Below are 72,089 nucleotides of genomic sequence, written 5' to 3'. Positions count from 1 at the left end.
ACGTTTGTCTCCCTTCCAGGAGCTGTGCAGGCTCACCCACTGGCTGGAGGCACGGATACAGTGTTGCTCATTTGTTCTGGCCATTTCTTTACTGCTCTCTAATTCTAAGAAGTGCAGGTGGGGAAAAAGCACTAGTCTCTGCTTCTGCCCTCTCCTCTTCCATCATCCTCTTTACAGCCCTGTTAGAGCAAACTTCACAGCAACATATTTCCCCAGTGTGATAGGATTCTCAATGAATTCAGTTATGAAAACAATAGCTCATTTCTCATTATTAGCATATTTCAGTCAAAAAATAAAGAAATGTAAGAGGGAGTCCAAAATCGAACCCTTTTAGTCAACAGAGAAGGCAAAGACACCAAACAATGACATCTTGGACCCAGCATTGCCTCTTCGTTGTACTGAGCAAGACTTTCTTTTATTTTTTTTCGAGATGGAGTCTCACTCAGTCGCTCAGGCTGGAGTGCTGTGGCGTGATCTTGGCTCACTGCAACCACTGTCTCCCAGGTTCAATGGATTCTCCCGTCTCAGCCTCCCGAGTAGCTGGGACTACAGGCACCTGCCATCATGACCAGCTAATTTTTGTATTTTAGTAGAGATGGGGTTTCATCATGTTGGCCAGGCTGGTCTCGAACTCCTGACATCAGGTGATCTACCCACCTTGGCCTCCCAAAGTGCTAGGATTACAGATGTGAGCCACCGTGCCCTGCCCAAAGCCAGACTTTCTAATGTGGGATCACAGTACAGTTGCCCCTGTTTGGATTCCCCTACCTACCTTCGCATCTCATTCACATGCTGCATCTTCACACCCAGGGCCTGTTTCCAGGTCTAAGCCTGGCAGGCAGGGTTTGGAAGTGATACAGCACACTAGTATCTCTGCTTTACCCATAAGAGACTGCCTCAAGTCCCAGCCAGATGCCTTTCTCTTTATACAACTTCCTTATGGCTCAGAAATAACAGGATGCTGTTTAAATAAATTGGGATGCACCACCACCAACACCACCACCACCAACAAAAAAAACACTTTTTGTTTTTCTTTTCTTTTCTTTTTTTGAGAGAATGATTTTTTAAATTGAGGTAAAATTTACATAACAAAAAATGAACTATTTTAAAGTGAACAGATCAGTGGAATTTTGTACATTCACGTTCACGTTGTACATAGCACATTCACAGAGTTGTGCAATCATCACCTCTACCTAGTTCCGAAACATTTTCATCACCCCACAGTCAAACTAAAAAAAAAAAAAAAGGTCAATTTCCTCTGTTTTAATTAATGGATTTACCTGCTCTGGATATTTAACAGGAATGGAATCACACAATATGTGACCTATTGTGTCTGGCTTTTTTTTCCACTGAGCATTAGATTTTCAAGTTCATCCACATTGTAGGAGGCATTCTTCATTCCTTTTTGACTGAATAACATTTTTAACAACTTGTAGATGCATAAAAATGAGGGCTTATCCAATGCAGGCATTTGAGGATATAGTCACTGCAGTCAAGATGAATAAATGTCATGGTGTGAGGGAAATGAAGAGGAGGAGGGGATGTAGGAGGATGAAGAAAATACAGATTGAGAAGCAGAAGCTCCAGGCTGTTCTGCCTACTGAGAAGAGTTTCTCTCAATCTCTCTCTCTCTCTCCCCGTCCCTCTCAAGCAGTATGATTTCCTCAAAAGAGCACAGGCCCCAGAGTCACAAAACCAGCTCTAGAGTCCTCATTCTGCCATTCACAGCTTACATGTCCTTGGACAAGTTACTTTGAGTTTTAGTCTCCACATTGTAAAATGGAAATAATAATACCTGTGCCCTCAATTTCAAAAATATGTGTGACAACTAAATAAAAATGGTTATAAGCTATGAAGTGTGGTTGAAGCGCTAGTTACTTATTTCTCTCTACAACTGCCCAGGAAGGAAGCCCAGCTGATATAAGACCTTCCGTAGTGATAATTTCACCTCCTTATTCCTGAGACTGTAGATTAAGGGGTTCAGCATGGGGGTGACCAGGTTATTCAGAATTTGAACAGTTGCATCCAACCAGGGGCTGGGGGTAGGCCTCAGGTAAATGAGGACCACTGGCATGTAAAAAAGCAGGATGGCGGTGAGGTGGGCGCTGCAGGTGGAGAAGGCACGGCGTCGGCCCTCAGCAGAGCGGATCTGCAAGATGGAGAAGACGATGCCACTGTAGGAGGTGAGGATGAGAAGGAAACAGCTGAGGGGCATGAGGCCCACACTGATGAACCCCACCATCTCCAGGGCTGAGGTATCTGCACAAGCCAGCTTCAGCATGACTGGGATATCACAGAAATAATAGTCCACCTCATTGGGGCCGCAGTAAGGCAATTGGAAGGTGAGAGTGGTCAGAAAGGTGGCCTGAATGCAGCCAAAGAATGAGGTCCCCATGGCTAGGATGATACACGCTCTGTGGCTCATGATTATGGTGTAGCGTAGAGGGTGACAAATGGCAGCAAAGCGGTCGTAGGCCATCACCGTGTACAGGAAACACTCAGTGCAGCCCAGGAAATGGTAGAAGAAGAGCTGGGATGCCCAGCCTGCATAGGAGATGGCTCGGCTGTTCCCTGAAAGATAGCACAGCATCTTAGGGGAACTCACAGAAGGGAAAAATATGTCAAAAACAGACAGCTTGCACAGGAAGAAGTACATGGGCGTGTGAAGCCGAGCAGAGGAGACAATCGCCAGCAAGATGAGCAGGTTCCCCATAAGGGTGAAGATGTAGAAGGACAAAAACAGGACCAACAGAATAGTCTCCAGACCCTCCGTGTGAGGGATGCCCAGCAGGATGAATTCGGACACCACCGAGAAATTCCTCATGGCTGTGAAAACATCCAACCTTGAAAAGGTACCCAAGACACCAAAGTCTAAATACCACTGTCAAGTTCTCAAGCTTTTTGCTGATGAGGGCTTTGGCTATGTTTTTAACAAGGAACAACCTGCCTTCTTATGAAAGGCAAGAGAGAGATCCATGTAAAAAACAATCAGATAATAAGGAAATGCCTATTTTAGAGTCAGTCTATTCGACTCATGGAAGGAATGCTTTGTAAAGGCAGATTCTTGTCTTCTACAGGATGAGAAGTTTAGAGGTATATTTAAAACACTTCAACTTAAGTTAGAAGCCTATGTACCATGGATTTATTCTTTTTGAGCATATTTACTATTTGAACTCTTGTGATGTCTTTACATAAGAAACTTCCACTATTCATTGCCCTCTGCAATGTAACAGAAAAATAATTAGGTTAGAAACCAGAAAACTTAATATGAATCCTGGCCTTTCCATTTATTAGCGATACTTGTTAAAACAATTTACATGACGTCTTTCATAGACTTAGTTTCATCATCTGCCAAATGGAAATCATACTTACTATAACAACATCGGTGACACAAATATCCTAGCATTATAGTAAAGTTTATGAAGCGTCTGCTAAAATGTCTGGCAAAACTATGAACCCTAATGAAAAGTTTTTTTCTCTTTTTCCATAAGTTATTGGGGTACAGGTAGTATTTAGCTACATAAGTACGTTATTTAGTGGTGATTTCTGAGACTTTGGTGCACCCATGACCTGAGCAGTATACACTGCACCATATTTGTAGTCTTTTACCCCTCGCCCCCTCCCACTCTTTCCCCCAAGTCCACAAAGTCCATTATATCATTCCTATGCCTTTGCATCTTCATAGCTTAGTTCCCTTTATTTTATATATCTTAAACTTAATTATTTAAGCACTTTCCTTTAATGTTGGTATCCTGTAATTATTTGCAAAAAATATTTTATTAAATAACATCGTTGAATAGATTTAAGATTACATACTCTTCAGATTACATCTTTCTAGACTTGAAAGGTCGAAGATCTTTAACTCTAATAAGAGATGCTGTTCTGGTTCTTCTTGTTCTTATAGTCATTTCTAAGCCGACTTAAGATGACTGAAATATTGAGAAACAGTATCAGCAAGGAAAGCATCCAATTCATGTTACCATAATGAAGTAAGAAATACAGTGATCCATGTAAAGAAAGGCAAAGAACAGCACTAATGAGGTAGGTTATATAAGTCAGGAGCAGGGTATAATGCCTGAAAGATTCAGGGATCTCTCATTACTCACTTAGTAATAATAATGGTAATACACACACACACACACACACACACACACACACACTCACACCATTTAATGAATACTTACTGTGTTCCAAGGACAGGCTCAGCATTTTAAAATTTGCTGTTTATTTTTGAAGTATACCTATAAAAAGAAATTACTATTATTATCACTGTTCTTATCTATAGATAGGAAGGTGAAGCTTAGAAAAATCAAGCAAATTTCTCAAGCTTGAAAAGCTAGTATGTGACAGATTGGTTTAATTCCATTTCCTGTGCCCTCAATCATTAGGAAATTGTTCCTTCTGTTTGCCTCTGCTTTCTAAGACAGCCTGTCCCATTGCTCGGCAATGACACTCTTTCCAGATGCATTGACATCATTGCTTTATATTAAGGTGGGAAAAGTCTTCATGTCCTATTTCCTCCTGGTCGTTTCCAGTCTTGACTTTAGAGCCCACTTGATAAATACTTCATTTAGTTTTAGAGATCACATAACAGGTGTTTTCTATCCCTTTAACACTAGATCTTAGTATCAGCTCCAATACAGGAGCTTTCAAGTTGCAGAGCCACGTTCAACATGGGGATCCCAATCATAAGCTGTGGCAAGTGTCATGGAAAAGCATCTCTAAAGAGAGCGACCAAGCCAGAATGAGTCACCCACATATTACCCAAGAACTGGGCAAAAGTAAAGACAATATAGAAACAGTGACATTCTGGGGAAGAAATGCTTCTGCAGCCTGCCCCTTGTTATTAATTCTAGCCACACCTGAATCGTCTCTCTGAGCAGCAGAGATTCCTGTGAGCTTTCATCTCCTTGGTCAGCAAAGGCAAGAAAGAGAGAATCTGGTTTTGCCAATGATCAGACACCATGATATCCTGTGATTCCATAATCTGATTTTTAAGTCCATTTCAGGAAGAAGTCACCAAAGACCAGGAAATTCTCCATGTGTGAACCCATTAGTGTGTGAGGGGAAGAGGCTAACAATGAGACATGGGTAGAAGTTTGAACACTCACATAGTCCACCTGAGAATATAGTCAAGTTTTCCAACTGTTATAACAAGATCTCACATTTACTTTTTCTCAGCAGAGCACAATGTGCTCCAGCCAAAGGAGCCTTAATTCTCCTATTTATAAAGAATCAAGTCTCATAGGATTTGTACAATCAAGACCTGTACACACTCACTCTCTCTGGACTGCTTTCTTGAAAGTTCTTCTCAGATCCCCTTAAGCCCTACTTGGGACTCAGTGATACTTCTGAGGGAGCAATTAGTTTGTCAATAACATTCATCACCCAATCACGAGATAACAGTAATAATATCATTGGAAAGGGATGCTCTAAAGTGGGAAATATGTTCCCCCAAGACTGTTTGCATAGTAGAAAAACACCAGTTTTAACATTAGATCGTTTGCATTGCTATCCCTTTGTTTAGTTGTCTTTTACACCTTCAAGTCTTTGCTCCAATTCAGCTCAATATCATAAGCTCACGATCTCATGATAGTTAGTGTTACCATTTGCCTCATCACTTTTGAAATTGTCTATACATGCCTGTGACTATATGGCTATATCTAATAAACATCACTATTCAAGACAGAAGCCTAATCAGTAGATATTTATTCTGCATCTACTATCATGATGTATCTTCAGGTCATTACTCCTAAAGAATAACAGTCTCACATACTGGACACATTGCTGGGAAGATGACTAGTATAAATAGAGGAGCTATAAACCAAAAAACAATAAACTAAAATGCCATTATTTAATTAACAATCCACTGTAAGCACTTACCATAAACTGTCATGCTAATTTGTTTAATTCATTGTTACATTTAATCTCCAAATGAAACTTTATAAAGTAGACGGTATTATTTGACAAAGAAACTGAAAAACAGATTAAATAACCTAGAGATTACACAACTAGAAAGTAAACGAGCTGAGACTGTAATTTCAAAGCCAATTCTTTTAAGCACTAGGCTATGCTGAATTACAGAGATTTAAGTCTTGCACCAAAAGAAGAGAAAGAGAGATTTAATGTGGTCTTCAAATGCTTGCAAAGCTGGTGGGTAGACTCAATATGAGTTATTTTACACAGACTCAAGAATCATGGGCAGATGTAGTAGAAAGATAGATTTATTTTCAATGTAAAAAGGAATTGTTTAATTATTAGAAAATGTACATCAATGAAACAAGCAACCTTTTGATGTAATGATCTCATCACTGGAAGTATTCAAGAAGAGGTAAAGAGAACCATCTTTCAGGTATATCATTAAGGATATTCTCAATTTGAATGAATAACATAAATTCAAAAAACTTAAAATTTTTTCTTAGTATAAAATTATTTGATTTTATTTCCACCATAAAACTTTTCAAAGATACTGACCTAACACAATAAAAGTGGAGCTTTAAATTAATGATGATAATTCAACTAACCCCTAAAGCAAAAGCAATTATGAATATGTCCATAGTAGTTACAAATGTAGTTACAAAGTTTACAAAACTATTACCATTGTAATACCAAAGCTGTTGCTGAAGCATTTTTAAAAGAAGAGAAAAGCAGGTTGTGGAGCGTGTACAGATACTGCTCAGATAGGGTCTCAGAGGGTGGACACAGTTTGTTGGGATGTCTTAGTAAGTTTTTTTTAATAATAGCTAACATTTTTAATAATAGCTAACATTTTCTGTGGATTTGTTATATACTGGAATTGTGATGAGGGCTCTGTATTTAATATCTTTCAATATTTACCAAAAATGTATTTCTATCCATTTTTTATAGTAGAAAGCTTAATCTCAAAGAGTTTAATCAACATAACTAAGGTAACAGAGTTGGTTAATGATGGAGTTGTATCTCAAATCCAGAATAATATGACTTCTCCCTTTGTGTTTTGAAGACAAATAAGTTTATCACTAATTTTGATTTTCAAATACTCGTTAATAACTAATACCACCTAACATTTGTAGTTGTTCTAGTTTTCCAATACACTTTTCTGTAGTTTTAATTAATTCTTAAGAGCTGTGTCAGGTGGGTTTTCTTAACTCCACTTTACAAATAAGGATGTTAAACCTCAGAGCAATTCTGGCTTTTCTAAAGTTAGACAGTAGAAGAGCAGGCATTCCCAGGTTTAGCTCTCTTTCCACTACATCATCACTGCTTCCCGAAGTGACTCCATACAGAAAGCAGCTGTCTCTGGATGAGAGATGAATTATTAATAGATTCATTTGGATATTTGGTTAAGCCTTCTATATAACCTTATGGTTATTACTGTTTTTATCCTGGATTCCTTGACAAGATTATGGCATCAAAATATAATGAGATAGGCTGGGCACGGTGGCTCATGCCTGTAAGCCCAGCACTTTGGGAGGCCGAGGCAGGCAGATCACTTGAGGCCAGGAGTTCGAGACCAGCCTGGCCAACATGGTGAAACCCCATCTCTACTAAAAATGCAAAAATTAGCCTGGCATGGTGGCACATGCCTGTAATGCCAGCAACTCGGAGGCTGAGGTCGGAAAATTGCTTAAACTAGGGGGGCAGAGGTTGCAGTGAGCCGAGATCATACCACTGCACTCCAGCCTGGGTGACAGAGTGAGAGTCTGTCTCAATAATAATAATAATAATCATCATCATCATCATCATAAGATAAAGCATCAGAGAAACAAACAGAGAGAGAGAGAGACTTATTTAGCTCATGTTCTGTTTCCTAGGGAAAAAAATCCCACTGGAAAGTTTACTACATATTTCTTAGAAGAGGTCACTTTCTATGGTATGACTTGTGAGGAAATTTGCATTATATTTGCATCATCTTTGTTTTAGTTTGCTTAATTTAATTCCTTTTTTTTTCCTGCTCCAGGTATTCAAGTAAGTCATGACATAGTCTAGCAACAACTGATTCCTCAACTAATCCTTCAGCAAAATTTTCTGTTTATAAATAGCAAGCTTAAGTCTAGGCATTCTTGATCCAATGACAGGTGCTTTGTTGTTTCTTGGCAGGATAAGGGTCTGCGGTGAATTGTCAATCATGTTTCTTCCTTTATCTGCGGTAACCCAGTGGAGAAGAATTAGGCTGTAAGCCCAAAAATGGAAAGGAGCATAATGATGGCTATTTACCGGGTGACACATATCTGAAGCTGCTATTTCCTTTTCTTCCTTTTGTTCTTCCTCCCTTCCTATCATTTTTTTTTTTTCCTGGTGGAAAAGTTCTTGGCATCCTAAAAATTTGATGGTTTCTATGGAAGAGGTGTGACCCACCTAGTGGGGGAATATAGAACTGAAAATATTCTGCATTTTTACTGGGGAGAGATGGGAATGAAAGCAATATCAGGGACTTGAATCCTTGGAAACTCTCTTGAGTGATTTGAAATCCTCAGTCATCACTAATTCCTAAACAAATTTTCATGCTTCTATCTGATCCCACTCCCACTTTCAAAGCCTGTAACCTGTTGGGATATAAGTCAGGTAACCATAACAGGCTAGAACACCGGACCAGTCCTTGGAATCAGATGGAGCAGTTTGATGTCTAAAATGAATCACTAGTTTCCATCTCTCAATGGAAATGTGAGCCTGAAAGTATTTGGTGTCTCAATCAATATTAAGGCCATTTGGAACCAACTATCAGTTCTTGGAGCTTCAGAAACTATTGAACCCAAATTCAGAATCTCTGCCTTCAAACGTCACACGTCCTTTGATCATGCATTCTAATAGATAGTTATAAGAGAATATTTCTATCTATTCCTCAGATAAATCTGATCTGCTTGAACTACAGCTTCATTTTACAATATCTTCTGCATTTAATGTGTGTCTGTTTAGCCATGGACATTAAGAAATCACAACAGCAGAAGTGCTAATTTTTAATCTATCATAATTGATAAAGTTGTTTTGAATATGTGCAACACTATGTATCTTGGACCAGGGTGGTAGTGTCATTCATATATTTATTTACACTTGAACATTATTATAAGATGATTATTGTATAAATATTTGGTACAAAATGGAAAATATATAGCTGTGTATTAATTGTATCTGTAACATTCATTTTAATGGTTTTATCTATTAGTGATTACAGATTCTCCCAAAACCAGATAATTCAGCTAATTTATTAATAAAGTATTATAATCTTTGTTCTTAATATTCAAAACAAGTAGCTATTTCACATTTTTTATTTTTAAAAGTAAAAAATAATAATACTTTCAATCATAGTCTCTGTATGCAGTTGAAGTTGTTACTAACTTAAAATAGATGGTTATAAATACAAGTTATTTTTATGAAAGCCTTAAGATAACCACAAAGAAAAGTCTCAAAACATAAAGAGAAAATAATCAAAGCAAATTGCTACCAAAAAAAAAAATCAAATAAAGGAAGAAAGCAAGAGAAGAACAAGCCAACTACAAAACAAACAGAAATCAATTAAAATGGCAGTGGTAAGTCCTCACTTATCAATAGTTATTTTAAATGTAAATGAAATAAATTCTCCAATCAAAAGACACAGAGTGATCATTTTTATTTGTCTATTGTACCTCAGTAAAGCAGAAAACATGCTTGTAAGCTTAAGCATCTTTACCCTAAAAATCCACTGAATGTTAAACTGTTAATTACAATACCTCAAAAAAGAATTAAAGTGAATGAATGGATTTTACAGTACATAAACTACACTTCACTAAGCTGTTTTTTTTAAAGGTGAAATAAAGACTAAAAAAGGCATGGATTCTAAACTCTACATAGGGCTTGATCGCTGACAAAGTATATATATATACTTTTAAATATATATATATATATTTAAAAGTAAGCCTGACTATACTTCTATACAATTCCACTTTCAGCTTTATGACTATGCTTATTATTATTTAAGAAGAATTGCCTAACATTATACCCTCATCCCTACCTGAGACTCTGTCTATTTATGGACCCTCACTGCATTACTGAATTCTTCCCCACACCTCACCTCATTTTCATATCTCACCATTAAGGATGTCTGTTTGTTACATCACTTAGCAATAAAAACTGGTTTATGTGCAAAACAAACAAACCCAAACTTTTAACTTTGGATAGACCACAATAGAAAAAAGAATGTTTTCTACCTCTGAAATTCCAAAAAGTACAATTCTGTAAATGAAGGGTCAGTGAAGTGTGGAGATTTGGTAGATCAGACTACATGGAGGCCAGTTTCAACTATAACATGCAAAGAGTTTGGAAATCATCACTCTCATCATTACCACAAGAAAAAGCTGAACCAACATGATATGGTTTGGATTTGTGTCCCCACCCAAATCTCAGGTCGAATTGTAATCCCCACTGTGGGAGGTAGGCCTGGTGGGAGGTGATTGGATGATGGAGGTGGATTTCCCCATTTGGTGCTGTTCTTGTGACAGAGTTCTCACGAGATCTGGTTGTTTAAAAGTGGGTAGCACCTCCTTCCTCTTTCTCGTCTTCCTGCTTCGGCCACATGAAGACACCGGCTGCTTTGCCTTCTACCATGATTCTAAGTTTCCCGAGGCCTCCCCAAAAGCTGCTATGCTTCTAGTACAGCCTGCCGAACTGTGAACCAATTAAACCTTTTATTTATAAATTACCCAGTCTCAGGTTTTCTTTTTATAGCAATGCAAGAATGGAATAATACAAAACTCATTTCTGTGTACCCTTTAGAAACTGAGAACACAGGCAAATAGTCATCCTGAAATCCTGAGAGACAGGTGACTTCAGAGTCACTGCTGACATTTACAAACCGGAAGAGAATCTTTGGGATGGAAGATAGACCAACAGAAACTTCCTAAACTTAAATGTAAAGATAAAAACAAAAACCAAATAAAAAATAAACACACATTTGCATGGCTATATAAAGAATCTTTGGAATGGAAGATAGACCAATAGAAACTTCCTAAACTTAAATGTAAAGATATAAACAAAAACAAAATAAAAAACAAACACATAGGAAAAACAGAGCAGAACATTCAAAACTTACAGGATAATTTCAAACGGTGTAACGTGCAATTGAAATACAAGAAAAAACTAAGCAGAAAAATAGTTGAAGTTATAGCAAAAATTTCCCAAAATTAATGAAAAGCACAAAACTACAGATTCAGAATGTTAAAATAACACCAAAAGGATAAATACAAAAGGCCCTACATTTACAAATACAATATTCAAACTGCAGAAAACCAAAGACAAAGAGAAAATCCCAAAAGTCTGTGGGGCAGGAGGGGGAGAACACTTTACCTATAGAGGAAAAAGAGTAACAGCATATTTCTTGCCAAAAACTATTCATGCTAAAAGAGATTGAAGTAAAATATTTAAAGTGTTAAAAGACAAGACGGCTGGATGCAGGGGCTCGTGCCTGTAATCCTAGCACTTTGGGAGGCCAAGGTAGGTGGATCACAAGGTCAGGAGATCGAGATCATTCTGGCTAACATGGTGAAACCCCGTCTCTACTAAAAATTAAAAAAAATTAGCCAGGTGTGGTGGCATGCACCTGTAGTCCCAGCTACTCGGGAGGCTGAGGCAGGAGAATCACTTGAACCCAGGAGGTGGAAGTTGCAGTGAGCCGAGATCGCACCATTGCACTCCAGCCTGGGTGACAGAGTGAGACTCTGTCTCAAAAAAAAAATAGACACACACACACACACACACACACACACACACGGAGCTATAAGTTCAGCACAATTATGCTTCAAAAGTGAAGAAGAAATAAGGACTTTCCCAGACAAAAAGAAAAACTAAGGGAATCCATTGCCCACAGATCTGTTCTACAAGAAGTATTAAGACAAATTCTTCAGGAAGAAGAAAAAGGATACAGGTAAGAGTCTCAGATCTATGCAAAGAAAGGAAATGTCAGGAAGAAATAAATAAAAGTGAAATACGTATTTTCATTTTCTTATTAATCGATCTGAAAGATAACTGTTTAAAGTTATAATAGTAACAATTAGGTAGTTAAAATATAGACATAAGTGAAATGAATGGCAGCAATGTCATAGTGGATGGGAAGGAATTAGGAATACTGTTATAAGGTAACTACACTACATGTAAAGTGATATAGTGTAACTTGAAGGTGGGCTTAAATTAGTGATAAATGCATATTGCAAACCCCAGAGCTAAAACTAAAAAAATTCTTAAGAAATATGATGGATATATTGAGTGGAGATAAAATGAAATCACACAAAATGCCTGGTTAAAGTGAGAAAAGGCAAAAATGAAAAAATAAAAGAAAAAAATGCAATAAATAGTAAACAGTTGACAAACATGGTAGATATTAACCTAATTTTATCAATAATTACTCTAAATATAGATGATATGGGTAGATAATTTAAAAGTAGTGATTGCCAGAGTGGATTAAAAGCAAACAAAAACAAATAAATAAGACCCAACCACATGTTGTTTCCAAACATCCACTTTAAATAAAAAGACTCATATAGGCTAAAAGTGAAGGGATGGAGAAAGATATACCCTGCCAAAACCAATCAGCAGAAAGCTGCAGTAGTTACGTAAATTTCAGACAAGCCAACTTCAGAACAACAACAACAAAAATCAGGAATAAAGTTGAGCATTAAATAATGATAAAAGAGTCAATTTTCCAAGGATGTATGATAATTTTAAATGCATATGCACTTAGGAGAATATCAAAATATATGAGGCAAAAACTGATAAAATACACAGTTCACTGCATGGGTTTTTTTCCTGGTTTTCTCCTGGTCACTCAGATACTCCAGAAAGCAGATGGACTGTTTTTAAGGAAGGAATTGCTGTGAGTTGGGAGAGGAAGAGCAGATGCTCAGTGACCCTGAGTGGGACTGTGTTAGAGTTGGGGAAGACAGAGGATGGATTTCATTAACAAGTCTGTGTAGAACAGAGAACCCTCCAGGGGAGCTCCTGGGCTGTTTGAGTGGAAGAATCTTGAGGGAATGGTATCTGCCACTTTTCCTGTGGCCAAGTCTGCTGCTGTGGGGGAAACAAGCACTAGATAAAGGCAACTAATGGGAGATGAGAACAGCTTCTCTCCTGGGCTCCTTGCCTGGACCACCAGTTTCTGAAATTACAGATGGTTCTTTATACTTTCCCAAAACATAAAGCATCAGACTTGAAATGGGGTTTCAACAAATGTGCCAAAATGCCATTTGCTGATTATGAAGACTGACACTTGTTTAGATTCAAGGAATTTACAGTTGGCACAACATTTCACAGTGCAGGAGCCCAAATGGAGAAATAAAACCATGCCACTTTAAAACTGTAGTTGTCTTATTTTAAAGAGGTCAAAAGACAGGTTGATAATTTTTTTTTTTGTTTCTTTTAGTTCATTTAGTTTTTGTTTTAGAACGCCCTGCACTAAGTCCACAAGCCCCAGTCTGGAAGCTGAAGGGTGAGAAAAAAGGAGATAAACGATAAACGCTCCGCATAATAAATGTAAAGTTACAGCATTGTGTGCACAGAGGTTAACTATACAAGTTTCACGGTCCTTAAGAAACTATTTTCTGAAATTACATAGGTAGGGCCTATCTAGATGGCAGGCTTGGATATAAGCCTATTTCATGAAAATATTAAGCCTTTACTTTTCAAACTTCAATGTGCATGCATGATACCTGGGAGCCTTGTTAAATAAAGTAGTTCCTGGTATCGATTAAAATTCTGCATTTCTAACAAGCTGCATTTCTAACAACCCTGTTCCGCAGATCACATTCAGCATAAACAAACTTGGAAGAAAGACTGAGAGATTAGACTCCACTATGCAAGTCACACAAGTCTTCCTAATACCAGGTAACTCAACAACTTAAAGAAACTCAGGCCTAGTCCACCCACTTTCTGAGTGAAAAGGCACTGATGTTCCTCTAGGAATTCTGAGTGGAACTCGAAAGTGTTAATAAAGTTCTAGTTTAATCCCTTAGTTTTACAGATGAGGATATTAAGTGCCTGAGGGTGAAATCATTTGCCCATCATCACATAACTATTTAAGGGTATGGTCAGGATTTTACAGTGGTATTCTTATTAGTATCCTTTACTTGCTTCATATAAAAGAAGTCAGCCTACAACAGAAGATAGAGGGTCAGGATACCATGGGAACAGTGGAGGCATCAGAAAAGCTGGGACAGAAAACAAGGGATAATAAAACCAATGTAAGTTCAATAAATGAATCTATGGAAGAGTAGACCTCTTGCTAAGCTTTTTTTCCCTACTAAGTTTTATTTCACTAACTTCAGGTCAAATTTCCACAACTGTGTTCTGGTCAATTTACTATCCTAGCTTGGCTTCCCCAAGTGGCAGTACCAAAATATTGTGGGGTAGGGAGACGAGACCACTTTAAGAACCACTGCATTTACTCATCAAAGGGTAGAAATAGTCATTTTAATATTGATACAAGTTATTTTAAGGGACAGCATATCAAATAGGGTCATTTCCACCAGGATAGGGTATATGAGACACAAGGGTCAGGAACGATTACGGGGAGCCCCTTTTTTCCTAATGCAGTAAGTGCTCCAGATTCAGGTCCCAGGCAAAGCTCCCATTAAGCCCACCCTTCCCTTTACTGCACTAGATCAGGGCCTGACTTAGAGGACACATAGGTTCAGGGTAGGACTAAGGATTGCATTATAGACTTCTTAAGGTGTTTCATGATTAAAGAGGAACATCTCTCTCCAACAGTTATAGTTCAACCCAAGTCTTTCAGGCAGTGGAAGAAAAGACATGTAGGTTGTACAGGCTAGCAAAGCCCAAGAATGAATCAGGAAGGTCCCCAACAGTGTCACCTCTCACAGTGGACCCCTGCAGTCTCTCTCTTTGTGATCTTGACATTACATTGATCCAGATGTTGGCTTTCAACTTCCCTCTAACTCCTCCTACACAAGCTTACCAGTATGGTCCTGTTAAGTATATAAGATAGAAAGTGAACAGACAAAGATAATGCAGAAAATTCTCTAATTCAAGCATTCTCTAACATAAATGCTGCAATCTTTAGTCTGTAGTTCATGTCACCTGTTTTTCATGTTGTTTCCCTGGAAACCCTGGGAGGAACATTACTGCCTATGAATGTTTTGAACTCCCTCAAGAAAGGGAATAGGTTCTGGGACCACTGTCACTTTTCTGAGGGCATATGTTGGGAAAAGAAAGATCATATCCAAAGTGAACCTGGAGCAGAGAAGCGAAGTGGAGTAAGCATCCTTTACTTTTATGGCAAAAAATAAAGAGTTATAAAACACAAGAACACATCATCACAGCAAAAGTGATACTAGAGGAAATGACAGTAGCAAATTAAAGGCACTTCTTTTTCTGGATGGTATCTTCAAAAGGCAAAGATAGCAGGATCCACAGATGACTTCAGGAAAGTAATAGCAGCTTTCACAACCGAAGGCATGGTGGAGCCTGTGGTGAGGAAAAACAAGAAGCAGGGATGAAGGATTGCAATTAGAGGCTCCTCCAAACCTCCCAGATCATCTACCCTGAGTTGTGCTTTTATCTGTCCTCAATATCCCTGCTTTTTCTTTGCTTGCTGCCCGGATTCTCCTTGAATCTTCTCTGGCCCCAGATACACTCAGCTGCAGTGAGATAACAAACAGCCAGGAGAACACGCACCAAGTCTAGTCTTCTACTCAGCTTGGTACTGAGACAGTAAGGAGAATCAATGCCACTTGTCCTTCTCACAGTTCACACTCCCCATTTGTGTCCCTCTCCCTCCCTACTCATCCACCTTCCTTGTCCCCAATTTAATATTTCACCCTTGTCCTCCCAAGAAAAAACTAGCAGGAAGATTAGTAAAGATCTGAAGCAGGATGGTGGAGGCAGGTGACAATGGGACTCTCTTGTGGTCACCTTCTGCCAGGCCAGGGAAGGGGAAGGAGACAGGCCTTAGGATTGTGCTCCTACCTGCATGGGCACGCATCCAGGCCACGGCCTTCCTTTCCAGAAGCTCCCATTCACACTTCAAGTCCTTACCATTGTCATGCAGCCAGATCACGGCCAGGATGGTGGCCCAGCCTGAGGAATCCACAAGCTGCACAGTAGATAGAGAGCTCCAGTTGGCACAGTAAGTCCCTCAAAAGGATGCAAAAAGCTTCACTCCCTCCTCACTTAGCATCCTTCTAAATGCCACTAGATGGAGTTACCTGGTCTCTCTTTACCTCCAGATACTACTTGCAAGGCATAATGCCAGGCCTTAAACCTCAGGGCAGCAATCCATTGAGTCTCGAAATAGAAAATCCTAAGTTTTAAATCCAGTGTAACCACCAGGACAGTTCTGGAAACCCCTAAGACAAGGCCAGCTCTAGTAAGAGAAACACAGGCAAAATTGCTTTATAGTTTATAAAGTACCTTCATGAGTTTTTTTTAATTGTAACCCTTATACCCCCCCACCAAAGAAATCATGAAAAAATATCAATAAACATTTTTAAGAAAGAAAACTGATTTCATATAGAAGTATTAACAAAATGATTTGCTCAAACTTAGCTGTCTAGCAAATGACAGAAGTGAGACTAAAGGCCAAATATTCTGACTCTAGTTATGTTCTCTTATTTCTCAATAGAAAATCTCAGCCATGCAGCAGAAAATTGTCTCCCATGAGTTTCTGCTCACTGCTCCCAGCTTCAGCTTTCAGAGTCAGGAGATCAAGGGAAATTCCTATTTTATATCATGACTTTTAAAACTTGGAAATGGCTATCATGTCCTCTCTGAGTGGTCTTATTTCAGATTAGAATTCTTAATTCCTCCATTTCTTCCTTAAGAGGACTGCTTATGTCAAAGCAGTAAGCGTCCCCACGCTTGTTCTCCTAGTCTAAAAACAAAGAGCATAATGATTTTAAAAATATATCTCCTTAAATGGTCTATCTGGAGGTAAAGGTACTTATAGAATTCTACAATCACAGCCCATTTCAGGTAACCCTGTTGTCCTCCATTTCTTAGTTAAATATTCTGTTTCACATAGTTGTAGTCATCTAAAACCTCTGATTTTCATGTGCAAATGCTCTCTTCTCTACCTGTGGAGTTGGGAATTTGGAACCCAAAACAGTACTTAGCTTTTATTCCTACTATGTTGTTTTTCTTTTTTTTTAAATGAAAAATTGCAACTCATTGTTCAGAGGTTTTTTGGGAAACTGATTCTTTTGACTGATAGTTTATCTCCTAGTTTTGTCATCTACAAATAGGAAAGTCTTGGTCTTTATCTTCATCTAAATCTTCATTGAAACTGTGGACCTCCAGAGAATTCAGAGCCTGGTGGGTCTAAAAATCTGTTTCAAGTTGGAAATCAATTCATCATTCAGCGCCACGGGTTTTCAACTAATTTGTACTTGGTCCATGTTCTCATCATTAAAAAAAAAAAAATCAAATTCCTTACTGAAATTCAGATATACCAGGTCTGTTGGTTCACTTGATTCATTGGCCTGGTTACCATTCCAAAGAAGGAAATGTCAGTCTGATGTTTTTTGTTCCCAGTGCATCTAATAATCCCTGTATCCTCTTCCAAGTGTGTATGAATTATCATCTTAATTACTTTTCTAGAACAGCATTTTCCAATAAAAATATAATGCTAGAAACATATGTAATTTTAAATTTTCTAGTCGCCAAATTTTAAAAAGTAAAAGAGGTATAATTATTTTACTGATATATTTTATTTAACCCAATCTATTAAAAAGTCATCATTTTAACATGCAATCAATATAAAAATAATTATTGATGAAATGTTTTATTCCTTTTTATAAAAGTCTTTGCAATTAGTATGTATTTCCCACCATAGCACACCTCTATTGAATTAAAAATTTAGTTCCTCATTTGTATTAGCCACGTTTCAAAGGCACAATAGCCACATGTGACTAGTGGAGACCGTATTGGACAGTGGAATTGCAGAATATCTGAAATTTATTTGATCTCCTTCCACATTTTGAAAGTTTAGAATGGTATTTGTCCTTCAGGCTTTTTGCACCTGTCTCATGCCAAACAAATTCTCAATGAGCGTTAGAAGATTTTGCAAGTTACCTTGAAATTGTGGAATGCAATTTATCCTTATCAGCATATTTAAATACATCTGAAACAACTAGGTGGTTCCTAGTAACAACACTTTACCTATCCTGACTTCAGTTAACTTTTGCCAATGTCTGGACCACTTTCATCGGTATGAAGAGGAGCAATAATGAGGTTATTATTGGGGGTTCTCAAGACAGATACTCTTAGAACTGAATCTGGCTCTGCCACTGATGGGCTAGGTAAACTCAGACACATTTTTAGACCTCCCTAAACTTCAGTTTCTTCATCTATAAACAGCAACACAAACGGGATCTACCTTATTAAATTAATGTGTGAAATAAATAAGCTCATGAATATTAACTGCTTAGCACAGTGCTTGGCACAGAGTAATTGCTCACTAAATATTAGTTACATAACCAAGATGATTGGCAGGGAATACGATTGAAGTGGAAGAGGATTTTTGCTTTCCCTTTGTCATCCACCAGCAAAAAAAACCCCATCAATTCCTACTAGCTTCCCCATTAATCCCTTGCTCTTTCTGCTCTAACATGACCAGAAAAACCTTCAGCCTCTATTTATTACAAATTAATTTAGTCTATGGCCCCCTATATTTTCCTTCCTCAGGTAGGTCCTGAATCACCTCAATTCTCAATGATGACCTCTCTCTCAAAAACATACATACTCCTTTTTCCATTGAATCTTACCTCGGCAGGGTGTGCAGCCATTATTTCTTCCAAACTCATACCTAGGACCTTGGCTAGATCTTCATTCAGATCCCAGGAACCATTTGCATTTTGGTGGTAAATCAGCTGCACAAGGTGATTCTCTCCAAAGCCTTTGAGGAGAAAGAAAAGGGAAGAATGAGAAATTGTGGAGCTATCGGCACCTCAGCACACTTGAATTTAGGGCTGCTAAATTCAGAGACAAGCCACAGCAAGAATGCAATAGAAAGAAAGTCATCAGACAACATCCAGAAGATCGGTCTTCAAACCCTACTTGTGAAAGGATGCCCAGTGGAACAGGGGCTCACAGATGGTGGCAGCAGGGCTCTGCTGGGGGGCGAGGGCAGCCCGCAGGCAAGCTGTGTGAGCTGAGATGGCCAAGGGTATTTGTTCGACTAGGGGTCACCCTAGACTCCACTGGGATAGCAGGTTTCAGGGTCCTATATGATATCCTAATGAACCTAGCTAGGCTGACCCTGGGAAACATAGGGGTGGAACAAATCTGACCTTCTGCCCAGTGCTTTTCAAACAGATGAACTCCTGGGTAAGGAAAGCCACAGGCAGCAGAACACTGAAGGTTAGTTTGTCAGTCCCTATAGATTGTAGGGGTGAACCGAGGCCTGCCTCATCTGCATGGTAAGTTTCCAGGCTGGTTCTGTGGGTGGAGGAATGAATCTTTTCCAATGCATGGGGGGTCCCTTCGAGAAACATGCATCTCTTGTCATAGCTGTAACTACAAGCTTTTAGCTTGCCTAGTCCTATATATGTGACAGAAAAACATTGTTGAGAAAATGTTCCTATAAAGGTACTCACCTGGACTGTGCTGGTCCTTGTGACTTATCAACCCACAGAGACTGTAATCGTCCATCTGGAATGTCTTGGCCTTATAACACATAAGTTCCCCTCTGGGCTGAGATGCTGAAGGAGGACGGTCAGAGTGTAAGGCCTTTCGAAAACCTGAAAAAATCCAAACATTAAGACAATGGCACTCCCTGCTCTCTGCAGTGGGCAAAGGACCGTGACAATTCAAGATACATACCCTCCCATCCACACTGGCTTCAGTCACCACCCTTACTGTGCTATTTTTCTCGCATATGCCCACCTCCTGCACAAACCCTCACCCTCTGAGCTCTCCTACTGTGTCCTCTGGAACCCCTGACACATGCTAAACAATTTTTCCTGCATCTTTAGTTTTACTACAGGAGGCTTCTGCCAGCTAAGTCTCAACTTAAAACTGAATTTATCCTCCCAAAAAACTATTCTCCCTCCATCACTCTCAAATGGTTGTTGCTCAATGTACCACACTTCAAGTAGGGAGGTAGGGTTGGCAACCTCTTCAGTCCCTGATGCTGCATCCAGATCATTAAATGTGGTTTACCTTCCACATGTCGTCACTATTGTCTACTTCCAATCTCTTTGTTATTTCCGATCATTCACTAAAGTATCTGAAAACTAGACCATAGACTTCCACTCCATTAAAAGGCCTACCATCATCTTGAGATTTCATCACCCATGTAGATAGCCTATAAAATACCCTAATGCAAAGCTTCTTCAACTTCATCAAATCCAATGACTTCCACTTCATTCTACTTCTGCCACTTCCTCCCAAGCCATGAAGACCTTGTTATTATGCAGAATTGTTCCACTCATAGAAAATAAATTGAAGCTGGGCACAGTGGTTCATGCTTGTAATCCTAACACTTCAGGAGGCTGAGGTGGGAAGATCACTTGAGCCTACAAACTTGATACCAGCCTGGACAAAGTAGCAAGACCCCATCTTTATAAAAAGTTTTAAAAATTATCTGGGCACGGTGACATGTGCCTAGAGTCCCAGGCAGAAGGATCACGCAAGGCCAGAAGTTTGAGACCAGCCTAGGCAATGTAGTGAGACCTCATTTCTAAATAATATGAAAATTAAAAATTAGCCAGGCATGGTGGTGCATGTCTAGAGTCCTACCTACTCAGGATGCTGAGGTGGGAGAATCACTTTAGCCCAAGAGATCGAGGCTGCAGTGAACTACAATCACACTACTGCACTCCAACCTGGGCAGCAGAGTGAGATCCTGACTCAAAAAAAAAAAAAAAAAAAAAAAAAAAAAATTAAAAATTCCTAGTTTTAAAATATAATATCTGATTTTTCCAGTTTTCTAAGTTAGAGATTTCTGTTTTACCTGATCTTTGACCTCATCTGGACTACTAAGTTCTTGACTTCTCTACTTTTTTTCCTATATGTCAGCTTGCTTCCATCAAGCTCTCTAGTGTTACCCTAAAAACAAGCTTCCTAGCATTACCCTGACACCAAAACCAGATACAACAACAAAAGTAAAGTTACAGGCCAATATCCTTGATTAACATAGATGCACAATCCTCAACAAAATATTAGCAAACCACATTCAGAAGTACGTTAAAATGATCATGCATCATTATCAAATGTGATTCATCCAAGAGATGAAAAGTTGGTTCAATAAACATAAATTGATAAACATGGATCACACTAACATAAAAAAGGACAAAAACATGATCATTTCAATAGATGCAGAAAAAGTATTAAACAAATTCAACATCATGATAAAAACTCTCAACAAAATAGGTATAGATGAAAGGTACCTCAACATAATAAAGACAATTATGGCAAACTCACACCTAATATCATATTGAAGAGGGAAAAGTTGAAAGCATTTCCTCTAAAATCAGAAACAAGACAAGGATGCTCACTTTCACCACTTCTATTCAATATAGTACTGGAAGTCCTAGCCAGTGCAATTAGGCAAGACAAATAAATAAAAAGAATCTAGATTGGAAAAGAGGAAGTTAAACTACCCCTGTTTGCAGATGACATGATCTTAAACATAGAAAACCCTAAAGACTCTACCAAAAAAAAAAAAAAAAAAAACCTGTTAAATAGAATAAACAAACTCAGCAAAGTTGAAGGACATAAAATCAACATACAAAAGTCATTAGTGTTTCTATACACAAACAGCAAGCTCTCTCAAACAGAAATCAAGAAAACAATCTCATTTGCAATGGCTACAAAATAATTAAAACATTTAGGAATAAATTTAACTGAGGAGGTAAAACATCTCTATACTGAAAATTGTAAGACACTGATGAAGGAAATTGAAGAAGACACAAATAAATGTAAAGATATCTCATGTTCTTGGATTGGAAGAATAAATATTGCTAAAATGGCCATAATACCCAAAGCAATTTACAGATTCAATGCAATACCTATGAAAATATCAAAGACATCCTTCACAGCATTAAAAAATTGTAAATTTGTATGGAATTATAAAAACATAGTCAAAGTAACCTTGAGAAAACACACACACACACACACAAACAAAATGCTGGAGGCATCATACTATCTGACTTCAAAATATACTACAAAGCTATAGTAACCAAAACAGCATGGTACTTGCATAAAAACAGACGCTGACCAATACAACAGAAATGGAGAGCCCAGAAATAAATCCACACATTTACAGCCAACTAATTTTTGACAAAAGTGCTAAGAACACAATAGGTAAAAGACAGTCACTTCAATAAATGGCATTGGGAAAACTGGATACACACATATGAAAGAATAACATTAGACCCTTATCTCTCATCACATAGAAAAACCAACTCAAATGAACTAAAGGCTTAAGTGTAAGAGGTGAAACTATCAAACAACTAGAAGAAAACATAAGGGAAAATATATATGACATTGGTCTGGGCAATGATTTTTGGATATGACCTCAAAAGCACAGGCTACAAAAGCAAAAAATAGATAAACGAGGTTACCTCTTGTGTATAGCAAAGAAAACAATCAACAGGGTGAAGAAACAACCTATGGAATGGGAGAAAATATTTGCAAACCAAACATCTGATAAGGGTTTAATATATACAAAGTACAGAAGGAATTTAACTCAAAACCAAGAAAGCAAATAACCTTATTTAAAAATGGACAAAAGACTTGAGTAGACACTTCTCAAAAGAAGACATACAAATGGCCAATAGGTATATGAAAAAATGTTCAGCATTACCAATCATCAGGAAATTGCAAATCAAAACCACGATGAGATATCACCTCATACCTGTCAGAATGGCTATCATCAAAAAGACAAAAGATAACAAGTACTGGCGAGGATATGGGGAAAAGGGAATGCTTGCACACCATGGTGAGAATGTAAATTAGTATAGCCATTGTGGAAAACTGTGGCTCCTTAAAATGTTAAAAATGGAGCTACTATATGATCCAGCAATCCCACTGCTGGATATATACCCAAAAGAAAGGAAATCAGTAATATCAAAGAGATATCAGCACTATTCACAATAGCCAAGACATGGAATCAACCTAGGTATCCATCAGTGGATGAATGAATGATGAAAATGTACTATATATACACAATGTAACATTATTCAGCCATAAAAAACAACAAAATTCTGTTATTTGCAACAACATAGATGAACTTGGAGAACATTATGTTAAGTGAAATAAGCCAGCCACAGCCTGGATAAAATGGCAAAACCCCGTCTCTACAAAAAATACAAAAAAATTTAGCTGGGCATGGTGGCATGCACCTGTAGTCCCAGCCACTCAGGAGGCTGAGGTGGGAGGATTGCTTGAGCCTGGGAGGTTGAGGCTGCAGTAAGCCATGATTGTGCCACTGCACTCCAGCTTCGGCAACAGAGTGAGACCCTGTCTCAAAAACAAAGAAGGAAAATAAGTCCAGAACAAATACATAAAGACAGGATAGGCAAATGTATAGAGATAGAAAGTAGGTAAGTGATTACTGGGACTGGTGGAGAGGGGAGTGGAGGAGAAGATAGATGGGGTCAGGGAGAGAAATGGGAAATGTCTGTTAATAGTTATGAGGTTTATTTCTTAGGTGATGAAAATGCTCTAAAATTGATTGTGGAAATCAATGGTTGCACAGCTCTGTGAACATACTAAAACCCATTGGATTGTACACTTTAAATGGGTGAATTGTATGATATTTGAATTATATCTCAATAAAAAAGATAAATCAGCTTCAGATTAGGCAGTTTGGTTACTCAGGGTTTACCTGCACTTTCTACATTTTAACGTTTGTTTTTTTTGTTTTCTCTTGGATTATTTTAAATCTCCTTGCCAATGGGATGCATTCTAGTTCCCTGGGACAGAAAAATTTAACACTAACCAGAAATCCTAGGTGTGGAGGTATAAGGAAAACAAAGCAATTTGAGAACATTTCACAGCCCTTTCCTTTAAATAATGTGCTCAGATAGTCAGAATCTTTTATTCTATATGAGTTTGAATGGAATAAAACTCATTACCTGATTGGCATTTTATCTTCAATGGGGCAGAAGCACCCAACAGAATTGGCCTTGGGATGTCCCTATGAGCCAGAGGCCCCTGAACCGGCTTGTTGAGCTCCTTATTGATAGCAATGAAAGCTGTGAAGGAGCTTATGACACCAGACTCAAGGCTAAGGTTCAATGCATCTTTTTTATCACTTGCTGGAGTCTCCCTGAGGCCCATGTCCTTGGTCTGGAGCAAGGACTTGGCAGCAAGGCGGTGAATGGTGAGGCTGAAAGGAAAAAAAAAAGTACTGAAATGTAGGGAAAGACATCCATATACCAGTTTCTCAGGGCTCCTAAAAGTTAGGAATAGAAGAGTTAAGATAAAGTCAGATAAGGGGAGAGATAAGACTTGGGTGGTTTAGAAATAAAAAATGATTGTAGGAAAACAATTACAATGGAGCCCAGAATTAAGAGAAGAAATCTAATCCCCAAAGATGGCAGAGGAAAGAAGGAAGGAAGGAGGGAGGGAGGGAGGGAGTGAAGGAAGGAAGGAAGGAAGGAAGGAAGGAAGGAAGGAAGGAAGGAAGGAAGGAAAAACTGAATTCTCACTTGACATCAGGCTTGGGTTGTAGAGGAAATGTCACCTTATCCTCAAAAGTCTTGCCCTGGAGTGTATATTTGAGGCATACTTCTGTTGTCTCTGCTGCCTGCAAATTAGAGATGAGTAGAAATGACGGAAGAAAGAGATCATCCATGGAAGGATCAGAACAGGGGCAGGTACCCAAAACAATGTATGAAAATATCTGATGAAGAATCAGGTAGCCTAGGAAACCAGAGACCTGAAATGATGGGAAGGAAGTAGGCTAGCTATACTTGGCAAGTGCCGTCTCTGGCTGAGATTGAAATCCACCTACCAGCTTTAGTGGAATGGTCATGTGGTAGCTCTTTGACTAGAGGAACAAATAAGAATGGGAACTCACTGGCATCCTCCCGGTCAGCTGGGCATAGATGATTAATCTCTGACCCCTAAAGATGACAGTCTGTTCTGGGGAAAGCATTTTAGCAGACAGACCAGGAGGCAAATGCCAGCTCAGAGAGACATCCTCTACCACAGGCTGCAGAGAGCGTTTCAGAGTCCTGAGAGCCTAATGTGGGGAAGAGAACAGAATAAACACAAATGATACAGACAATGGCAGCTACAGTTAACTGGACATTTATTATGTATCAGATGTGATACATAATACATGTCATGCCTACTCCTCAATACTATTCTAGGAGATGGGCTTTATATATGAAGAAGCTTTGCATATGAATAAGCCAAAGCTGAAATATTTAGTAACGTAAATGTAAATAAAGAAAATGTTTGAGTAACGAGACCCTTGGAGAAGGGGATTAGATAAGAGGTGGCACCTACTGGGAAAGAGGAGCTTAGAAATACCACCAGAGGGGTCTTCTCCTTTTGCAGAAAGATGAAATGGAATAGCAATTTACTACCTCTTCTGATCCATTAGACATATCATGATTATTCCTTCTCCTTTTCTTTGTATCTTTTGCATGGAGGATGCATGTAGTACAAAAAGAGGTTCTAAAGCGCAGACCTAGAATCGCAGTCTTGACAGTCAAAGCTCTTAGTTTGTCTGTGTCTGGTCTTAAATGCAAAGGCCCAGATCCCTGTCAGCATCTTGTCTCTGAGCTTGCAGCTACTGGGACCAGATGTCATATTTCCAGATACTACAGTGGGCTTCTATTACATGAGGCCAAAAGTACCCCGACTAAGTATACAGCCTAAGGCCTTGGGGATATAGGAACAGGTATCCTTGAGGAAAGTTGCTACCCCTGCCCTTACACAGTGTTCCCCACCCCGTTCCACTTTGGTCTGGATTGCCACCTCCAGACAGACACAGTCAGTCTGTCCCTCACCTTGGACTGCATCCTGTCTTTGCCTGTGATAAATTCTGAGGTGCCCCCTGATGCCCGGGCAATACCTTTTATTAGGCTGGTGGAGGCGCCTTCTCCAATACCAAATGAGAAACACCTGCAATTGTAACAGGACAGAGGTTAGAGGAAGGCATTAAACAGTGAAAATATAAAATTAATACATAATGGCCAAAAATACATAAGGAAATAGTCTACTTTCTTGACCAAAAGTGTAACAGCTACCATTTACTGAGCATATTCTATATTTTAGGAGGTATAAAAATGCCTTAAATCAATGATGCAATTTAATCATCACAAGACCCCTAAAAGGCAGGCTTCTGCTTCACTTTGCAGATAAGAAACGGAGGCCCAGGAAATTTAAGAAATCTTTCCAAGATCATGCAACTACTAAATGATAGCAATGTCACTGGAGCACTGATCTGTCTTACTGCAAGATCCCTCTGGCAAACTAACAGAAAGATAGAAACTAACACCAGTTCCTACCTAATGATGTGCTGGTACCATATCTCCCCTAGCAAGACTATTCTTAGAGAAAGGAAGTGTGCCTCCTGCACTTCTAAATGGAGAGTTCTTGCCCTGCCTCAGTCCATGTGCACCAAGTAACTTCTTAAACATAATGCGATTTCCCAAATAGAATTATATATAAACAAAGAATACATTGGTAGTACTAGCACAGGCGCTTTTGGAAGGCATGACAGACAGAGTTTTCATTGTAAATTAATACCCTACAATTTCGGTTTATGTATCAGTCTTTCTTAGTGTGAGCCATCATCCCCAAGTCTAGTGGCATCAGCATTAGGATCAATGCTCTACGCTTGTAAGACTCAGGAACAGACTTCTAACTGGACCTACGTGTAACAATACTTCCTAAATACTGCAGCCTGACAGCATCTTGATATCACAACCTTTAAATTTCTAACATGATCTTTGAATTGTAGCCTATGTTATGAAGTGCTGTTATATTTTTTAAGGTCTTTTGTATAAAATCAAAACTAAACAATATTGGCTGGGTGTGGTGGCTCACACTTTGGGAAGCCAGTGCCAGGAGTTGAAGAGCAGCCTAGGCAACAAAGTGACAGACCCCATCTCTAAACAATCAAACAACAACAACAAAAATATATTGATGACTAACTAGAACTCACGACAGTGCTGCATGTGGATGATAATAAAAATTAAAATATTACAATAATAGCAAAATTTTATATAGCACTTACTTTTTATCTAGCACAGTTCCTAATACTTTCCCTAAGTATACTCTTTTAACCATAACAATAAATCTGTAAAGTGAGTACTATCAGGTTTCTAATTTTCATGTGAGGAAACTAAGGCATGGAGAGATGAGCTGATTCATCTTCTGCAGGAAAGCAGAACTGTAACTTAAATCAATGACTTCTGACTTAAAATATAACACCCTAGGAAAGTTCTGCTCACAGCAATGCCACTGTAAATTGTTTCAAGCCAGCAGAGAACTAGGAAAGCTGTATACAATATTTACAATAATTTGTTTGAAAACATCAAAGGTCTACCAAGATAAAAATCTATAGGCCAAGACCTGGGAGAAGAGAGAAGCCAAGATAAATGAGCCCAGCATCTGATGTTCCTTGACCCTTTGAAGCAAGTGCCAAGTACAAAAGCAGATGACTTAAAACCTAAGTGGTTACACGCAGGCGGGAGGAACAAAATATCAATTTGCACTTTCCACAGCCAAAGTGTTCTTGTAAACAACTAAGAATTTAGGATAAAACCCTGAAGGACCACATCCCAGAGGTAGAGGTGAATCAGAAATAGACCAGCCATCACCGCGACTGAAGTTCATCAGACCCCGACTGGATTAACATGATCTGTTCCCAGTCTATCCAGCGACCATTCAGAAGCAAAGAATGAAAAGAATGAATCCTCTCAGAGGGAAGACGTCATCTAGAGGATCATCTAATTTCTATAATTTTTTCTTTGACAACTAACAAAAATAGAAAATCCTCAAATATTGGGAAATTAGGCACTGTACTTGTGAATTATACAAGCTTAAAAAAGAAATCATAATGATAATTGGAAAATATTAAGTGGATGACAATGGCAAATGTCATATCCATATTTAAAATTCAGCTACAGATGTGCTTAGATCTATAGCTCTGAATATACACATTAGAAAAGAAAGTCTAAAAATCAACTATCAAGCATCTGTCTCAAGATGTTAAAAAAGGATGGCCAATGAACCCAAGGAATGTAAAAGAAAGAAAATAATAAAGATAGATTCGAGCAGATATTAATGAAATAGAAAACACTTATATGATAGAAAGTACCAACAAACCCAAAGGTGCTGGTGTTTTGAAATTATTATTAAAATTGATAAATATCCAGTGCAAGGAAAGAAATATTAATAGAAAAGGCACAAATAACCAACATTAGGAAAGAAGAGGTAATATCACTATATATTCTACAAAATTTAATAACATTATTAGGCAATATCATGGACAATTTCATGCAAAGAACTTCAATAAAATATACAAACTTTTATAAAAAATAAGAACACATAAAATATGAATAGTTCAAAACAAAAACTTTCTCAAAAAAATCCAGGCCAAGAGAGCTTTGCTGGCAAATTCTAATAAATATTTATGAAAGAAAACCTTTTGGAGCAAGGAAAAAAGGCAACCTTCACAGCTCATTTTATGATACTAGCATAAAATTGATATCAAAACCTAACAAGATAAGACAATATATGTCAATATTTCCCATGAAAATAGATTCAAAATCCTGAAAAAAGTATTATCCAACTGAATGAAAAAATATATGAAAGAGATTAATACATCACAACTACTTTGGGTTTATTCCAGAAATTCAAGGTTGGTCTAACATTTAAGAATTATCATTAGAATTCACACTTTAATAGAATAAAGGATAAAATCACACATTCATCTAAACAGATGCATAAAATACATTTGATGAAATTTAACAATCATTAATTATTCAAAACAAAAGAAAGAAAAGAGAGAAAAGAACCCTCAAAACAGAAATAAAAGGGAATTTCCTTAATCATAGAAAGGATAACTACAAAAAAAGGGAAACCCTTACAGCAAACACCATACTTAATCGTGCAAAGTTGAAATGTTCCCTTTGAGGTCCAGAATAAAATAAGGATATGATCATTTTGATTCAGATTTCTGTTAGAGGTTCTCTCCAGGCTAATCCAGAAGGGAAGAAAATTTTTTTAAAAAAAATAAGAAAAAGAGAAAAATTTAAAAAATAAGAAAAATAAAACTGATATTTTTTACAAATGTGATTCTTCATAGAATATCTAAAAGAGTCTGCAAATATATAATTTAATTAATATCTAAATTAATTAACATCATTAAATACAAGTCAAGGTAAAACAAGCTATTAAAATTCATTTCTATATGGAAATAAACATCCAGTAAATAAAATTATTAAAAAATACTATTTAAAATAGCATCAAACACCTAGGGAAACAATTTAATAAAAAAATGCATAAAGCCCTCTACACAGAGAATTATAAAATATTACAGAGAGATTTTGTGTGTACAGAAGGCTTCCCTTATCTGCAGTTTTACATTCTATAGTTTCAGTTATGTGCGGTCCACTGCAGTCCAAACATATTAAATTAAAAAATTCCAAAAATAGACAATTCATACATTTTAAATTGCATCCCATTCTGAGTCACATGATGAAATCTTGTGCCATGCTGCTCAATCCCACCCTGGACATGAATCCTCTTTGTCCAGCATCTCCATGCTGTCTGTATCACCATTAATCACTTAGTAGCAGCCTCAGGTATCAGATAGATATTTATAATTTATAAATTAAATTTCATCATAAGTATGTATGTATAAAAAAATTGGTACATATACGGTTTGGTATAGTATCCACAGTTTCAGGCGCCCACTAAGAGTCCTGGAAGGTATACCTGATGGATAAGGGTGGACTACTTATAGGTAGATTGAAGAAATGAGTAAGTTTACTGATTTTGCTGGAAGCTAGGTTTATCTCACTGTAGAAAAGAAGACATAAATACAGAATTGGAGAAAAGAGGAAGAATGCTACACTGCTACCTTTGAAGCAGGGGCATAAGTAAAAATTTCAGAATTTTTAAAAAACATTTGCCAGTTCTGTCTGTTGAAAATGCCAAGAATAAATAACAGCCCAATAGTAAGGAACAGACGTAACACTCAAATATTGATTTTTATTTATTGCTTTCACTAAAAACAATATTCACTAAAAACTATTTCTTCAAGGGCTTTTTGATAAAAAATGACAAAGAAGGGCATTACATAATGGTAAAGGGATTAATGCAACAAGAAGAGCTAACTATCCTAAATATATATGCACCCAATACAGGAGCACACAGATTCATAAAGCAAATTCTTAGAGACCTACAAAAAGACTTAGACTCCCACACAATAATAGTGGGAGACTTTAACACCCCACTTTCAATATTAGACAGATCAATGAGACAAAAAACTAACAAATATATTCAGGACTTGAACTCAGCTCTGGACCAAGTGAACCTAATAGACATCCACAGAACTCTCTGACCCTAATCAACAGAATATACATTCTTCTCAGCACCACATCACACTTACTCTAAAATTGACCATATAATTGGAAGTAAAACACTCCTCAGCAAATGCAAAATAATGGAAATCATAACAAACTGTCTCTCAGACCACGGTGCAATCAAATTAGAACTCAGGATTAAGAAAGTCATTCAAAACCACACAACTACATGGAAACTGAACAACTGCTCCTGAATGACCACTGGGTAAATAACAAAGTTAAGGCAGAAATAAATAAGTTCTTTGAAACTAATGAGAACAAAGACACAATGCACCAAATTTCTGGGACACAGCTAAAGCACTGTTTAAAGGGAAATTTATAGCACTAAATGCCCACAGAACAAAGCAGGAAAGATCTAAAATCGACACCCTAACATCACAATTAAATAGAACTAGAGAAGCAAGAGCAAACACATTCAAAAGCTAGCAGAAGAAAAGAAATAACTAAGATCAGGGCAGAACTGAAGGAGATAGAAACGAAAAAACCCTTCAAAAAATCAATGAATCCAGGAGCTGGTTTTTTGAAAAGATTAACAAAATAGACTGCTATCCAGACTAATAAAGAAGAAAAGAGAGAAGAATCAAATAGACACAATAAAAGTGATAAAGGGAGTATCACCACTGATCCCACAGAAATACAAACTACCATCACAGAATACTATAAACAGCTGTATGCAAATAAACTAGAAAATCTAGAAGAAATGGATAAATTCCTGGACACATACACCCCCCACCCCAAGACTAAACCAGGAAGAAGTCGAATCCCTGAATAGATCAATAACAAGTTCCGAAATTGAGGCAGTAATTAATAGTCTACCAACCAAAAGAAGCCCAGGACCAGGAGGATTCACAGCTGAATTCTACCAGAGGTACAAAGAGGAGCTGGTACCTTTCCTCCTGAAACTATTCCAAACAAAAGAAAAAGAGGGAATCCTCCCTAACTCATTTTATGAAGCCAGCACCATCTTAATACCAAAACCTGGCTGAGACACAACAAAAAAAGAAAATTTAAGGCCAATATCCGTGATGAACATGGATGTGAAAATCCTCAATAAAATACTAGCAAACCGAATCCAGCAGCACATCAAAAAGCTTATCCACCATGATCGAGTCAGCTTCATCCCTGGGAGGCAAGGCTAGTTCAACATATGCAAATCAATAAATGTAACCATCACATAAACAGAACCAATGACAAAACCCACATGATTATCTCAATAGATGCAGAAAAGGCCCTCGATAAAATTCAACACCGCTTTGTGCTAAGAACTCTCAATAAACTATGTATTGATGGAACATATCTCAAAATAATAAGAGCTATTTATGACAAACCCACAGCCAATATCACACTGAATTGGCAAAAGCTGGAAGCATTCCCTTTGAAAATGGGCACAAGACAAGGATGCCCTCTCTCACCACTCCTATTCAACATAGAATTGGAAGTTCTGGCCAGGGCAATCAGGTAAGAGAAAGAAATAAAGGGTATTCAAATAGGAAGAGAGGAAGTCAAATTCTCTCTGTTTGCAGATGACATTATTGTCTATTTAGAAAACCTTATCGTCTCAGCCCAAAATCTGTTTAAGCTGATAAGCAACTTTAGTAAAGTCTTAGGATAGAAAATCAATGTGCAAAAATACAAACATTCCTATACACCAATAATAGACAAACAGAGAGCCAAATGATGAGAGAACTCCCGTTTACAATTGCTACAAAGGAATGAAATACCTATGAATACAACTTACAACGGATGTGAAGGACCTCTTCAAGGAGAACTAAAAACCACCATTCAAGGAAATAAGAGAGGACACAAACAAATAGAAAAACATTCCATGCTCATGGATAGGAAGAATCAATATTGTGAAAATGGCCATACTGCCATCAAGCTACCATTGACTTTCTTCACAGAATTAGAAAAAACTACTTTAAATTTCATATGGAACCAAAAAAGAGCCCATATAGCCAAGACAATCCTAAGCAAAAAGAATAAAGCTGGAGGCATCACACTACCTGGCTTCAAACTATACTACAAGGCTACAGTAACCAAAACGGCATGGTACTGGTACCAAAACAGATATATAGACCAATGGTACAGAACAGAGGCCTCAGAAATAATGACACACATCTACAACCATCTAATCTTTGACAAACCTGACAAAAACAAGTAATGGAGAAAGGATTTCCTATTTAATAAATGGTGTTGGGAAAACCAGCTAGCCATATGCAGACAACTGAAACTGGATCCCTTCCTTAAACCTTTTACAAAAATTAACTCAAGATGGATTAAAGACTTAAACATAAGACCTAAAACCATAAAAACCCTAGAAGAAAACCTAGGCAATACCATTCAGGACATAGGCATGGGCAAATACTTCATGACTAAAACACCAAAAGCAATGGCAACAAAAGTCAAAATTGACAAATGGGATCTAACTAAACGAAAGAACTTCTGCACAGCAAAAGAAACTATCATTACAGTGAACAGGGAACCTACAAAATGGGAGAAAATTTTTGCAATCTATCCATCTTACAAAGGGTTAATGTCCAGAATCTACAAAGAACTTACAAATTTACAAGAAAAAAACAAACAACCCCATCAAAAAGTGGGCAGAGGATATGAACAGACACTTTCCAAAAGAAGACATTTATGTGGCCAACAAACATGAAAAAAAGCTCCTCATCACTGGTCATTAGAGAAATGCAAATCAAAACCACAACGAGATACCATCTCACGCCAGTTAAAATGGTGATCATTAAAAAGTCAGAAAACAACAGATGCTGGAGAGGATGTGGAGAAATAGGAAACCTTTTACACTGTTTGTGGGAGTGTAAATTAGTTCAACCATTGTGGAAGACAGTGTGGGGATACCTCAAGGATCTAGAACCAGAAATATCATTTGACCCAGCAATCCCATTACTGGATATATACCCAAATGATTATAAATCATTCTACTATAAAGACACATGCACACATATGTTTATTGCAGCACTGTCACAATAGTAAAGACTTGGAACCAACCCAAATGCCCATCAATGGTAGACTGAATAAAGAAAATGTGGCACATATGCACCATGGAATACTATGCAGCCATAAAAAAGGATGAGTTCATGTCCTTTGCAGGGACACGGATGAAGTTGGAAACCATCATTCTCAGCAAACTAACACAGGAACAGAAAACCAAACACTGCATGTTCTCACTTATATGTGGGAGTTGAACAATGAGAACACATGGACACATAGAGGGGAACATCACTCACTGGGGCCTGTCAGGGGGTGGGGGGCTAGGGGAGGGATAGAATTAGAAATATCTAATGCAGATGATGGGTTGATGGGTGCAGCAAACCACCATGGCACATGTATACCTATGTAACAAACCTGCATATTCTGCACATGCATCCCAGAACTTAATAAAAAGAACATAAAGAAAAATTGACAAATATGGCCTGCATTTAGATTGTGTTATCTCAACTTTAAATGTCTTGAATTTAATAGTTGTATTGTGATGTAGCAGAATGTTCTTGTTCATAGAAGATGAGTGCCCTCAAATATTTGCCCTCAAATATTTCAGACAAAAAACATAGCTGAAACAAATGTGGTAAAATGTTGACAACTGGTAGAACCGGGTGAAGGGTATATGGTGTCCATTGTTCTTTTTTTTTTTTTTTTCAAGACGGATTCTTGCTCTGTCACCCAGCCTGGAGTGCAGCGGTGTGATCTCGGCTCACTGCAACCTCTGCCTCCCGGGTTCAAGCAATTCTCCTGCTTCAGCCTCCTGATAGCTGGGATTACAGGCACACACTACCCTGCCCTGGCTAATTTTTGTATTTTTAGTAGAGACAGGGTTTCACCATGTTGGCCAGGTTGGTCTCAAACTCCTGACCTCGTGGTCTGCCTGCCTCGGCCTCCCAAAGTGCTGGGATTACAGGACTTGAATCACTGCGGCCAGCCCCCATTGTTGTATTTTTGCAAGATCTCTATATGTTTAAGGTTTCTTAATAAAATGTTGGAAACAAACACTTCGAGAAATCAGAAAAGACCAAAGTAAATAAAAGGATATACTATGTAAATAGACTGGAATGCTCAATATAGTAAATAGTAAGTCCTGCTTAAATAGATCTAGTCAATGCAGTTCCAGCCAATATACCAATAGGTTTCCTTTTTTGGTAAAAACTGACAAGCTAATGCTAAAATACAAATACTAAGAGTCAAGTGTAATCAAGACAGTCTTGGTTATGAAATGAACAAAATTGAGGACTTATCACTATTGGAAATCAAGATTTATCATGAACCTGTACTAATTTATATGGTGTAGTTCTAGCACACGTCTAGATGAATAGATCAATGCAATGGAACAGAGGATCCAGAAACAATGTACATGTATACAGGTGCTTATTGATGACAGAGATGACACTGTGCATTACTGAGAAAAGGACAAACTTTTCCATAAATGGAATAGGGTCAATTTGATATCCACATTACAAAAATATGAAACTTTGGATAGGGAAAGACTTTTTAACAGGACACAGAATTCTAACACTAACCATAAAGGAAAAGACTGAAAAATATCGAACTACATTAAAATTAACAACTATTACTCAAATACATTTTGAAGCTAAGAGCAAACTATAGAGTATTTCTAGAACATACAGTCAACAAAGAGCTTGTATCCAGACTACAGAATGAACTATATAGATCAATAAGAAAATCAATCTAATAGAAATAAATAAGTAACAGGAAAAAGACTTAAAAGCACATCACAAAAGAGGACATCCAACTGGCGGGTAAATATGAAGTGGTGCTAAACTTCATTCATCAGCAGGAAAATGTTAAGTTAAAACCATAATAAGGGGCCAGGCGCGGTGGCTCACGCCTGTAATCCCAGCACTTTGAGAGGCCGAGGCGGGCAGATCAAGAGGTCAGGAGATCGAGACCATCCTGGCTAACACGGTGAAACCCCATCTCTACTAAACATACAAAAAAATTAGCTGGGCGCGGTGGCGGGCACCTGCAGTCCCAGCTGCTTGGGAGGCTGAGGCGGGAGAATGGCGTGAACCCAGGAGGCGGAGGTTGCAGGGAGCCGAGATAGCGCCACTGCAGTCCAGCCTGGGCGAAAGAGCAAGACTCCATCTCAAGAAAAAACAAAACAAAACCATAAGATGCCACGACACACACACAAAACTAAAATTTAAAGACAAACAATATCATGTTTTGGATAGGAAATTAGGCGATTGGAACACTCCTACAATTTAATGAATTAAATTAGTACAATCATTTGGAAAAATGTTTGGCATTCCCTAGAAACTCCACAACTCTGACTACTCAGAGAAAAATCTACGTATATAAATAGGTATGTACGCATATACACGTGTGTGCAAAACAATACATGTACAAGAATACAAAACTGTTCACAGCAGCATCATTTTTAACAGCCAAATCGAAGTCCAACAGCATTAAAATCAATATATAAATTATGGCATAGTCATTTTGTGGAATACTATACATCAATGAAAATGAACTATGGCTATACTCAAAATATATATGAATCTCTCAACACACTGCTGAAAGGAAAGAAACAATATACACAGAAACAAAAGCATACTGTATAACTTATTTATTTTCATTCAAAAACAAGCACAAATAACCCATGGTATTGTAAGTCAGGAAAGTTTTAGTGTGTAGTGACAGGGAATAGGACATGATGGAAAAGGGTACAGATGGAGAGGCCTACTACCATTCCAGTTTTTACCTATGTGGTGATCACACAGTGCATTCACTGTGATAATTTGTCCAGTTGTATACTTATAATTTGTGTAGTTTTCAGCATGTTTTACTTCTCTAAAAATGTTTATAGTAAAAAAAATTAACATCTTACTATTCAATTCTTGTGTCCGTTGTAGTTTAGAAAGAATAAGAAACAATGGTTTTGCTGTGTTGTTGATGTTATTTGGAAAACTGTTTTTAATGTTTACAGGGAGAAATAAATTTTCAGCTGCTAAAACTAAATTCTGAAATCATTTGGTCCTCTTCAAGGAAGGTCAACACCGGCATCATGTAGCACTAGAGTCTGTGTGTCACTACTTAGCACCAATCACCCAGAAATCACATTTTCTTCCTACCTGTGTTTCTGTCTGTTGATCCTAACTTCTTTAATTACACTAAACGTGCCTGTAACTTCTCCATCTGTAAAGACAAAAAGCTATACAAAGAAAGAAAATGTTCATCAGGTCTTTGTCAAGTTCATTTTAAGAAACCAGAATTTGCCCTTGAAAAATCCACCTATTTCATTGCAGAGGCTCTGGTGCCTCTTCAAAGAGGCATGAAATCCCTAATGTTTCAGTCGCTGGCACCACATTCTCACATGATCTGTTCAGAACCCTGGGAATTTTTAGCACCTCCCCTCCTAGCTGCATCTCAGTTATTGTGGCACTCCATAAAAGGCCTTCCAGTGTCCACCGCATGGAGTTAAGGAAGAAGACAAATGCATCATCTTTTTTTTTTTTCTGTTTACTATATGATAGAAGACTGTGAATTGCAAACTATATTTCAACATACTGCATGAAGCTCAGGGGCATAGATTCTTAGAGATTTCACACTTCCTGTCTCTTCTGTTAGCTCTGTTCCACTTCTTACCTGTAGGGGGTGGCCTGGGATGGAGGGTCCCCTGTAAATGTTCTGGAGTGGTGCCAAGATTTCAGTGCCCCCTAGGTCGGCCTGCATAAGCTTCACTCTCCCCAGAGCCTCCTCCATTGTTTGCTGAGTGTACTTCACACTCTCCCTGAGAAAAACAAACACACCCAGTTACATGAGGGTTACTTAACCTTGCCCAGTATAGAGTCCCTGAATTGAGAAACCCCCATTAAAAGAGAGTCTTATCCGAAACCCCCAGTGCCAAAGTCAACTCCGCAGTAACCCCTTTAACAATTTAGTCCCTTTCTTTAAAGTCTCGTTTTGTACTCCCTATTGTCTTTCCAGAAACTTACGGAAAGCATGCCTCATAGGAAGAACCAAATCCATAGATGTTGAAATAACAGCCTATAGGTAAACTCTTCAGCAGCAAAATCAGTGTTTCCTGAAGGTAAGAGAGTATGAAGAGACAGAGTGAGAGGCTCGCCAAAACACATGGGCCCTGTCAATCGACTCTTGAGGATGTGGGCCATCCCCCACCTTGTGCCTTCTTACATTCCAAGGCTAGCCTCAGGGTGGTCATGCTGCTCTCTCAGGTTCCAGACAGACCCTTATTTAACCCCTCAGATTCATCCTCACTTGAGCATGTGACCCAGAAGAGGAAAGAAACTAGCTTTACCTTGGCTGCCTGTATTCGCAGCTGAGATGTGTCCTGGCTACTCATGGGGCTCTGCATACTTCCCGAGCGGTCCATGAGGAAGATAAACTCTCCACAGGTATTTGATGGTTGATCTTCTGGGATATTTGGATAGAAACTCACCATTGCAGATGGATCTCCCATCAAATGACCTGTTCAGAAAGGATAAAGCCACTGTAAGACAAAAAGGAACTCAAGAATCCTAGTACCTAAGAATCAATGGTAGTGAATTCAATTAAGAGCTAGGAGAACTCAAATCTAAAACACTGTGATGATTCATGTACCATAACTGCTTGCAATGGGGTCAAGGTGAGTTATAAACATATAAGACAGACAAAAACAGAACAGATATGAAAGAGAAGAAAGAGGATAGAAGTTAGCAGACACAAGCAATAGTTAAAACATTGTCACTGATTACTAGTTTCCTGGCAGCTAGGCAAATGAATGAAATACATTAGGTTAAAATGTTCCAGCATTTGCCAAAAGAATCAGACAAGTTTATCTGCAGAATCAAACCTTTTCTTCAAATCAAATAAATGGGAAATGTATCACATGGGCCTTAAGTCTTTAATTACAGCTTTGAAAAAAGTGATACTCACATGGACAATTTTTAGGTTGACAATTTACAAGTGTTGAGAGTATAAGTATTATACCCACCAAGGTAAGTCTGTCTGCTTTGGGTGTGAATAACTCGCTGATAGTCCCCAGAAGAAAGGGAAACACTGAGACACATGTTGGATTCTATTATCATCATCCAAACAATGGTGTGGGGGTGACCACAGGAGCCCAGTCTATCTGGCCATGTTGTCAAAGCCACAGCTGTGACTATTTTTAGAAGCAAGTGAGGGCTGATACAGGAATTGAAATGCTAGTATTGAGATAGAGATGCAATGAGAATGGCTAGGTTAACTCCAGCTTTACAGAAAATATAAGAGGCTATATAATTAAATTCCTTTATCCCATTTTTAAGAAGCAGTTCCAGGATCATAGGTTTATATTCTCAGTAGTCCTGGGATTTGGTATGACAATAGAATCTGGCTCAGTTTAATTTCTTCTCCATAGGATATGCCAGGCACCAAACTGGCTTCTAAATAAGATGGGTGTTGCCCATCAAATATATGATAGGACACTAGTTCAAAAAATAACATTTACACAATCCAGATGTCTGGATATACGATGGAGGAGGAGCTTTTGTGACGAGCAAGGTTCCTTTCCATTCTCAGAGACAGCTGGTTTAAATGGAGCTGGTGCTATATTGAGGAGTCAGAAAGGGTGGCATGAGTATGATATGGGGTAACATATTCAACCTGTTTACAACAATGCCAGATGAATTGTAAGCGTTATATGTGGATTATCTACTATAATTTTAGCCTGGCTCAAATTATTTTCACCTCCATGAGTCTCAGCTTCTTTGTTTTCAAATGAGGCATTTCAAACTTTAGCTCCTCTGCTTGCTAGCCTCATGTCTTCCTCTGAAAAGTCAAGGTAGTAACACCTACGTCAAGATTATTTTAAGCCGGGGTATCCAATCTTTTGGCTTCCCAGGGTCATATAAGAAGAAGAATTGTCTTGGGCCACACATAAAATACATTAACACTAACAATAGCTGATGAGCTAAAAAAAAAAATCACAAAATAATTTCATAATGTTTTAAGAAAGTTTACAAATTTGTGTTGGTCTGCATTCAAAGCTGTCCTGGGCCACATGCAGCCCACAGACCATGAGTTGAACAAGCTTGATTGTAAGAGTTAAGTAATATAATGTACTTAAGGAACTCAGTTTAGGGCTCAACTCAGATTAAACCCATAATAACCAATATTATAAAATTATTTGTAAATTTTATTTTTATACAATTTTTAAATTAAATTATAAATTTAATTTTAGAAAAACATGTTCTTAATATCGTAAGTACATCTGTTCTAAGTCTGTAAAACAAATAACATACTGTGTTTTTGTCATATATCTGTAGGTTTCATTTGGCAGAACTCTGAACGGTTTCAGTGAGACAAGCTGCTGCTTAAAGCTGTCATTCGCTTCCTTGTGTGGATGAGAACAGCAAGTCATCTTGACTAAATATATGACCTGGGAAGCAAGACTTGAGCAGTCCTGCTGGAAGGGATTCACAAGACTGTAAAGACCGTCCCTGATGTCCCCCCTTGGCCTTCAGAGCTGGTCATGGGGACTAGATGAGAAAATCTGCATAGGGGCCAGGGGAACTTCTTAGAAAAACAGGGACTGAGATCTCAATCCTTACCTTTTGAGATCCAACATTATGGAACTTTCTCTGGTGAAAATAGTCCTTTGAAATAATCTTAACTGACAAGTAGGTCACTGTTATGGGAATATTTCATGGACACCCAAGGAAATAGTCACCATAAGGAAAGGAAAAAGCAGATAACTAACATACAAAGACAGAGCATGGAGCTTCGTGGAAGAGGAGATGGTTACAGCAAATCTGGTGGAAGCTGGGAGCCCCTTGAATGACCTTAGCATGGAGAGCTTGCCCTGAGGAAGAGTGGTTGAACAAGTGAGGGAAAACTAAAAAGTTCAATTTGTGAGCTCAAGTATGAAGCTACTTTGGAAGCAAACATTAACAATGAGAGAGTAGGGTACTCCGTAGAAAAACAACTACAGGGAATTTTCTTGACAACAGCTATAATTGTAAAAACAAGAGCCTAACCCAAGCCGTCCCACTTTGAATATGATTGTCACCAAGGACATGTCCATTCCACCATGTGTAAATGCTTCAGAAGTGGCAATAGCACTCCTGTCCTGTGTCATTGAAACTCAGAAGCATGGCAGCCCAGGAAGGCCCCAAGAACACAGCAAACTGACATGCGTTATACCAATTTAAATTCCAAGAAAGAGTGCATATACATTAAGGAAAATTTCAAAAGTAATAAACATTAAAAGAAACTAAGAAACTAAAGTTATTAAGAAGCTAAACTTAGTCTTAGAAATTAAGAAGCTAGGGCAAAACAAAAAAGTTTTGGAGATGAAGGGTGGTGATGGTTGTACAAGGTGAATGTCCTGAAGACCACAGAACTGTACACTTAAAAACAGTTAAAATGGTCAATTTTGTTACATATATTATATCTCGAAAAGAGAAAAAAACTTCAGTTGAGACTGCATGTAGCTGTGATGAATCAATCAATAGAAATTATGTATTAGATAAAAAAGAAATTAAGAACTTTCTTAATTAAGAATTAAACTTAGTCAATCTAATCACAATGACTACTTGCATTCTTCCTGTGTTTTAAAATGTTTTTCCTAAAGCACAGAGTATTTTATAGTGGTAATCTGTCTATAACTTACTTTTCTTTTACGTAACATTCTTTGGAGGTCATTTGTCCAATTACTTCAATCTGTCAATATACACTCTTTTAGTAGCTGCATATTAACTCATGAAGTATACCTAGCATAGCAAATTTAGCCAATAAGAGACATTTTGATTGCTTACTAATACTCGATATTATTAAAATGGTGGGGGACATCTCAGTGCATATTTTTACTTATATATGGATTTATTTCCTTAGGCAAGATTTCTAAAAGTGAAATTACCAAAGTTAACATTGATTTAACACATATGGCCAAATTTATCCTCAAAAGGTTAGTTCACTTTTTAGCGCACTCACAACCTTAAGAAAACCTTTTAAAGCATGAGGCATCAGATTTGGAAATCGTTGATAATTTGAAAGGTGAAAATGTCACATGATTATTTGGATGTCTGTCAAGACTGATCATTGCCACATGTTTATAAACTGGCCATGTTTTCTCTTGTAAATTATCTGTTCCTGGCTTTTGCCCAATTATCTACTGATCTACTTAAATTTGCCTACAAGACATATCACATGACAGTCATTAAACCTAACCATTTTTGCATGACACAGTGTAAACTATTTCAGTGTTTCACATGTATTAACCACCCCTGGAGGGAAGGAAAGAAAAGAGAGTAATTTGACAGTAATTCCAAGACAGGGAGTTGCCCCTTAGGGGATGACTACAAAGGAAGAAAGAAAATACCTGGCTTCATGTTAGGCATCCCCATCTCCAAAACCACGCTGGGGGTATGCACCTCACTGTAGTAAATCAGGAGTTCCACGTCCCGATCAAACTTGTGTCCAGCAGCCAGGGAAACCTGCGTGGAGGACAGGTAAAGGAGCCACATTAGAATCATAACTTCTTGCTTCTTGGGGCTGAGGTTAGGGCGCAGTCCTCCTCCATAAGACAGCATGACTAGGAACAGAGGTGAGGCTGGAGAGAAGGCTCTGGAGATTAAATGACGATATGCAAGGAGCATGTGGGACCCCCTCTGGGTTACCATTTGGGAAGAACTGGGTGGGGACCAAGTCAAGACTCAAGCAACAGAGGTACTGACAATAGCAGTATTCTCTCATTAACTACCTGAGCAGAAGTCTTGTCCTCTCCTAGGTACTCGGTAGGACTCAAGGGGCAGTTGGATTGGACCTTCTCAATGCCATGCTGGGAATCTATGGTGGCGACCATGCTGAGTGTGTAGGGCAGGTCCTCCACAGGGACTATAGGAGTCTTCACATTAAGGCAACTGTCCTTAGACGACCCTATAAAAGATGACCTTAGTTCTGTTTTCCTTGCCAACACTTTTTATGACACTCTCAACCTTAAGAAAATTTCCCCATTTATGTCACCCACCACTAGAATTCAAAGGGGAGAGGTACTCACCAGAGAACTGGTATCTAGGATTCAGGACAGCTGGGAGCACAAAGCGCAGAGCCCCATCTGCTTCCAGAGGCAGCTCCTGCACATACTTCAGGGTGACTGCCGCCTTCGACCCAGGTTGGAGGTTACCCACATTGCAAGAGAAGACATCCCTGGAGCTGCTGTCCCCCTCCAATAAGAAGGCCTGGTGGCCCTGGGAGATGGCTTTCTCATAGTTGGTGCGGGCCTGAGAAGCACAGGGCGAGGGATGGGAAAGAAAGGGAACATCCAAGGTGACATGGCTGAAAAAGAGACGAGCAGTGCAGAGCGACTGTGTGATTGGTCTTGTCTAATCACAGCTATACTCTGAATGCCTCTGATTGATTTCTTCCCCCAAATGATTTTAGAAAAATGGCAGTTAGAAAAGAGTGGAAGAAAGAGCTTTCAACATCAGCATGTTTTGTGAAGGTACATTTAGCAGAGATCATAAAGAGTATGCATTAAGGAAATAAGAAGGGAGGAGGTAATCTCTACTACCTTCATCTTGTCTTGTAATTCTGCTACAATTTTCTTCCCATCCACCAAGGCCTCAAAGCTGTAAACAGCAGAGTCTTCATCCATGGGGAACACAAAGAAGGCCTCCAAAGGAACTTTCTCCTCATTCTCGTAGTTCAAAGTTGCAGACACACCAGCCACAAACTCGTAAATGTTCACGCTCACAGAGATACTCTTCAGCGGCACTGGAGATAGACCAGAGTTCAAGTTCATCAAGCTTCAATAGATTGCCTCCTTGTAGATCAAGCCTTGTGATAGGTGCCAAAGATTCAATGGCAAGTAAGAGTCACAAATTAGGCTTACCTGGCTCCCGTTGGAGGGTGAGTAGGCCACAGAAGTGCACCATGGTGATGCAAGATTTCTGCAGAAAAGACATATCACAAACAGAGACATGTTGGAAGTTATCTGTTCAAACACCAGTACTTTATGTGCCTTTCTCTGGCATAAGAATACATTCAAAGGGTTAACGTTGGAGTTAGGAAGTTGGAACCTTTAAGAAAAAAGGAGGGCCGGGCGCGGTGGCTCACGCCTGTAATCCCAGCACTTTGGGAGGCCGAGGCGGGTGGATCACGAGGTCAGGAGATCGAGACCATCCTGGCTAACACGGTGAAACCCCGTCTCTACTAAAAATACAAAAAAAAAAAATTAGCCGGGCGTGGTAGCGGGCGCCTGTAGTCCCAGCTACTCGGGAGGCTGAGGCAGGAGAATGGCGTGAACCCGGGAGGCGGAGCTTGCAGTGAGCCGAGATCGCGCCACTGCACTCCAGCCTGGGCGACAGAGCGAGACTCCGTCTCAAAAAAAAATAAAATAAAATAAAATAAATAAAAAAAATAAAAAAAAAGGAGACAAAGATTTCAATCATAAGGCTCCTTTTAAATGGAAGTCCCAGGTGGGGAAGGTGTAAGATTCACTGGTATCTACTAAACAGGAAATCTCTGAAACACCCTGAGGCTGGTTCAAACACCAATTCCACTTTCTCAAAAGTGTATTTAATTCACCACTCCTTGGGCATATGGAGTAGGTGTCACTAATCCCTCTGAGCCTCAGTATTTTCTTTCCAAAATGAGTATTATAATATCCACACATCGTAAATGAATTAATACATGTGAAGTCCCTACAATAGCACATGGGCCATAGGAGGCATTTAATCAATGATGACAGACATCACTATCGTCCCTATTATTGTTGTTACTGTTAATCAATAAACCTCTGCCACCATTCACTTTGGATCATGGCATTCAGAGACGCGCTGCACGTGAGAAGCTGTGTGATCCAAGATGGACTCCTGCCACAGGCCATTTACCTTGTGGCTTTTCTTTTGGGACCCAAAATTAAAAGATACGAGTATATTTGTTTGTATCCATCCAAGATATTCTAATATATTTAAATATTATATATGCACATAGCCTACCTTTGCACCCCCACTAAACAGCACCAATAAATCAGGCTTTTCATTCCATATCTGTTTTTATTTTGAGAAATTGGATAAAAACTGAGTGTGGCAAAATGACTCACAATTCGACAGCAACGCAGAGGACAGTGGCAGGTGTGAGGAGAGGAGAGGATGCTCAGAAAAGGGCTTCTACGCAGACCTCTGACCTGGGCAAGTTCTCTGGTAGAACAGGCTGGGCTGGGGGAGGGAAGAATTTCTAATAACACATTAAGCAGAGAGCCTAAAGCAGGAGACTCACACAGGAGTAAAACAGCTGAAAGAGAAGCTCTCAGGCTGGGCAATACTCACCAAGGTTGGCTTGAGTAAAAGAGAGAGACGCAAAGGGCACCCCTACAAGGAAATAGCCTTCGCTTCCTGATTCTAAGCTCAGAACAAATCCTCCGTTGAGGAAAACTTGCTATTCTGCACCCTTGCCCCCCACTCTTTCCAGTACAAACAAAATTAGTTTGGGTCAGAATTAGTTCTGTCTCTCAGGATGGCACTTCAGAAAGGCAACTTGCAAGGCTTAGGTAGAGACTGGCCACCAAGCTGAAAGCCATGAATCTGAGGCAGCTGGGAGAATACAAGGCTTCCGGCCTAGCCAGGTAGCTGCTTCAGGAATGCAGAGTCCCAGCACCAGCCGCTCAGCAGCTAGGAGGGAGGGAGGGGAGCTGGGTGGCACCACCGGCCACACACACCCCTGCGGCCTGTGGCAGGGGTGAAGTGGAGAACTCGGAACCAGACAAGGAGGAGATTTGGGGTAAGAAGTGGGGCTTGGATAAAATCAGAGATTGATTTAACCTTTCCATTCGTCCTAGATTTCCAATGTCCACGCATTTACAGAAGAGACTGCGTCGGTCTCTTACATTTCTATAGAGAAGGGCTTAGGGGCTGCAACTGATTGGAGTAGATGAGGCTTACAGCCTTATTTCCTCAGCTTACACTATCCTGAAACTGAGAAAACATCAATTGTCTATATCAAAGAAAGAAAGCGGGAAAAAAAGTAAAGTAAAAGAGAAGGAAAGTAGGAAGAAGGGCCTTGAGATTAGGAGATGGCTAAATCCTTCCTTCAACCTCCAAAAGATTCCCCTAAACTGCCAAACTTGCAGGACCCTTCCTGGGGATCATACATCAGGATGAAATCCTCCACCAACGGGGCGTGCAATTCAAGGAGCCCCTACAAATTTGGGGACTGGGGAAAGGGAGCTAGAATGTGGAGCTCTCAGTCTTCCAGAGCAGGGGTTGGATCCAGGCCCTGCACCGGTAGCTTGGTCCCCTACCTTCCTCTCCTGCAGTCCGGAGCGCTCTGAGTCACAGCGGAGTGAAAACAGCTGCAGTCATAATTTCCGGAAAGAACTGCCCCCTTCTAGGGACCGGTTATAAAGTAGCGACTACAAGACTAAGGGATCAACGGAAAATTATTAAACAAATAATCGAACTTTCGCTTGTTTGTATCAAAGGAAAAGTCTTCGACTTTGGAACGTTTGGTTTTTTTCTTTGCTCTTTGCTAAGGAACAATCAGAGAACAGGCAAAGAGGGCAAGGGAAAATGCTGCAACAGGAACAACAACAATGACATTAAAAACTGCATATTTTTGTAAAAGCTTAATTGCCAAAGGCTTACTGTGTCCTGGGCCCTGTTAATCAAAGCTTTATGGAGATTATATCATTGACACCTTATCTCTAATGTGAGTCATTTTCCCCCAAGTTGCCCCTCCCCTACAGCACGGGGAAAGATAAGGAGATAGTGCAAGGCACACACATCTGCTCTAATGAGAGAAGCTCTAGCCAGGGAAGCCCAAGTCTTCCTGTCATGGGTCGCTTATGGGATCCTGAAACCAAATGTTTGGGTTAACGATGTAAGTAACTGAGAATGTCTATGCTCATTTACCTGGCTAAAGGACATTAGAAGCGATCAAGGTCCCCATGGCTTCTCTATTTCAAAACAACCCATTAAATCTGGGACTTAAAGTGTCATATTGCTGTTGAGAATCTATAGGATAAAGAATACATGATACATACGGAAAACACAGCTTGATTTTGGTCTCTGTGATGTATTTTTTGTGGATATTTTACTCTCCCCAAGTTATTTGTTCTCTCATCTGAAACGGGGATAATGACAAACCTCCACTGATTGTTTTTGTGAGATCTAATGAATCTTAGTGGCTATAAAAGTTTTATATATATATATATATACACACACACACACACACACATTTATATACATATATATATATATACACCCACATACACATTTATATACATGGATGTGCATGCATAGATGTATATATGTGTATATATGTACACCCATGCCTGTATATACAGTTACATGCATGTAATATATGCATATATAGTAAAGCATAATATAAGCACAAATTCTATTTTATCAGTACTAGGCCCTACAACCATGTTTTTTACATGTACTGAACTAATTATGAGAGGAAATTATCCTTTTCTCTGGAGAGAAATCATGTCTGGTATTGTTCCTTGTGACTGTGCCTTCTTTCCATTGGCCGAAACATCTGAGCAACAAAAGGGAGGAGCTGGAAATGTGGGCAGAGTTCATCATCTGATCCTTCTGGGCTTAGAGCTTAGCACTAAAAGTCTGCCACAGACCAGGCATGCAGCGTGGTTAGAGGGCACTGAATCAGGAAACACACAGAAGATGCTGGTTGTTGAAAAGACAACTATGTGAAAATTCCCATAACCTAGCACAATATACACAATTAAACCGATATAGATGAGGTATCTTCACTTAAAAGTCTGTCTTAGTGTTGCCAGGCATTCCTCAAGGTTGATTCTCACCTTCTTTTTTATACTAACAGGAACCCCAAGTTTCACAATGTCTATGACCATTCAGAATAAAAACATTGTCCAGCCTCCCTTAAAGCTGGTGTGGCCTTGTAACTAAGCTCTGGCCCATAGGGTACAAGAAATAAGTGCAACACCATGTCATGCCCTTTCAAAGAAAAGAGGATGGCTTCCCATTCACTTTACCCTCTTCCTGCTCATTGGTGTGAATGCAGGTAACTGAACCAGCTTGAACCATAAAGACTAGATCATAAAGCCTAGAGCATTTCCCCTAAAAATGGAGAAGCAACAAGACAGAAAGATCCTGAGCCCCTGAGACTCTCATAGAGCAAGCCACTGTATCATCACAGAATTTTACAGGATAAAGTAACAAATTTCTCCATGGTTTATAACAGCTCTTTGGGTCCTTATCTTACCCTAATACATTTGATTATGATTAATTAAAAAGTAGACTTTTAAGGAAACTATCTTCTTCAGAATATGAAAAGCACATTTGCTTATAATGGAAATAGAAATCTGCATATTATGAGAACAATATCCAATTTATTTTAGCACCCACCACTGTAACACATGTGCCCTGAATTATGCCGCTGTGTGTCGATTATGTTTATCATAATCGACTTATTTGCTACTTATTTGCTACTTATTTTTCTTCAGTTCTTCTGAGAGCCATTTCCCTTCCTGAAATAAAAAGGATGTTTGTCCTAGAGTGCTTAGCATTGGTTCAGAACAGGCTTTCAATAAGTTGTTTCGGTCATTGTCTCATTTCTGTTATTCTCTTTCTTCAATGTTCTCTATCATCATGGAGTTTTAAGTGTCCAGTTCTGCTTGTTCTCTCTCCTCTGATGTTTCCACAGCAATTCGTCTAAAACTTCCTGCTGTTTTTATCATGCTTGAGCCCTTTATGTGCTCTTAAAATTGTAAATCTTTAAGAAAGTAAGTTTTTAAAATGCAGAAGTTATTTGTTTAATGAATAAATACACACAAATCCCAGTGGTTGTATATACGCTTAGGTCTTGTGATTGCAATCCACTATAGATACTGGAGAATAGATTTCAAAAGATCAAATAACAAATGCTCAGACATGTGCACAAATCTTATAAGCATTTATTACATATTGGTGATAACAATTATAATTAATAGGTATAATTTTCATATGATCACTGATAACTTGGAAATTAAGTGTTTGAAGATATCACAGACAACCTGGGCTCAGCAGAAACTTATCATAAATGAATGGATAGATAGAGTGAATTTAAAAATATGCATAGTACTATATATTGAGTTCCTATTTGAAACCAGTGCTAAGTGTTTTACATAGTATGTCAAACTACATTAATTACAGACAGGAATAATGTCTGTGATCACAAATCACTTAGTACTTTGTCAGAAATTTCTTGGATGAGAGTGACCATTGCTTAAAAGTAACAATTTTCATCGATTACAAGCAAATATGCTCCTGACAAACCCAAAGCCTAGACAAATGCCAAAGGGGATAGGCAGGATGCAGCTCAAGTGTCTAAAAATCTATGAGGGCTTGTAAAGAACATATATTGCTCATCCAGAGGTTCGGAAAATTGTAGAGAAAACAAGAAACCAGGTTCTAATTTATCAGGATCTACTTGGCTCTGTCACATAATTAAGTCTATGAGCTTTAGATTCAGTCTGGGGCTTGAGTCCTACCTCTAGTTCTTAATAGTTGTATCATTGTGAGAAAGCAATTTAACTACTCCGAGTCCATGTCATCATTTGTAGAATGAACTGATAATACCTAGTCTATATGTATGTTGTAATCATTAAATGAAATAAGTTTTAAGGCATATGTCACAAGTTGGCATTCTCTAAATGTTAGTTCCACTTTCCTTTTGTTGGGTTGGCCAGCGGAATTTTGAGAATCTGGAAAACTACATGCCACTTAGATTTCCACATAGAAAGGCTACTTTCATAAAAAGGATTCTGAGATTTCTTATACTTTTTCTAAGTCTGGCAACATTATTTTAGTTTTGGTTTGGTAGTTTTTTCTGCTCACCATCTTTTGGTTTTAATTACTCATCGTTAAAACAAACAAAACAAAACCACCAAACATTGTTTTTAAAAAACCCTCATCTTAAAATTGGGAAGGAAAAGAGGAAAAGAGCAAGCGGGGGGAAAAGCAAAAGGAAGGATTCTAACAATGAAATTAAAGAGGTGAGAAATCTTTGTTAATCCAATTTCAAGAAATATAAATCTCATGGGTACACAATATGTCAGAAAGTTTACGAGCATTATCTAAACACTCACAATCACCCTGTGAAATACTATCATAACTCCATTTTACACAACACAGTGTGAAGGCTCAAAGAGCACCAGGTACCTGCTCAAGGACATATAGCTAATGAGAAACAAACTTGTTCTTAGCACTCAGAACCTTCTGGCTCCAAAGTGAGTATTCTATTCATTATGTTATAATTTCTTCCACAGCCATAAGAGGTACAGGGATGGGTAGAAACTGGAAAAATTACAGATTTGGCAGGCCAAATCCCTGAAGTCTACACAGAACAAAAGAGACTGATGAGATATCTACCCAAACCAGAAAAATAGGGTGGTCAGGAGGGATCCACAGCTCTTTGATTCCCAGTTCCTTTAAAGGGTATCGTGATTACTGCATCCTGTTTGCTAACTCCTAAACTCTTCCAGTATCTGCCATTTAATTGATCCCTGTGCTCAGAGGGCTCCTGCTCCCTGTCTCAGAATAGATCATAGATGAGGCTCCAAGGGACTATGAGACCATTTAAAATTCCACAAAGGTAGGGGATATTTTCACTTTCGCTAACTCTGAGGAAGTCATTCTAGGCCATAGGGCAGCCATCAGATGTATAATATCTTCTGTATGGTTCTGAATGAAAAAGAAAAAGCCGTTTGGGGTCTGCAACTAGAGAACTCAAACCCAACTCCTTGGCACGCTGAGAAATGAGATGTTTGGGTTGGAGAGCCCCATACTCTATAGAAGAAACTGAAGACAAAAGAAGGGTTAAAAACATTTGTGTTCCTTAATTGAGCTGGTCGTGATCCTTGTGACTACGTAAGTATTCAGAGCTTCTCCTCAACTTCCTTAATTTTTACTTGTTTTCCTCACTCCAAAGACCTGAGTAGCAAGAATTGTTGGAAGAAATCACCGTGAAGTGCTTCTTTCTCATTCTATATGGCAGCCAGAGTCTTTTCCTCCACTCACCTTCTCATACAGCATTTAGGAAAGTATTTCTTGATTCTTTTCCTTTTGTTGTTACTAATGAATTCAGCATCCATCACATTCCAAGCCCCACAGAGTTGCTTAGAATTAAAATTTAGTTGGATATATTCCTTGACATGGAGAAAATAAATAATCTTTAGCAGACAAATATATATATAACAGACATTCTTCTGGTTCTCTTCCTAATTCTCTGAAGGATATGTACATTTCTTCTTAAATGACTCCCTTTCCTTCTCCTTTTCCTAAAATGTAGTATTTCTCAATGTTTGGCCTCCAGTACTATTTTGTCTTGACTACACCAATCTCTCCTAGTGATATCATTCAGGCTTAAGACATTGACTATCATTTTCATTATTATTATATGTACTATGGGGAGTCCCCATGCTAAAGAGTTTTCCAATCTTCTTTAGCATGGGACTCCCCATAGTAAATATAATAATAATGAATATTACATATTCATTATTTATATATATTATATGGACTCCCCACAGTAAATATAATAATAATGAACTATTATATAACATCTTATTAGGTATCAAACTCTTTCATGAACATCACCATATTTAATCTTTACAGCGATTCTGTAAGATAAATATCTCAGTTAATAGTAACATCAGTGGGTGCTTAGTATAAACCAAGCACAATTATAAGAACATTCCACATATTCAAGAAGCACAATTATAGTGTAGATATCAAAATACAGGTGGGTGAAACACAAAGAACTGTCCTATTTTACCCTTATTGTCCCACCTTAATTATTAATCATGCTCCCCTTTGCTCTTAAAGTGTCCTAGTTTGAATGATAATTTTTAGCTGCCTAGTTAAGGTTTAGGCTACTGGTGCAAGGAATACTTTCTGCTTCTGTAATGATGGGAAGCCGAGGCTCAGAGAATATAAATTACTGGCCCATAGTCACACCACCAAATAGCAGAACTTGAGCTTGAATCTTTAAACCTCTGATTTAAGTTCTTTTTAATATTCTATGATGTCTCTTTTCTAGACAAATGTTTGGATTTGAATAGAATCTTCTAGGAAAGCTATATTTATTTCTATTATGGTTGCAACCCTAAATTACTATTTAAATTATCATTCTCAGTTCCTCATTTCTTTGATGGCTGTGAACCTGTCTGCTTGTGGGTCTAGAAATGGTGAGGAACTTAAATATTTAAAATTTTAAAAAATAATATTTGAAGTTATAAGGACAGAAATTTCTTAAAGTCATGGTTAATAAAATCTCAACCTGAAATGGTATCGTTTTCATGAGCTATTTCTCATAGATCTCCTTTTCTTTGAATTTTTATCTTACAGAAAGTCATGTTTATATTGTACTGCTTTCGTGTCAACAGCTGAGTAACTCACATTTCACTTTGTCTATCACTGATACCATGTATTAGCATAATTCATTTTTGAACGATTGGGAGGGGTTCCTGCTTGTGGGTGTGGAGGATGCAGGAGGCACTTAAGCCATGGTTTCCAATCTCCTCTATCACATATATTATTTTTGCACCTCAATATAATTCAGAGGAGACCTCCATCAGTGCTCAGGGGTATTTTCTAAACACTTCCCCAAACTGTGAGTTACTTAGCCTTAGCTATACTCATGCTGATATTAAGTCAATACATTACAAGAATATTTTTACCCTTGTCAGAGTAAAGGACTAAGTAAAAGTTGCTGGGCATCTGAAATATATCAGACACCCTATTAGATGCCTTGTATGACATTATCCCATTCAGTCTACCAAACAACCCTTAGAATGTAATACCATCCTTATTTTGGAGATAAGCAAATGGAAGTCATAGCAGAGTCACAGAATTAGTAAGCAAGAGCCTAGATGTAAAACAAAATCTGCCTGGCTTAAAATCTTTGTCTTTCCTTATCAACATTGCCTTATTGGCTCCTCTCATCCAAGCAGAGAACAATAGAATTCTCTATCTTTTTCAAGGTTATATCAGGAATATCATCATATGTAATCCTTACACAATTCTGTGAGGTAAGTATTATCTCAGTTAATCAAAAACAAACATTAGTGGATACTCACTATATACCAAGCACAACTATAAGAACATCCCACGTTTTGGCAATATTTTCCCATTGACTTGATCTTGATTTCTAACATCAAACTAGTTTTTCCATTTATCCTCTAGATTTTCTTAGTTTAAAAGTCACATATTACACTCCACTTTTCTGTGCTGAGTTATTAAACATCTTTTTCTACGAATGCGTTAAAATAACTACATAGCAGTTAACTCTATTTGTCCTCTGTTCATTGAGCCTAACTGAAATTGTTCAGAAACCTCCCAAGATACCTATGTGAAGAGATGACTAATCCAGATCATGGAGGCCACCCAGTGGCCATGCACTTGTTCTTCAACAACTAAGGCACACATACAAACTGATTTCAGATCCAGATGATCCCCCAGAGGAAGAAGACAAAAGGATCCTGGGGTAAGGAGGTGGGGTAGTGGAGGGGAATGAAGAATACTAGCTTTCCCCCAACAAGAAACCCCAAAGGACCCCAAAATTCAAAGAACCCAATACAATAAACAGAATCTCTATAGACTTGATGCCTGAAGACAATTATAGATTGCATCAATTTCATTAATATGTTGTGATAACACTTTTCCAGATTTGATTATCACATGATCTAAGACATAGGATCTAAATCTGGTACCTAAGGTTGTGTGAATAATTTTGTCCTATTTAAGATATTGTTTACAATAACTCCTTTTCACATTCTTTAGTTGTTGCTGTGACAGAACTTTCCACTAATCATAATTTTGTTCTTTTCCTTCTCTTCAGAAAGGTCCATTTGCCTTCCTTAACTCTCCTCCAGCAAGAGGTAATTATGAGTTACAGCAATTTTGAAGATATTCATCCTCATCCTATCTCTCCTAGTTCAGCAATTAGATACTCTACATTTCAATGAATATCTAAATTCCTTTTATTAGGCATGTATCTGAAGCCAAAAGTAGGCCGACTACAACCATTTTTTGCTGGGGTTAAGAAAAAAGACTTAAAATAGTTGAAGGACCAAAGGAATAATTCTAGAGCATTCAAAAATTTGATCAAAATAAACACACTTACTGGGTGCTGCTACTTCTTAAATCCTGGTGATACAATGATGAGCAAGAATAAACATGGTCTCTTCATAGAACTCACAGTCAGATAATATCCATAAATTAATTTCCAACTTTTCATTCATTCATTCCTCTAACAAATATTTAAATTCCAGCTATTCAGAAGCACTTTGACACATGCTGCAGATTCAATGACAAATTATAGCTACTACTCTCAGGGATCTGGAAGTCTAACAGAACCTGAACTCAATTCCTTCAGTACTTCCTGTGTATATATGGATGATATTCATCTATCTTACCACTTCCATATTTTTAGAGGCTAAAATTATCAATCAATAACTATTACTTATAAAGAGGATCAGAGAAATTGACCAGGAATTGTAAGTAGAGATAAGGGCAATTATTTGTTTTCATATTTGGGAATATCAAAAATATATATATCAAAAAAGTAAAAACTGAAAACGAAAACATCCTTCTTGGATGATTCACAAGAGCCTTTGTATTCAAGCATTGTCATACCCCAGCGGCAGTTACATGTTCTCAGCCTATACAGTTACCTCTTTCCCTTAAAATAAAACAGTCAAATTCATAGAAGCTGTGCGCAAAATGATGGTTGTCATGGGCAGGGAAGAGAGGGAGACGGGGTTACTAATCAATGGCTCTAAAGTTTTATTAATGCAAGATGAGTCTAGAGATCTGCTGTACAATATTGTCCCTATATTGTTAATAATAATATTGTATTCTATACTGAAAATCTGGTAAGAGAGTACTTCTCATGTTAAGTGCTCTTACACAACAAAATAATAAAAAAAATTTTAAAGATAAAAACACACAAAAAGCTTCAGAATTGAAATATTTTAGTTTCATTATTCTAAGGATTCAAAAATTCCAATTGTTAGCAAAGATTAAATGTTTCATATCTGCATCTTTATATACGATACTACTTCACTAAAACCTAAAACTAGGATATAATAATACATCTCAGCTGCTAATCTCTAAGCAATTTAAAACCCCAGAGTAATAACCAAATTAGTCACTGTTAGTTTCTTTTCAGACAAATGAATATTTCCAAATAAGAACATGCCAAAAATAAAGTTTATCTATAATTAGAATGATATTAATACAACCCAAATCTTAATGCTCACTGCATTGTATCTCAATCCATCATTCTTATTAGACGTGTCAATGACCAAATTGACTTTTGGTGAATAATTAGGGCATCTGATCACATCTTTGAGTAACTGTAGAAATATTCTGAAGAGGAATCAGGAGGATCTGACTTGCAAGTTGGTCTTTCTAGGGCATTCATTATTGTATAATTGGTTGTGGACATTAATTATATTCTTTGTTCTCTTAGCCCATCCAACATTTCACCGTATTAATGTTTCATTTTGTTTTGTGTCTATATTCATGAAGGAATATGTCTGAAGATATGAAGGCCTATGCATGCTTTACTAATCCCTAAATGTCTTTGGAATAATTTCTAATTCTTAATTTCAACATCAACTTAATGTTTAAACAAAAATTGGTGCCAATGAATGTATTGGTATTGTGTTTATCCCAATTAGCCTCCACATTCATATTTTCACACATTTTGTGAAAACCCAGACTACCCTTCCATGAACATGAGGAATCACACATTGCTGAATGAATTCATTCTATGGGGAATACCTCAGACAGAGGGACTGGAGGCTGTACTCTGTGCTGTCTTCTCATTCATCTACCTCTTCACCCTACTTGGAAATTTACTCATCCTTATAGCGATTGTTTCTTCCTCTACCCTTCACACTCCTATGTATTTCTTCTTGGGACTCCTGTCTACTTTTGACATATTGTTCCCATCTGTAACATGTCCCAAGATGCTATTGTATCTCTCTGGCCAGAGCCCAGTCATTTCTTTTAAGGGATGTGCTTCACAGCTCTTCTTCTATTACTTGCTGGGTTCTGCTGAAGGCTGCCTCTATTCTGTGATGTCTTATGATCGCTTTGTTGCCATACGTCACCCACTGAGATATATGCTCATCATGAAGCCTAGAGTCTGTGTCGGCTTGGTCGTGGTAGCCGGCTTGGTGGGTTGTCTTCACGCCACCATTCTGACCTCCTTTACCTTTCAGTTGTCCTACTGTGGCCCCAATCAGGTGGACTACTTCTTCTTGACATTCCTGCTGTTTTACCCCTGGCTTGTACTGACAGTGCCCTGGCCCAGAGGGTGGGTTCCATAAATGTTGGCTTTCTGGCTTTAACACTTTTGATCAGTGTCTGTGTCTGCTACACTCGCATTGGGATTGCCATCTTGAGAATCCGCTCATCAGAGGGCAGGCAGAAAGCCTTCTCCACCTGCAGTGCTCACCTTGTTGCAATCCTCTGTGCCTATGGACCTGTAATCGTCATCTATCTGAAGTCCACACCCAACCCCTTGCTTGGTGCCAGGTGCAAATATTAAATAATGTTGTCTCACCCATGCTGAACTCGTTAATCTATTCCTTAAGGAACAAGGAAGTGAAAAGGTCCCTGAAAAGAGTATTCCGAAATGTTTTACTTACTGTTTGTGAATAAATTATGAGTTATTATTGGGAATAAATGTCACAATTAACATTATTCTTTGTCTCTTAGTTCTGGATAAGGAATCCAAAGGGCATAGCAAGCACTTGGAGATAGATTTTTTGTCCCTATAATAGGTAGCCAATATTTCCTGGTTGAGGATAAAGAGGATCTGTAGCAGTCCAAGAAGCACCCTTCAATAGTTCCTCTCTGTCCAAATCAACATTCAATTTTACCTTACTTTTTGCTCCAATTAAAATATAATTGTTCCCCTTTTCTGCCTATAAGAATTTCAGTTCTTCCACCTTGTGAAGAAGAATATTAACTAACATTCATAGAGCATGATCTGTCTTCTGGGCATTGTGATGAGCATTTCACATACATCATCTTATTAAATCTTCACATCACCCCTATAAAGTAGATTTTACATAATGTAGAAAAGAGTTTTGAGGATTAAATATTTCAAATAATGAACCCAAGGTTACACATTAAGCAGCAAATCAGACCTCAAACTCAGCTCCTGTTAACTCCAAATCACCTCCCTGCTATAGATTCCTGTACCACATAGCTACCCTAAGTGACCTCTTTTTACTCATCCTGCAATTTACTCATCCTAATTACCTCTCTCCAGAGCTCATGATATAAAGAAGTTGTCTGATAAATAACTGGTAAAATAAGTACTGACATAGGTTATGTCTATATACAGTCATCCCTCAATATTCATGGGTTCTGCCTTTGTGAATTCAACCATTGTGGATCAAAAATATTCAGAAAATAAATTTTACAAAGTTCCAAAAAGCAAAATTTGAATTTGCCTCGCTTGAGTACTACATTGAATTCATGTGCATGAAATGGTGGTAGGCATTGTATTAAGTATTATAAGTAATCTAGAGATGATTTAAAGTATACAGGAGGATGTGCATAGGTTATATGCAAACACTACACCATTTTAAATAAGGGACATGAGTATACTTGGATCGTGGTATTTATGAGGGTCCTAAAACCAATCCTCTGAGGATACTGAAGGACAACTGTATTGACTTTATTATTATCTCCACTTACTCTATTCCACTACCCAATATTCCCACCTGCAGATGGTGGAACTGAGATACAGCAATAAGTGTCTTCCTTGTGTACTACATTCAGTTATGCTAAAGCCAGCCCTAGACCCAAGCCCTCTTAAGTCCTACTGTGTCATGGTTTTCCTACTGCATCACGCTGCCAATATGTCAAAATACTCTTTAGTGTAAACGCAGGGTGAAAGTCTTTCCATCCAGTGTTGTTGAAGAGAAGATGGTCTAATTATGGGGCTTAATTGGCATGCTCATTTGATTCTCCCAGCAAGTTACTTTTTGTAACTTAACTTCCAACAAGACTGGAGTTGATAACTGTTTCTCGACTTTCTCAGAATCTAAAGTGAAAGAAACGGTACTATTAATTGGGGATCCCACAGACACGCCAGCTCCTAGTTTCCATGACATTTTAGTTATTTGTAGTTTTTCTATTCCATTTATAGTCCCCAAAGTTCCCTTCGTATTTGAAACCAGTAAACAAAAACAAGTAAAAATCTCTAATAAAAATGCTTACTTTACAAATAGCATGAAGCAAAAAGGATAAAATGAAGCTCCTTCAAGCAGAGTTAAATGGTTTTATTGCAATAGGAGGATTCTATGGCTCCTCCTAACTTGATTGGCAAAAATCCAAGATGTCATAGCATCTTATTCCCACACTTTGGAGATGCCTATCAGAGACGATATGCTGGATTCAAATAACCCTAGTGTTAGTTTGCTGTTCTACTAGTGCAGGGTATTTGTAGAAGAATCTGCATGTCATGATATCTGGTAAAGCCTGAATAGTGTTTAGGGACAGATGTTCAACACACTGATACTTCTATAACAGATTTCTTTTCTAGACAATGGAAAGTTTCATAAAAGTAGGGATTATGTGTGTCTTGCTCACCACTGTATCCATAGGTCATAGCCCAGTGACATAGTAAGCTTCCAGTGTAGGTTTGCTGAATTAATGAATGGATAGCTCTTTACCCATTCAAATTGTGATGCAATTGTATATTTATCGATACAGAGGAACGTGTGCGAAATAATTAAGATACAGAATAATATTATGTCTGAATTTAAATATATATTCATGTTTAGGTAAAACTGATGATATATAAAAAACAAAATCTGAATGACCAACTTTTTGGCTCTTTCTAAATTAGTCTTGCAATGACTGGCACTGAAAAGAGAAACTTTAACCATTTAAATCTTTCCTATATCTAAAAGCACACAACATGAGATTTTATTTAAAACACATGTGCACACATACATAAACACACACACACACACATATTCACTTTTTAAAATCTTACCTCATTAACAACAACAGCAACAAAAGCAAATAACCTGATTGAAAAATGGGTAAGGGACTTAAATAGACATTTATCCAAAGAAGAGACACAAATGGCAAATAAGTATATGGAAAGATGTTCAATATCACTGAGCATTGAGGAAATGCAAATTAAAACCACAATGACATATCACTTCAATAAGGATGGCTACTATTTTAAAAATTACAATAGTAATAAGCTTGGGCTATGATGTGATAAATTGGAACCCTTGTACACTGATGACGAGAATGTAAAATGGTGCAGATGATATGGAAAACAGTATTGTATTTTCTTAAAAAAGTAAAAACAGAATTACCATATGATCCAGCAATTCCAGCTCTTGGTATACATACAAAAGAAATAAAAGCAGGGTCTTGAAGATACATTTGTACACCCACGTTCCTAGCAGCATTAATCACAATAGGCAAGAGTCGAAAGCAACCCAGTATTCATTCAATGAATGGATACACTAAATGTGGTATATACACACAACAAAACATTATCCAGACTTAAAAAGAAAGGAAGTTCTGACACATGCCACAACATGGATAAGCCTCAAGGACATTATGCTAAGTGAAATAAGCCAGTCACAAAAAGACTGTTTAAATCCAGTAACATGAGGTATCTAGGGTAGTCACATTCATGGAAAAAGAAATTAGAATGCTGGTTCCCAGGAGCCACAGATGTTGGAAGGAAATTGAGAAGTTGTTTAATGGTTATAGAGTTTCAGTTCTGCAAGATGAAAAAGTCCAGGAGATTAGTTGAGCAACAATGTAAATAGTCAAGCAACAATGTAAATAAACTTAGCACTACTGTACTATATATTTCAAAATGGTTAAGATGTTAAATTTTATGCTTTGTGTATTTTACCACAATTTTCTTTTTCTGAGACAGAATCTTGCTCTGTTACCGAGGCTGGAGTGCAGTGGTGCAATCATGGTTCACTATAGCCTGGACTTCCCCACTCAAGAGATCCTCCCACCTATAGTCCAGAGTATCTGGGACTATAGGTGTGCACCCCACATCCAGACAATTTTTGAAATTTCTTTTAGAGATGAGATCTCATTATGTTGCCCCCAGGCTGGTCTCAAACTCCTGGGCTAAAGTGATCCTCTCATATTGGCCTTTCAAAGTACTGGGCTTACAGATGTGAGCCACCACACCTGGCCTGCATTTTTTTTAAAGTTTGCTTATGCAGTTTTCACACATTCTGTGGCTTGTTATCTCCTTTTTCCTGTAACTACGTCTACTGTAGTTGAACCCTCTCAAATCACTATTTCTTTATTTTTTATACCTCCATTTGGTGTGGGCAGAGAAAGAGTTTGAGAAGTGTAGTCTAAGGTAGCTTTTCAGAAGATCTGCCTAGAGTAATAAGTTACCATTCACTGAGTCCTTATTCCTCACCAGGCACTGCGTAATTGCTTTTTATATATTATCTAATGTAATTTACCTATGAGTTCTGTGAGATCATTTTACAGAAGATGAAATGAGATTTAGGGATGTTAGGTAATTTTCTTTAAGCCACACAATTAGTTTGTGGATGTAGATGGAAATCTGTCTCAGATCTTCATGCAGCTATGCACAATACAGCAAATTTGATGAAACTTTAGAAATAAACATTTGGCCTTCCACACCCCCCTCAAAAAAAAACTTACCCCAACTTTTTTTTTTCCTTTCAATCTCTCAGATGCGTGAAAGCTCATCTGAGAGAAAACTCATTTGTAATAAAATATTCTAATCCCACAGAGTGGGGTGCGATTATGCTCATTCTTATCTTATTACTATCCTCTGTTGGTTCTAATCCTCTGGGTATTCCCAGAAGATACCGTGTGGGGCTTTACCTGATAATTAGAGTTAAAACATGGTTTGTAGTGCACATTCAGGTATAGAAACGTAAGCAGAAAATGAAGCTTTGTTCTGACATTGTCACACGAGGCTAAAGCAGGGCCTTAACCCACACACATTCCCCGCAGCATTTCTTTGCCCTAGTGATTATCTTTCCTCTTTTTTTCCTGACCAAATATCTCAAAATTCTATAGCCCAGTGATCTTCCTTATTTGTCTCCCTGAAGGTGCTCTTGCTCCCTACAACTGCTCTCCTGACTGTAGCTAGAATTATCTTTCACATTCTCTCTTCCACAATGTACTGAAACTCAATGCTGCTTAAAACTGTCTTACATTTTCTTAAGCCCCCTAATGTAGAGACCGCAATCTTTAAAGAGCAGAGCCTTTAGTCATCGTTTGCTTTTCTGCCTCTCAAGTTTTATCTCAATTTTTTTCCTCTCTTTCCTCAAGTTCTTGAAATATACTTTACATCTTTCCAATGAAGGCTTTGCACATGCTATTACCCCCACCTAGAAAGGTTTTCACTTTCAGATCTCAGCTGGGATAACAGTTTCTCAGGGAAGTCCCCTTCTACCTTCAGGGAACATCAGCTAGCCATATAAATCATGATGTGGATACATATTTAATTTACTGATATGAAAGAGGAACATGAGTAGGATACAAATACTCTACCACGATAGCTTTTCAATCCACGGCACTTCTTCCTAACCCTTACCGCCTTAAATAATTATCATTTATATATGTAGGATTATTTGACCAATGCCTCTCTTCTTCTACTAGACTGTAAGCTCATTGAGGACAGAGACTTTGGCTAGTTCCTGTTCACCAGAACATGGCTGTTTTTGTGTATGATGGTAGCTGTAATAAATTTTTGACCTAATAAAGGCTAAAATGACCTCAATAAAATCTCTGATTTGTTCATGTAAACTTTTCTCCTCTTGTAGCCTTTTCTTAGCTTCTTATCTGCTTCAGATTTCTTAAACATTATTATAATTAGTTCTAAATTACTAAAATCCTTCCCTCCATCATGTCTTCCTGCCCAGTCTTCAGTGAGCTCACCTGCCTGTTCCATTCACACACCCACCTTGTTATGCTCTTTTAGAGAAAAATCACAAACCAAGCAGGTCAGCAACCCTACAAATTTATTTTTTATTTTTATTTTTTCTTTTCGGGGGGCTGACCCCCCACCTCCCTCTCGGACAGGGCGGCTGGCCGGGCAGAGGGGCTCCTCACTTCCCAGTAGGGGCGGCCAGGCAGAGGCGCCCCTCACTTCCCCGACGGGGCGGCTGGCCGGGCGGGGGGCTGACCCCCCCACCTCCCTCCCGGACGGGGCGGCTGGCCGGGCGGGGAGCTGACCCCCCCACCTCCCTCCCAGACAGAGCGGCTGGCCGGGCAGAGGGGCTCCTCACTTCCCAGTAGGGGTGGCCGGGCAGAGGCGCCCCCCACCTCCTGGACAGGGTGGCTGGCCGGGAGGGGGGCTGATCCCCCCACCTCCCTCCTGGACGGGGCGGCTGGCCAGGCGGGGGGCTGATCCCCCCACCTCCCTCCCGGATGGGGCGGCTGGCCGGGCGGGGGGCTGACCCCCCCACCTCCCTCCCGGACGGGGCGGCTGGCCGGGCAGAGGGGCTCCTCACTTCCCAGTAGGGGCAGCCGGGCAGAGGCGCCCCTCACCTCCCGGACGGGGCAGCTGGCCAGGCGGGGGGCTAACCCCCCACCTCCCTCCCGGACGGGGCGGCTGGCCGGGCGGGGAGCTGACCCCCCCACCTCCCTCCCAGACAGAGCGGCTGGCCGGGCAGAGGGGCTCCTCACTTCCCAGTAGGGGCAGCCGGGCAGAGGCGCCCCCCCACCTCCTGGACAGGGCGGCTGGCCGGGCGGGGGGCTGATCCCCCCACCTCCCTCCCGGACGGGGCGGCTGGCCAGGCGGGGGGCTGACCCCCCCACCTCCCTCCCAGACGAGGCGGCTGGCCGGGCAGAGGGGCTCCTCACTTCCCGGTAGGGGCGGCCGGGCAGAGGCGCCCCTCACCTCCCGGACGGGGCGGCTGGCCGGGCGGGGGGCTAACCCCCCACCTCCCTCCCAGACGAGGTGGCTGGCCGGGCAGAGGGGCTCCTCACTTCCCGGACGGGGCGGCTGGCCGGGCGGGGGGCTGACCCCCCCACCTCCTTCCCGGACGAGGAGGGAGGACGCTCCTCACTTCTCAGACGGGGCGGCCGCTGGGCGGAGGGGTTCCTCACTTCTCAGACGGGGCGGTTGCCAGGCAGAGGGTCTCCTCACCTCTCAGACAGGGCGGCCGGGCAGAGACGCTCCTCACATCCCAGACGGGGCGGCAGGGCAGAGGTGCTCCCCACATCTCAGACGATGGGCGGCCGGGCAGAGACGCTCCTCACTTCCCAGATGTGATGGCGGCCGGGAAGAGGCGCTCCTCACCTCCTAGATGGGATGGCGGCCGGGCAGAGACGCTCCTCACTTTCCAGACTGGGCAGCCAGGCAGAGGGGCTCCTCACATCCCAGACGATGGGCGGTCAGGCGGAGACGCTCCTCACTTCCCAGACGGGGTGGCTGCCAGGCAGAGGCTGCAATCTCGGCACTTAGGGAGGCCAAGGCAGGCGGCTGGGAGGTGGTTGTAGCGAGCCGAGATCACGCCACTGCACTCCAGCCTGGGCGCCATTGAGCACTCAACCCTACAAATTTATTATTGTCTACCTCTAGTGTTTGCTAGCAGGTTTAATACTTTTCTTCTACAGTATTGATCCTATTTCTTACCAGAATGACTATACATGAGTTTGGGGTCTCAAACTTCTACTTAACTTCTAGGCTCTCACTCACAAAGAATGAAAATCAAAATCACCAGCAAATGGAGAATGAAAAGATCAGCAAGATCTCAATATTCCCAGTCATGAAGTTCTCTGGGAAAATGAGTGGAAAATGTGGCTTAATCCAAGCCTAAGTGGAGACTCTTCTTTCTAGGCTGAATTGGAGACAGCAGGACCTGCGGCCCAAGAGCTACCTGATTTATTCCACCTGTCACAGCGGGAAAGCTGAAGCCAGGAGAGAAGGGAAGAATGATGGTGTCCCCCACTAGTTCTCTGTAATCTTTACCCTTTCTCTGTCCCATATTGAGAGCCTAGGTCAAGTACACCATGTCATCATTTAGTTGTCTATATGACTTTTACTATTGTGCACAGTGCTGTATGCATTGCAAGGTTTTGTGAATGAATATTAGTTTTTAAAAAATTAAATTTCCTACTGGATAATTTTTTTTTACATAACTTTCCTAATGTAACCTTCATCTGTTGAAGAAAATTGAAATCCTGAGTACATGGTTTTGCTGTGTAAAGTTAAATGAAACGAAAATTTAAAAATTTGTATTTCTTTGCAATCAGTATATTGAAGGGATATCTGCTTGCTCATGTTCATTGCAGCACTATTCACAATAGCCAATCTTTCAATCCCTAAGTGCCCATGAGTGGATGAATAAATACAGAAATTGTGGTATATCTACATAATGGAATATGATTCAGCCTTTTTTTTTCTTTTTTCTTTTCTTTTCTTTTTTTTTTTTTCCTGAGATGGAGTCTCACTTTGTCACCCAGGCTGGTGTGCAGTGGCGTGATCTTGACTCACTGCAACCTCCTTCTCCCGGGTTCAAGCAATTCTCCTTCCCTAGCCTCCTGAGTAGCTGGGACTACAGGCACATGCCACCATGCCCGGCTAATTTTTGTATTTTTAGTAGAGACAGGGTTTCACCGTGTTGGCCAGGATGGTCTCGATCTTCTGACCTCGTGATCCACCCACCTTGGTCTCCCAAAGTGCTGGGATTACAGGTGTGAGCCACTGTGCCCGGCCGATTCAGCCTTTAAGAAGAAGGAAATCCTGTCATTTGTGACAGTGTAGATGACACTGAAGGATATTACGTGAAGTGAAATAAGCCAGGTACAGAAAGACAAATACCACATGATCTCACTTGTATGTGGAGACTAAAAAAGTGAAATTCTTAGAAACAGAAGAGTAGAATGATATAATAGTTATCAGGTGGGATGGGGCAGATGTTGGTGAAAGATACAAAATTTCAGTTAAACCAAAGGAATAAGTTCAAGATATCTAATGTACAGCATGGTGATTATAGTTAATAATGTATACTTAAAAGTTGCTAAGTGAATAGATTTTAAGTGTTCTTACCACAGAAAAAGTATGTGAGGTAATACATGTTAATTAGCTTGATTCAGCCATTCCACAATGTATACATATTTCAAACCATCATGTTGTACACTGTAAGTATATACCAGTTTTATTTGTCAATTAAAATAAAGCTAAATTTTATTAAATATAAATATTTAACATGTTCAAGACACATATAGAATCTACATTTAACACGAAAATTGATCAAACATTGAATCTTTGCTTTAAAATGCAGACAAAATACAACTTGCAATGACACTTTTGTTGCTTATGATAATTGAACTGTAAGCAGTAATAAGAAAACTTTTTTTTTTAGACAGAGTTTCGCTCTTGTTGCCCAGGCTGGAGTGCAATGGCGCCATCTCTGCTCACTGCAACCTCCACCTCCAGGGTGCAAGCAATTCTCCTGCCCCAGCTTCCCATGTAGCTGGGATTACAGGCGTGCGCCATTACGCCCAGCTAATTTTTGTATTTTTAGTAGAGATGGGGTTTCACCATGTTGGCCAGGCTGGTCTTGAACTCCTGACCTCAGGTAATCCACCCTCCTTGGCCTCCCAAAGTGCTAGGATTACAGGTGTGAGCCACCGCGACCGACCAGAAAACATTTTAGTTACTTTATTGAAGTCTTTCCTGCTGTGATCTGATCACTATTTCTTCTGTAACAGGTATTGTCACTGAGAACATTTGACCTTTGGGAACGTAGAACATGAGTGTTTTTACTGCGACCATCCCATTAATTTAGCACGTGCTATTTTTATTCTAAAACATTCTATTTGGAGATCTAAAATAGTCCATGGCATTTGACTTCCCTGAATACATTTTTTACTAGACCAGGTAAATTTCATGAGCTGTTACTTGCTAGTTAAAAGTTTATTTCCTCTTTTTTTTTTTGGTACAAAATATTTTTTCAAGTTAGTCATGTTTCAAAACATTAAAGATAATCAAAGATAAGTAGAATGGCAGAATTATTGAATTTTCTACTCTTGTCATTTGCTAGATGTGCAGCAAAACAGTTTTCTTTTCATATAAAAATTCCAGATGTATTTGGAATAGTGCAACTACCTAAACATTCCTTAAACACTGAAACTTTATGGCCAAAATCCTAAAGACACCAAATCTAAACTCCCTCCAAGTTAAGAAAGTGATTTAACTTCTTTGACCCTTACTTGCCTCATCTGTAGAGGACTTCACCAGAGTTTTGAGGTTTAAGTAAAACTGTAAAATATATTTTTCTTCCAGATAGATTATACGTTTTTTGAGCAGAGAGACAATGTCTAACCCACCTCACCTACCCTCAACCTTTCTCTCTCCTGGCAAATAATCAATGCTGACAGATGATTGGCACTCAACATTTGTTAAAGTAAATGTATATATAAATAAACAAATGAAAGAATGTATTCAATGAGGAAGTTTGTATTCCACCTCAACCCCTAATATGTATTGAGTATTGAAAGTATTTAACTCAGAAGCTTTAATAGATGTCAAGTAGTATAAGGACAGATACTTCAAGTGATCGCTTAACATTAATTTTGAACTCCCAGCATATTTCTTCCATCTTTCTTCTGGCAATAGCCCCTTTCACTCCCCGCTGGAGAACTGCCCATCTCCATCCCACCATAATCTATACCCTGCTCACAGAGATAGGCATGTGACTCAGCCAAGGAAGTCAGATTCGAATCTTGGGGTGAGGCACACAGAAGCAAAGGCAGCTGAGGTAGAACCGGCTGATGGCGGTGCCCTGAGGTTGCTCCATGAATTCTAACAGCTAAGTTCCCTCCAGCTGCCCTACTTTCCACCGTTCCTGGGCCTAGTTTTCCATTAGTTTCTTTAGTTCTCTAAGCTACCCCAGTTACTGTTGCTTGCAATAGTCAATTCTGTCAATACTATGTAGGAAAATAAGGTATAATTTATTTATTAAAAAATAGTATATACATATGAAAAGCAGTAAATATAAAAATACACAATAAATATGTGTGATATATATGTCAAAGGAATGTTTAAAAATATTCTTCCACAGAAGTATATTTTACAAAGGAAATGATAATAATCAGGCTCTCTCTCTCTTTCTCGCTCTCTCCCTCTCTCTCTTCTCTTCTCTCATTCATTTCTAAGGTGTAATTATACCAAGTAGTTAATTGCTCCCTTGCTTAAAAAGTTCCTTGAGTTGAGGGATTAATACCCCAGGGAAGACCAAGGTTATTTAAAATGTCGTGTATTGAGGAATGATTGCAGTTCCTAGAGTTAGACAGGAAATTACTGTAAGGCAGCTGTGCATATTTAGATTTGTGGCATTCTATTTGAAAGTGATTGAAAAAAAAAGAATTCAAGTCACCTACTTGTAGACTCTAGGCTGATGGGGATTTAGGCACAAACCTTCCTTCTGCTGGGGAAGGAAAGGAAGACAACATTCACAAATAACAGCCAATTACGTTCCCTGTTTGCCATGTAAGTGCACACATTTTGCCCTTCACTTTTTATCTTGGCTTTCACTGCCTTCCTCCCTTCACAATCTACAGGAAAAATGACAGAGACAGAGAGAGAGAGAGAGAGAGAGAGAGAGAGAAAGGGAATCATCTTAGGTAATAGAATATATGGGTTGATCTATAATTTATAGATCTCACTGCCGAAAAAAATTAAAACAAGTAGAAAAATATATTAGATTTTTTTTAAAGTGTGAAACTTGGAAAGGAGTCTTTACTACTGCTACCCCTGTACCTTCTGCTGCCACAAAATTAGGATGTGGCTTAACTTGGGTCTGGTTAGACAATTACAGACTTTGGAGACAGAAATGAAGTCTACCGGTTACTCATGTGCACTGAATTCAGGTGACTGCAGAGGATAAGGAATTTGTTATTGTAATTTTCTGTTCATTAAGAGCTATCTGAGATCCTTCTTTTGAATAATGTCTCACTGTTGATCCTCATGGCCAGGGAGACAATGAGGGAAAGATATTTTATATTTTGTATATGTCTTACAGAATTATAAATAACTTTTGGAGAGTTACTGTAACCAAATTGTATTAGATGAATATAAAAAATTTGGATGATACTTTGTTTGTTATAAAGACATTAAGTATTTACATTTGTCCTTTTAGAGCATATATAATTTTTGCTATTTAATGGTAAATATGAAGAATGGCAGCTACAAGACTAGTCGTGCAAGGCTTCTTGGTAAAATTATTAAATGAGAGGCATCTGCAATTAGAACCTGCACTGCAGTCTTCTAACTTATAAGTGGGAGCTAAACAATGGGCACACGTGGACGTACAGAGTAGAATAACTCTAAAAGTCGATTTGGGTGGGAGGGGGTGGTGAGGGAAGAAAAATTACCTATTGGGTGCGATGTACACCATTTGGGTGATGAGTATGCTATAAACCCAGGCTTCAGTACTTGGCAATATATCCATGTAACAAAATATATCCATGTAACAAAAATGCACTTGTACCTCTTAAATCTGTAAAAATAAAAAGTTACAAACAAGAAAAGAAACCACTGCAGAATGATATCCAGTACAGAGCAAAGCAGGCAGATCAAGATTATTCTACCAGGAAGCATTCCTCTGTAACTATCTGGATCTCTTTCTTCTTTTCCATTTCATTCATCTAAACACAGGTAATTTACAGGCATATTAAATTTAACCACTTATTTCTTTTCACAGACACCCAAGAGTTGATTCCTCCCCAAGAATGAGAAATCACACAGTGGTGACTGAATTCATCCTTCTGGGAATCCCTGAGACAGAGGGCCTAGAGACAGCCCTTTTATTCCTGTTCTCCTCATTTTATTTATGCACCCTCTTGGGAAACGTGCTTATCCTTACAGCTATCATCTCCTCCACTCGACTTCACACTCCTATGTATTTTTTCTTGGGAAACCTCTCCATCTTTGACCTGGGTTTCTCTTCAACAACTGTTCCCAAGATGTTGTTCTACCTTTCGGGGAACAGCCATGCTATCTCGTATGCAGGCTGCGTGTCCCAGCTTTTCTTCTACCATTTCCTAGGCTGTACTGAGTGTTTCCTCTACACAGTGATGGCCTGTGACCGCTTTGTTGCCATATGTTTTCCTTTGAGATACACGGTCATCATGAACCACAGGGTGTGCTTTATGTTGGCCACGGGGACCTGGATGATTGGCTGTGTCCATGCCATGATCCTAACGCCCCTCACCTTCCAGTTTCCTTACTGTGGCTCTAACAAGGTGGGCTATTACTTCTGTGATATTCCTGCAGTGTTACCTCTAGCCTGTAAGAACACATCCTTAGCCCAGAGGGCAGGTTTTACAAATGTTGGTCTTTTGTCTCTCATTTGCTTTTTTCTCATCCTTGTTTCCTATACTTGCATTGGAATTTCCATATCAAAAATCCGCTCAGCAGAGGGCAGGCAGCGGGCCTTCTCCACCTGCAGCGCTCACCTCATTGCAATCCTTTGTGCTTATGGGCCAGTCATCGTTATCTATCTACAACCCAATCCCAGTGCCTTGCTTGGTGCCATAATTCAGATATTGAATAATCTGGTAACCCCAATGTTGAATCCACTAATCTATAGCCTTAGGAATAAGGATGTAAAATCAGCCCTGAGGAATGTATTTCCCAAGAAAAGCTTTGCTCTGGGAAATAAATGAGAACATTTAAAACTTTGCTGGATTTAATATTTTGATTACATTTTAAAGTTTGACTCTCCACTCCCTAAGAAAATTTCCCATCTGCTGCTGCCAAGGCAAGTTGAAACGAAATGTACTCCAAATCAATCTACTACTTAACCTCGCTCTTTTAAAATATCTGTCTGCTGGTGCATTTCCCTGTACTTTAGAATTAATTTTTTTTTTTTACTTTTGGAGGGCTTAAAGATAGGAATAAGAAATAATGTGTAATTGCTGCACTACAGGCTGGAGTGCAGTTGCATGATCTTGGCTCACTGCAACCTCCTCCTCCCGGGCTCAAGCGGTTCTCCTGCCTCAGCCTCCTGAGTAGCTAGGACCACACCTGGCTAATTTTTGTATTTTTAGTAGGGCTGGGGTTTCACCATGTTGGTCAAGCTGGTCTCAAACTCCTGGCCTCAGGTGATCTGCCCGCCTCAGCCTTCCAATGTGCTGGGATTACAGGCATGAGCCACTAAGCCCGACCTAGAATTAAATGTAACTAATAGAGTAATTTAGCAGACATTGCACCTTTCTTTCTTTTCTTTTCTTTTCTTTTCTTTCTTTCTCTTTCTTTCTTTCCTTTCTTTCTTTCTTTCCTTTCTTTCTTTTCTTTCTTTCTTTTTCTTTTTTGACAAGGTCTTCCTCTGTAACCCAGTCTGGATTGCAGTGGTGCAATAATAGCTCACTGCAAACTCCATGGGCTCAATTCTTTTGTAGTAAGGATTCTGTTACTGACACACACCTTCGCCCCAAACATTTCTTTGTTCTTTAAACCTTTGAAAGAGTTAAGAGAACACATTTGCTTTCTCCTATCATAGTCCCCGTTAAAAGTGCATTTACATATGTGTGTGTGTATATATATATGTATATATGTATACATATATATATATATATATAAAGGAAGGAGAGAAGGAAAGAAGAGAAATCAGAAAATCCTACTTACTGCAGATTATAATCTTTAATTTTCTGCCAATCAATATTAAAACTCAAAGTAACTTAAGTACTGTTTAAGGTAATCCTTCTAGTATTCAGTCTTGTGTGATTTCAGCATACAGATTCCTTTGGAATATATATATTTTCCTTGTATTATTAAATCCCTGGAAGGTTATGTGTACTTTTTTCTCAAAAAAAAAAACTTAATTTAATTTAATTAAAAAAGGAATGTAGATGTATTTCTGTGTCTGTCATAGAAAGCCCATGTTAGAATTTTCATTGAAATTCAGGTAACAATAATAAATCTGTCCACCTGAGAAAGAGTACATTTCTTTTTTTCTCATAATACAATCTATTTATTTTTCTTCTAATCTCTGTGTTCCATAATGCTGGGGAAAAAGTAGGTAAATTTTGCTTATGGAAATAATGTTACATTTTATAATGAATGTATTCTTGTTTCTCTTTTCCTGATTTTGTTTTCTGTTTCTTCTTATATTTTACTTCCAAGTTGTCTGCCTTTTCTTTTAAGCTACATGAAGTCCTTTTTGTAAAGAAGCAAAGGACAGACAAAAAGAAAGATGGAAGGAGGAAGGAAGGAAGGAAGAGAGGGAGAGAGAGAGAGACAGACAGAAAGAAAGAAAGAAAGAAAGAAAGAAAGAAAGGAAAGAAAGAAAGAAAGAAAGAAAAGTAAATAGAAAGAAAGCTGTATTTAGAGCTAAAATAGTACTTCATAATGGAATGATGATTACCTTCCTTCTCTTACCTTCAATTCCTATCAACACAGGTGATTGAACATCAGTTCTCCAAGTGGAAACTATAAGCCATCACACTGAGCCTGCATGAGCTATTAAAATATGTTAAATGAGCCCCAGTGAAGGCACATTGGTGACCGGTGATTTGTGATGTGCTATATAAGAACCTCTAAGATGAGATAACCATAAGTGTACCTCACAAGCAATCAGGTAGTCAGCTACTCTATCTAGAAATAAAATAGACTTATTTTATTTATAATCTAGTTACTCTATCTAGAAATAAAATAGACTTATTTATTCAATTTCAAGAAGTCTTTGTAACACTGAAGTTCCTTCCAGATAAGTAATAGTTGGATTGTAATATTAAACATGTCAAATGTTAAAAGATAAAATATAAATAATGGCTTTATTTCCCTTTATCTCTCTAATATAGACATTGAAACAGGTAATAACTATCCATTACAGCAAGGTTGTTGTAATTTTAAATGTTCTGTTAACCAAGACACATAACAGTCACTCCTGTCTTCAATATCCATGTTTTCTTTCCTGGCCTTCTCTTTTTGGCAGGCAAGTGCTGAAACAGCCATATGTTTCACAACCTCCACTCTTCTGTCTTTTAACATGCACACATGCACACATACACACTTCTGTTTTAAGCATGTTGCCACTTGTCACTACAAAGAAACAGATGGCAATACTAAAAAATAATAATCACTTGTAAAGTTACAATGGTTTAGAAAATCTCTTTGAATTTTTCCCTGACAGTTTCCTCTACTGTGCATTAAAATGTCATTCCAGCTCTTCTCTCCCAGTTGCTTCACTTTTCATCCAAGGCTCAGGTTTACAGGCTAAGCACCTGGATTCAGAAATTTCTTTAGTTAATGGAAGAACCAAAAGTAGAATCCAGGTCTTCCGATTTTCAGTTCAGTTCTCATTTTACTTCACAAACTTATAATGCCAAGTGAGAAATGTATGGATAACCTTGATGCAACATAAGTTTAATTAATCTTTGCACAAGTCGTAACAGCAATAAATATACTAAATAAAAATAAATATTTTATTGTAAGAATGTATCTGTTGAATCAGAATATTTATTTATTCTAATATAAAACATTGACAGATTTTAAAAATAAAAAATTTAACACAAAAGAAATAATTTCTAGTTTTTCTGTTCTGCTAAAGCATTCCTAGAAGTTTCATCAAAT

General features: G+C 38.7%; 4 protein-coding genes across 6 annotated transcripts in view; 2 read left to right on the top strand and 2 right to left on the bottom strand.

Moving 5' to 3' along the window:
- Positions 1-3,279, bottom strand: part of LOC466821 (olfactory receptor 10D1B-like) — a 5,144-nt gene extending 1,865 nt beyond the window's left edge. The window contains exon 1 of the mRNA XM_522221.7: positions 1-3,279. This exon is cut by the window's left edge and continues 1,865 nt beyond it. Within this exon, the coding sequence (XP_522221.4) occupies positions 1,889-2,824 (936 nt within the window). The 5' untranslated portion in view covers positions 2,825-3,279 and the 3' untranslated portion in view covers positions 1-1,888.
- Positions 3,280-14,393: 11,114 nt separating this feature from the next.
- On the bottom strand, positions 14,394-45,962 carry VWA5A (von Willebrand factor A domain containing 5A). 3 transcript variants are annotated; one of them, XM_001137734.7, is made up of 19 exons: positions 45,775-45,906; positions 44,578-44,692; positions 43,366-43,423; positions 43,045-43,247; positions 42,532-42,754; positions 42,235-42,410; positions 41,854-41,968; positions 37,813-37,982; positions 37,490-37,578; positions 37,140-37,284; positions 36,626-36,705; positions 25,926-26,040; positions 24,986-25,150; positions 24,615-24,712; positions 24,039-24,292; positions 19,554-19,697; positions 18,723-18,853; positions 15,928-16,054; positions 14,394-15,426 (listed from the first exon to the last, which is right to left on the bottom strand). In XM_001137734.7, the coding sequence occupies exons 3-19, from the start codon at positions 43,406-43,408 to the stop codon at positions 15,347-15,349; spliced, it is 2,358 nt and encodes a 785-aa protein (XP_001137734.5). In that variant the 5' UTR covers positions 43,409-43,423; positions 44,578-44,692; positions 45,775-45,906; the 3' UTR covers positions 14,394-15,346. The 3 variants fall into 3 exon arrangements, with proteins under 3 accessions (XP_001137734.5, XP_508834.6, XP_063640664.1); XM_508834.8 differs by lacking the exon at positions 44,578-44,692 and having other exon boundaries at positions 45,775-45,962; XM_063784594.1 differs by lacking the exon at positions 45,775-45,906 and having other exon boundaries at positions 44,578-44,769.
- A 9,274-nt stretch (positions 45,963-55,236) lies between these two features.
- LOC112204794 (olfactory receptor 10N1-like) lies at positions 55,237-56,167 on the top strand. The gene is given in 3 exon segments (XM_024347519.1): positions 55,237-55,762; positions 55,765-56,037; positions 56,040-56,167. Coding segments are annotated over 3 exon segments (927 nt in total).
- A 12,078-nt stretch (positions 56,168-68,245) lies between these two features.
- LOC466868 (putative olfactory receptor 10D4) lies at positions 68,246-69,181 on the top strand. Its single transcript, XM_522268.5, has one exon. It carries the CDS (start codon positions 68,246-68,248, stop codon positions 69,179-69,181), a length of 936 nt encoding a protein of 311 aa, XP_522268.3.
- The last annotated feature ends 2,908 nt before the right edge of the window (positions 69,182-72,089 follow it).

This window comes from Pan troglodytes, chromosome 9 (genome assembly GCF_028858775.2).
Source record: "Pan troglodytes isolate AG18354 chromosome 9, NHGRI_mPanTro3-v2.0_pri, whole genome shotgun sequence".
Taxonomy (NCBI): Eukaryota; Metazoa; Chordata; class Mammalia; order Primates; family Hominidae; genus Pan; species Pan troglodytes.
Note: the sequence above shows the minus strand (reverse complement) of the source record. Positions and strands in the feature narration are given on the sequence as shown.

Excerpts from the sequence above, each read along its gene's own strand:
- LOC466868 (XM_522268.5), top strand. The coding sequence starts at position 68,246 with ATGAGAAATCACACAGTGGTGACTGAATTCATCCTTCTGGGAATCCCT.
- VWA5A (XM_508834.8), bottom strand. The coding sequence starts at position 43,408 with ATGGTGCACTTCTGTGGCCTACTCACCCTCCAACGGGAGCCAG. Across the intron at positions 37,983-41,853 it reads GATGCCTAACATGAAGCCAG|GTCATTTGATGGGAGATCCA; the intron begins GTATTTTCTTTC and ends CTTTCTGAACAG. Across the intron at positions 37,579-37,812 it reads TGCGAATACAGGCAGCCAAG|GAAACACTGATTTTGCTGCT; the intron begins GTAAAGCTAGTT and ends TCTTACCTTCAG.